Genomic DNA, 72089 nt, shown 5'->3' with positions numbered 1-72089 from the left:
ATGAATTACGCATTCATGCAAGTTATTTTGTATCTTCCTCTGAAAATTGTAAGAGACATCAAAAAATGGTTTTGTAAATACATTAACCACAAAAAGAGAGCCAAGGAGAATCTCTGTCTTTTATTGGATGTTGGGGGAACATTGCCACCAAGGATGAAGAAAAGGCTGAGGTACTCAATGCATTGTTTGCCTCAGTCTTTGATAGTCAGAGCAGTTACCCCCAGGGTATTGAGCCCCTTGAGCTGGAAGACAGGCACAAATAGCAGAATAAACCCCCCACAATCCAGGAGGAAGTAGTTAATGACCTGTTAAGCCACCCAGACACTCACAAGTCTATGGGACTGCATGGGATCCATCAAAGAGTACTGAGTAAGCTGGTGGAGGAGCTTGCCAAGACAGTCCCCAGCATTAATCGGAGTCCTGGTTAACATGGAAGGTCCCATGTGACACATCCCACGTTTGCCAATGTAACACTCATTTATAAGAAGGGCTGGAAGGGGGATATGGGGCCTGTCAGCCTGACCTCAATAACGGGTAAGATTATGGAGTGGTTCATCTTGAATGAACTCACCAGGCATGTTTAGGACAATGAGTCAGTCAGGCCTAGACAGCAAGGGTTCATGAAAGGCAGATCCTGTTTGACCAGCCTGATCTCTTTTTATGACCAGGTGACTCACCTAGTGGATGAAGGAAAGGCTGTGGATACTATACCTGGACTTTAATAAATCCTTTGATACTGTCTCGCACAGTATTTGGTGGGAGATGACTCACTGGATGGCAGAGCCCGGGCAGTTAGAATTGTAGAATCCCTTGGTTGGAAAAGAGATCATCAAACCCAACCATACCTGCCCAGTACTAAATCATATCTCTAAGCACTTCATCTACCCACCTTCTAGATACCTCCAGGGATAGTAATTCAATCAGCTCCCTGGGCAGCCTGTTCCAGTGTTTGATAACTCTTTCTGTGAAGAAGTCTTTTTCTAATGTCCAACATGAATCCTCCCTGGCATAGCTTAAGGCCATTCCCTCTCATCCTATCACCTATCATTTTGATGAAGAGACCAACATCCACCTCTCTAAAACATCCTTTCAGGTAGTTGTAGACAGTGGTAAGGTCTCCCCTCTGCCTTCTCTTCTCTAGGCTAAACAACCTCAGTTCCATCAGCCACTGCTCATACGAGTTGTTCTCCAGCCCTTCACCAGCTTCACTAGCCTTTTCCGGACATGCTCCAGGACCTCAACAACTTTTGTGTAGTAAGGAGCCCAAAACTGAACACAGTATTTAAGGTGCAGCCCTGCCAGTGCTGAGTACCAGGGAAGAATCACTTCCCTGGTCCTGCTGGCCATGCTGTTTCTGATGTAGGCCAAGATGCTATTGGCCTTCTTGGCCACCTGGGCACGCTGCTGGCTCATGTCCGGTCGGCTGTTAACCAACAAGCCCAGGTCCTTCTCTGCCAAGCAGCTTTCCAGCTACTCTTCCCAAAGCCTGTAGTGCTGCATGGGGCTGTTGTGTCACAAGTGCGGAGCTCTGCACTTGGCCTTGTTAAACCTCATCCTGTTGGCCTCAGGCCATCGATTCAGCTTGTTCACATGCCTTTGCAGAGCCTCCCTAACCTCAAGCAGATCGACACTTCCAGCTTAGTGTCATCTGCAAACTTACTAAGGGTACATTCAATTCCATCATCCAGGTCATTGATAAAGATATTGAACAAAATTGGACCCAGCATTGAGCCCTGGGGGACACCACTTATGACTGGCCTCCAACTGGATATATCTCCATTTACCATGACTCTTTGGGCCTAGCCATCCCGTCAGTTTTTAACACAGCAGAGCATGCGCCTGTCCAGGACAGTGGAGGTCAGTTTCTCAAGTAGAATACTGGGAGAAACACTGTCAAAATCTTCACTGAAGTGCAAGTACACAGACCTTCCTTCATCCATCAAGCGGGTCAACTTGTCATAGAAAGCAATCAGGTTAGTTGTGGTGAATAGAGTCAAATCCAGATGGCAGTCAGTCACAAGCAGTGTTACCTAGAGCTCAGTTTTGGGGCCAGTTTTGTTTAATATCTTTATCAATTATCTGGATGAGGGGACTGAGTGTTCCCTCATCTGTCAGTTCGCAGATGACAACAAATTGGGCAAAAATGTTGATCTGTTTGAGGGTAGGAAGGGTCTGCAGAGGGACCTGGACAGGCTGGAGCAATGGGTCCAGGTCGATTGTATGAGGTTTAATAAGCCCAAGTGTGGGGTCCTACATTTTGGTAATAACGACCCCATGGCTTGGGGAAGAGGAGCTGGAAAGCTGCCTAGTGGAAAAGGACCTGGGGGTATTTTTTGACAGGCAGCTGAACATGAGACAGCAGTGTGCCTAGGTGGCCAAGAAAGCCAATAGCATCCTGGCTTGTATCAGACATAGTTTGGCCAGCAGAACTAGGGAAGTAATCATCTCCCTGTACTTGGCCCTGGTAAGGCCACACCTTGAATTTCGTGTTCAGTTTTGGGCTGCTCAGTACAAGAAAGACATTGAGGTGCTGAAGCATGTCCAAAGAAGGGCAACAAAACTGGGGAGGAGTCTGGGGCATAGTCTTAAGAAGAGCAGCTGAGGGACCTGGGATTTTTTATCCTGGAGAAGAGGAGGCTGAGAGGAGACCTTATTGCCCCCTACAACTACCTGAAAGGAGATTGTGATGACGTTGTGTTTGTCTCATCTCTCAGGTAACTAGAATACGATGAGAGGAAATGGCCTCGAGGCATCAGGAGAAGTTTAGATCAGATATTAGTGAAAATTTCTTTAATCTAAGAGTGGTCAAGCATTGGAACAGGCTGCCCTGGGAAGTGGTGAAGTCCCCCATCCCTGGAGGTGTTAAAAAAAGCGTGTATAAATGACACTTTGGGGCATGGTTTAGTAGACACAGTTGTATTGAGCTGAAGGTTGGGCTTGATGATCTTAAAGGTCTTTTCCAATCTTAACGATTCTATGATTCCATTCTGGTTCATATCCTCTTCTGATCATAGTCTTTAGCAAGTCAAGATCTACCTATACCTAAGCTGTAGTCATTTTGATCCCTAGCACTATTTACAATTTTGCTTCTTAAAATGCTGAAGCAAAAAAAAGCAGAATGAAGATGGTGTTTCTGTTGGCTAAGCATAGCTGTATATTACCTACAACATAAAAAGTTTTAGGAACAAGATGCTTGTAAACTAAGGTGGTGATATATATGCCATGTTAGTTTCCCTTTCCTTATTTTTTCAATCTGGAATTCAAGTTTTAGGTTTTCTTATGACACTAAGTCAGGATTTGCTTGTAAACTAGCTGTAGGATTCCTTTATAGCAGTTATGTCTTGATTGGTGTTATGGACATGTGTTTTTCACTTTTTCCTCAGAACTGATTCACACAACAATGACATTTTGGCAGCACATATAAAATCAGAGAATCAAGGATTATCTCTAGTTGCAAGGTACCCATAAAAATCACTGAGTAAAACTCCATGCTTCCTGCAGGACTAGCTAACACTAAACCATATATATAATCCTATCTGAAGGATGAGGAGAAAACAGCAGCTGACTTCCACAACTGCGAGAGCCCTAGATCCAAATCAAAGAATTGGTAACTGCTGAGTAACAAACAAAATGACTCCCTTATTTCTGAGGAAGTTACTTGATAGCTTGGATTTGTTTGTTCTGTGTAAACATCTAAGATATGACCTCTCTCTCCAAGGTGTTTTAAGTTTGCAATGTGAAAATGGGCATTCAACAAATAATAAAAAAAGAAAGCCACAAAGAGAAGTTCATGGCTGGACATTAGCCAGGGAAGTAATCTAGTGTGAAGACAGACTTTGGGAAGGGAACTGAGGAACATTGACCTCCATTAGAGATTCAAGGGAAGGCTTCAGATTAGATGGTCTTTCATACAGCAAATGGTTTGAGATGAACTCTCTCTTACTTGATTTCAGAACTGGAGTAAGCTGTCCATTACTGGTTACTGCTGTCACTGTTCTTGGAGAAAAGGATTAGCCCTGGTGAGGTAATCTTAATTGATCCCTGGAGCTCAGGACCGGGCCTAATAGTAGGTTAATTACATAATTCCACCCTAAAGAGGGGAGATGGCATAAAGCCAGCACCTGAAGGAAAAGAATACTCCAGACAGATTTTGAGGGCTGAGAAATGCAGTTTGCTCTAACTGGTGCACAGTGCAAAAGCCCTAACTTTGGCAACAAGCTTAAGTGACAAGGCCAATGATGTTTATTCACTGGATGAGCTATCCTGAAGTTTCCAGCTTCAGGATAGTTTCTTGAGGTACTTGATGAAGCTATTGATTTACCTCCCTACAAGTCAATCACATAAAAACCTATTGCTAACAGTATCTTTGACTCAAAATAGTCCTTTAAACAAAAATTATTTGCCATTCATTTCAACTAGATGCCTTCCCTTAAATTGTACCTTAGGCTTAACCATATGAGGCTTCTATGAAGCTTCAGAGTTTTAAATACTCCTGCATCATTTAGCTTTATGTCTGCTCATACCTTTAAATTTTTATTCCTCAGGCACTATTATTTGCAGAGCTAACAGTACCATCAAGGCTTGCTGCACATCCACGCACTATCTACCAGATAACATTTACAACATAAATTAGAACTATTTCGGGGTTTCAGATTCCTGAGAGAAAAAAACCAAACAAACAGCTCAGAATTTACTAAAATTTATAATTAGAGTATCTGTATTTTCTTTTACCATAGTTAATTACAGGAAGGATATTACCCATGTGTCTTAAGTCAACAACTATTCAGAGCTGTTAGCGTTGTCCAATTAGTGTTTAATTGGGGCCATTATGAACACTAGTATTGTTTACTATGTAATGCTGTCTTAGAAACAATAGCTGCTAACGTAATCTAGGCCTCATTTTCTGGATGAAGAGAGGAAGTATATATATGGTCAACGACTGATAATAATTCAGACAGACATGGAATTATTACAATGTGCACAGGTACTATATTTTCAGTTATTCTGAATGGCCAATATGGGGGGGGGGGAGGGATAATTGCAAGCTGCACTACTTTTGGGGTTTCTCTCACAAACTCTGCTTTTAGCTTCCTTGAGATGGTATTAATCCCTTGAGTATGTAAAAAGTGTAGTCCAACTGCATTGCTGAATCTCAGAAATTGAGTAGGGGAGCTTCTTCTGCTGGGTAAGGCAGCCCCATCAGCTCCCTGGATAAAAAACAGTGCAATGAAGAAAAGGCGGCGAGTGATAGTACTGGGAGACTCTCTTCTGAGAGTCATGAATGCACCCTTTTGCTGACCGAACCCACTTTGCAGAGAGATGTTCTGCCTAGGAGGGGCTTGTATCAGGGATGTCACCAAGAGGCTATCAAACCTAGTACAGCCACTGACGACTATCCACTGCTGGAGAATATGACACTTGAGGGAAGCCTTAGCTGCAGTGACCATGAAATAGTGGAGTTCAAGATCCTTGGGGCAGTGAGGAGGGGGCACAGCAAACTCACTACTCTGGATTTCGAGAGAATAGACTTTGGCCTCTTAGGGGTCTGCTTGGTAGGGTACCAGGGGATAAAGCCCTGGAGGGCAGGAAGGACCAAGAAAGCTGGTTAATATTTAAGGATCACCTCCTCCAAGCTCAGGAGTGATGCATCCCAACAAAGAGAAAGTCAGGCAAAAACACCAGGAAGCCTGCATAGATGAACAAGGAAATCCTGGACAAAGCTAAACACAAAAAAGGCTACAAAGAGTGGAACCACAGGCAAGTAGCCTGGGAGGCATACAGAGAAATTGTCCAAGCAGCCAGGGATCAGGTTAGGAAAGCTAAAGCCCTGGTAGAATTAAATCTGGCTAAGAATGGCAAGCACAACAAGAAAAGCTTCTGTAAGTATGACAGTCATAAGACAAAGGCTGGGGAGAATGTGGGCCCTCTCTGAAAATAAAAAGGAGACCTGGTTACCTAGGACATGGAGAAAGCTGAGCTACTCAATGATATTTTTGTCCCAGTCTTCACTCAGAAGGGCTCAAGCCACACCACCCAGGTTGAAGAAGGCAAAGGCAGGGACTGAGAGATCAAAGAACCACCCACTGCAGGATTAGATCAGGTGCAAGACCATCTAAGGAACCTGAAGGTGCACAAGTCCATGGGACGTGATGAAGCACACCCACGAGTCCAGAAAAATGGCAGATGAAGCTGCTAAGCTGCCATAACTATCCATTATGTCTGAGAAGTCATGGCAGTATGGTGAAGTTCCCTCTGACTGAAAAAGGGGAAACATAACCCCCATTTTAAAAAAGGAAAAAAGAAGGACCTGGTGAACTAAAGGCCAGTCAGTCTCACTTCTGTGTCCAGAAAGATCATGGAATAGATCCTCCTGGAAACCCTGCTGAGGCACCTGGAAAATAAGGAGGTGATTGGTGACAGCCAGCATAGCTTCACTAAGGGTAAATCACACCTATTTTGGTCGTGTTCTACAATGGGACTACAGCTTCAGTGGATAAGGGAAGAGTAACTGACATAATCTACCTGGACTTTTGTAAAGCATTCAACACTGACGTTCTTGTCTTTGAATTGGAGAGACATGGATTTGATGGATGTGCCACTTGGTGAATAAGGAATTGTCTGGATGGTTGCACTCAAATAGTTGTGGTCAATCATTCTATGTCCAAGTGGAGACTATTGACAAGAAGCACTCCACAGGGACCAGTACCGGGACCAGTGTTGTTTAACATCATTGTCACAGACACGGATAGTGGATTCAGGGCAGCCTCAGCAATTTTGCCTATGACACCAAGCTGTGCAGTAGGGTTCATATACTGGAATTAAGAGATGCCATCCGGCGGGACACTGACAGGCTTAAGGGGTGGGCTTGTCTTCATGAAGATCAACAAGGCCAAGTGTGAGGTCCTGCATCTGGGTCAGGGCAATCCTAAGCACAAATGCAGGCTGAGAAGACAATGGAGTGAAAGTAGGTCTTGAGGCTGTTGATGGATAAGAAACTCAACATGAGCTGGCAATGTGCACTTGCAGCCCAGAAAGTCAACCGTATCCTGGGCTGCATCTAAAGTGTGACCAGCAGGTTGAGAGAGGGGATCTTTTCCCTCTACTCTGCTCTTGTAAGACCTCACCTGGAGTCCTGCATTCAATTCTGGAATCCTCAGGAAGGACATGGATCTGTTAGAGTGAGTCCAGAGGAGTGCCACAGAGATGATCAGAGGGCTGGAGCACCTCCTATATGAGGATAGGCTGAGAGAGTTGGGCTTGTTTAGTCTAGAGAAGAAAAGGCTCTGAGGAGACCTTATGGCAGCCTCCCAGTACTTAAAGGGGGCCTACAGGAAAGATGGGGAAGGGCTCTTTAGCAGGGAATGCAATGATAACATGAGGGGTAATGGCTGTAAACTGAAAGAAGGTAGATTTAGATTAGATAGGAAATTTTTTTTACTGTGAGGGAGGTGAGGTACTGGAACAGGTTGCCCAAAGAAGTCATGGAAGCCACATTCCTGGTGGTGTTCAAGGCCAGGTTGGATGAGGCTTTAAGCAACCTAGCGAGTGGTGTCCCTGCCCATGGCAGGGAGGTTGGAACTAGATGATCTTTAAGGTCCCTTCCAACTCAAGGAGCCAATATTTATATATTTTTTCCCTAGATGGTGCCAAAATCTTTAAGTGTGTATCTTTAAGTAAACATATCTGAAGTTTCTACTTCAGTCCCACCTCAGCAACTGCTGTGGTAAAGCTAAATGTGCTACCCTGGGAATTTTTCTTTAATATTACTATTACTATTATAATTTTTGACATATTATAGTAGATAAAAAGAAGGTAATTACAAACATACTGGGTTAGTCTTGCTGGTACAAGTTTACAGGAATTTAGGCAGTTGAGCTTAAATTCATTGAATATATGGGCACAATTTATGCATTTGCTTCTTAGTGCTAATAAGTAAGTTATTTTATATCTAAGCATCTCTTGCAGCAGTAACACTCAGAACAAGGTTCATTCATGAGTAAAACTGAGTTGACTCTGTGTCCAGAACACACATTAATTTAGGATTTTTTGAACATGGGTCAGTCTACATGGCACTAGGCCTCCTGGAGACAGATGTGATACACCTCTCTTAAAGCAATAAAAGAATCTTTGTGCAGGAGTTAGCAGGGCTCATTATAAGAAGGAGAATGCTCAAAAGTACCTTTAGGCTAAATAACTGATCTCCATCATTTTGATATTGCAGAAAAGGTAATTTATATTTTTATTTTCATAGGGATCAGAGATTCCAGTGATGTTACAATACTAAATTTTATTTCAGGCAAAAAAAGTTCATAGAGTAAGTGAAGGAACTGGATCTGACGACTTGGGAGTTTGGTATTTTTCCCGGTTTTGTTTGCTGCCCCCCCCCTTTTCTTAATAACTTCAGAATATTAAAGCCTTCAAGTTACTAAAAATAAACTTTTTCTTAGCCATATAATCTCCTCTAACTCTCCACAAATATTTGATACAAGATAGTTTTCATTTGTTCCATATATTGCTATGTTCTTCTGTTTCCCATTAGCTTTTGGCAGTTGCTACAATTTATGTAAGATTAATAACAACTCATATAGACCTTAATGTATACAGCCCAACGCACTCTTGTTTCTTTATATGATTTACCATATAAAAGGGACTTAGGGGACATTAGGAAAAAGAAGACAGATTCTGAGCACTGGTTAAACTTGAAAGCAACATGTCTTTCTTGGCTTCTAATAAAGAAGGATATTACCATACTGTGTTCCAGCAGAAATGTTAATTGCTCCACATCAAAATATCCACTAGATGCTCTTTACTACAATGTTTTTCCTTTCATTCAATCTCATTGTCTAGGACAAAAGAAAAATGCAAGAGAGTAGGGAAAGTAATTACCTTTTACCAAGGGAAAGTAACTCTCAAAGATTTGCTAGTGTAACAGATGGACAGCAGAGCCATAAGTAAGGTAATTTAAAAAAGTCAGACAGAGTTCCTCAAAAACTGAAAGCACACTTTGGTGTCTAAATTGCACTGCCTTTTTGGTTTGAACTTACAGTCACATATTTGCAAAATTCTGGTAAGATTTTAAGCTTTTTTCAAGAAATAAAGTAAATAATTTGGATGCAAAAATACAAATTTCCTACACACAATAGGACTTCAGGGTTGTTTAAAATACTTTTTAAAATATTGCCTAATTCAAATCATAGCACAAACAAAAACAAAAGGATAAATACATACTATTTGCTTTATTATCAAAAATATCTTCAATTTTCAATCCTGGACTATGGTGGATTGTGAATCCATAATCAGTGTCCACGTAATAAGTAACCACTAGTGCCAGCTTCAGCTGCTCTACCCTAATGATTGTGGCAGCCATTCCAGCCCTTCCATGTATTAGTGAAGTTAAGAGCATTTCTAACTGTCTCTGTTGTTCATACAGTTCCGTTGTCCATAAAATTCCGTTGTCCATAATATTGCTCCAAGGTACAACAGCAAAAGCAGTCTCCTCTATCACTCACGTTCACACTACAGAAGTCTCAGTATAAACACAGTGCAGCTGGGGATAATTTAAAAGGAAGCTACCTCAGTGAAGCATACAGAAACTGTAACTTTGCATAACAGAAGTGTGCTTGAAAGCACCTCAGAGATCTAATAAAACTGTGCATACAGAAAATAGGAAGTAGCAACTAAGCAATGAAGAATTTAAGACTGTCTAGTAAGTTGCATCATAATAACAGTTATGTTATGTATTACAGTCTGAAAACATCACTTAGGGGTAAATGTATATTTATACTGGCTCTGGCTGGGATAAAGTTAAATTTCTTCATAGCTACCTATATGGTGCTCTAGTCTGCATTGGTGACTAAAACAGCTTTGATAACACACCACTGTTTTGGCTATTGCTGAACAATGCATGCACAGAATCAAGGCTCTCCGTTTCTTTCTCTGTCTGGCCAGCGAGTAGGCCAGGGGTAAGCAAGAGCCTGGAAGGAGACACATTTTGTACAGTTGACCCAAACTGACCATATGGAAATTCTATGCCATATAATGCCATGCTCAGCAGTAAAAACTGTCTGTGCAGTTTTCCCAAAGCAGTAGCGCTCAGAGATGAGCTGGGCATTGATGTGCTGCTCGGAGATGTTCATCCTTCTGTGAGGGGAACAAGATCTTCCTGTTTTTGAGGTAATGTAATAGTTACAATTTAGGGAAAAGAAAAAGAAATTAAAAGAAAAGAAAATGCAAATAACTCAAAAAAAAAAACCCAAAAGGCAAGTCATCAGCAGTAGTTTAGAATTAGTGGACCTATATCCTAGCTTAATATAAGTACCTTCTATAGAACAGGAACTGTGGGTTATTACAAGTCAGTTATGACTACTTCAGGACTGTAGAGATTAAAGGACTTTATGTAAAACGAACCCACACTGTAAAACAATATTGAAGATTCAATTAAATAATTGTATTGGGTCTGGCTGGGGTTCTCACTGGTGCTCTATGTACTGCACACTGACAAATCGGACAAAATCCATTTTCAGCAATACAAACATAAGAACAGGTTAAAAAATTATTTTCTACAATTACTATATTTAGTTTGAATAGAAGTTCAAGTATCAGTAGTATCTTAGCAATGCTGAAAACACCAGACGTAAAAATTATTACAGCAAATATTCCCATTATGTGGAAATAATATTTTTAAGAAAACAGGCTACTTTCTGATTTCTCTGTTCAGAGAGATGTTATTTGGTCACTGAGCATTAACTGTTGCAACAAATATAGTTTTATTTTAATATATCTGATGATTTGGTGTCTCAGATGTTGTTAAAACCCTCACACATGTTTAACAGGCCAAACCCATAATCTTAGCACAACATTTTTAAGTTGTTCCACCACAGTGCACAGTTCAGAGAATGCAGATGAAAAGTGAGGCTCAAAGCAAAAAAAGAGCATTATATACACTGAAGACCACCGCCACATTACTATAAAATATTAGCTATTACCAAATAAAATAGTGCAGATACTTTGCTAGTGTAAACAGTTCCAAGTTTACAGAAATATACCAATTTCATCATTAATAAAAGCTACACTGTCATTGGAGAACGTCCATGGTAATAGTTCTGATAAATGCTGATTCTTCCACCTGTGGTTTTATAGAGTTTGTTTCATAACTGTTGTAAATTATTTGGGACTCTCCTAGAATTTTAATAGTTTTTATAGCATATACTGTTTCAGACAAAATTAAACCCTTGTATCATACGTGTATTGAAGGAAGTAACATCTATCTATATTATCATGCAGGCTTCTCCAACAATCACCTATTCACAAGCTGTACATGGGCACCTAAGTTTTTTTTTTAAAGTGCTGATAATCAAAACAATTTTAAAAATACAAACAAACAAACAAACAGACAGACGAAGCCTCCAAAACCATAGCACTGCAACAGCAAATATTTCTTACCTAATTGAAGAATGACTTTAGGACATATTTAATATTTATATATACATAATCATTTATGACAATTTGGTTCCATTCTTTGCTTTGCTTGTTATAAAACAGTATCTTCATTTTCCAACAAGCCAACTCATGTTTTGGAAACATCAGCCATATAAAGATTTGATTTATCTCACAAGACTGTTAAATACTAAGTAAAAAAAATAGTTTTGAAGTAGACATTATTTTAAAATCAGTATGGGAAATCCTCAATTACATTGTTTTAAAAGTAAACCTCTACTGTTCACCATAGGGTATCTCATCAAACATAATCTATCTCTATTCCTGTATCCAAGATAATTTTCCTTAATGGCCAGATCTCCCTTACACAGCTGTGTGTTCTCAAGCAATTCACAATCGCTATTTATCTTCCCACTTTCATAAATCCAATTCCTGAATTTTTTCATAGCAACAGAGTGTACACAGCAAGGTACATGCACGTACATCTCTTTATATCTTGAGGCACTCTGTCTTCCTCACTAGTTTTATCTCAATTTTGGAAGTCAGTAATAAAATTTAATAACATGCAGAATAAGTAAATACTTTTCTCCCTTTGAATATGCATGTGCTTCCTTAACATCAGCATAGATTTTAAATGTTTTATCAAATTGCTTGGTATACCATATGAAATTAAAATAAACTAGAGGTTTATTTCCCTATTTATGTTCCTACTCTACACAACCACGATTTTTAATAACTTCCTGTCTGGTACTTATATATATGTATAAAAAAAAGGCAAAGTAGAAAGCACTACTGGACTTTTAAAACAGAAATTGACATTCTATCCTGAACTAAGACTTTCTTTTTCTTTTCTTCAGTTAAAACTTACTACTTTGTCTATTCCAAATACATGTTTTAAACAAAATTTTGACATCTAGAAGATGGAGAGAGGGGAGAAGAGACTCTGTATTTGAAGTCTGTGTGTATAGGAAGATGTGTAGAATTCCTTATGTATCTTGAATCCTAAAAAAATCTAAAGCAGCATTTTGTGTGAAGACCTGAATTGAATTGTGTCATTTAATGTGAACATTTTTTATATCTATAGTAACAGTGAGAATCATCAGCAGCAAAGGATCAGAAGAATTTACCAAATGAGCATTAACTGTTTATTTCAGTTGAAGACAACTGGTATGGTTCACTGATTTGATCATGTTATTGTATTCCTCATATTTTCAATGAAAAAAAAAAGAAAAAAGCAAAACAGTTACTTCAATAACAAAGATTTGGCATTTATTTTTTTGGTTTTTTAAATATATTCCAAAAACTGTAGATTTTTTTCAGCAGCATTTCTAATTAATGTATTTGTATATCTATCTCCTAACTAAAAGACTGGATTAAGGCTGTCAATATTTACTCAATCTGACATTTTCTAAGTTTTAAGTTATCAGATTTTTTAAATTATTTAAGGGCCTCTGAAAAACATTCACACACCGAAATGACAGAACACCATTGCTGTATCCAGTATGCAGAGGAATGTTCGATACCTGTATCACTGAATGTTCCTCATCTAAAAACACTAAATAACTAAATGCATTCCTGCCACAAACATAAAGGTAATAATTTCATCTGAAGCTTTTCTTTGACAAACAATATTACGTTATCTTCTTGTTTCATAATAATTTACTAAGCTTGATAAAATCTCTCTGAGATATGGCAATGCTTTTATTTCCACTCTGCACCTGCACACAGAATTTGGGAGGACAGATCAGGAAGGAGGCCACCACAAGTTCAAGATACACTAGCATACAAATAGAAAAAGCAAGAAAGAGGCCAGATGAACAAGACCTACATGATATTACTATTGCAAACCTTGAAAAGGGAAATCTATCCTAGAAACAGAATAACAGCTCTCTAAAACAGATTTATGATGGTTTAAGCCTACATGTAGGAGCTGACATTTTTTGATTGTTCACAGGATGTTTTAAGCAACTTTAGAGTTTAGGAGTGTTTAACGAGTAGACAGAGTTTTCGAAAGGCTGACTAGTATTCTTGCCCACATGTTAGTGGAACTATTCTTCTCGTAGAGCTTCCTAATGAAAAAAACATATGGTTGCACTATCTCTATTAACTTTGTCATTATCTACTTTCTTCTGCTATAAATTTTAAATCAGCTAGCAAGTTCCAACCAAATCTATCAGAAGTGCTAGGGCTCTGAAAATATAGCCTGTAGTTATAAAGAGAGGTCTAAATTAATGACCCTGATATCTGGTATCAGCCGATATTCAACAAAGCCAAATTAGCCTCCTCCTGCTCTCTTCCACCCTCGCCTCACAACACAGCACAGCTAAGAGGACACAAAAAGTAACTTGAGGTGTTTAAGAGTGGAAAAAGTCATAGAACATAACAGAGATTGAAATGGTGGCATACAGGATACAAGTTTGCAGAAATGAAGACCTTAGTCAGCTGTTCCTGTAACACCTACTTGTTTTTCTTCTTTCAAGTACTTAGAAAGTGCCAGGTACAGCATGAACCTGTAACAAGGGTAACCTTTTTTAGTCTCACTCTGTAAACAAGAAATAGGTTATCTAGTAAGTGTAGGTATCTACTAGTGTGCTTACCACTGGGTCTGTTCATGCCATTAGTTTTTCTGTTCTAAAAATTCCCAGGTCTGTTTTTACATTCAAAGCTTGAAATAATTTTAAAATCTGGGTGTTCTTTTGAAAGAAGATACTGACTTTGAAAGCAATAAGCAAGAATAAAAATAAGCTGTATCCTGTCCTGGACACTGCAACTGAACCCACGTACTTTTCCAGGTAATTGAAGCACTCAATAAGCATTGCAAGAAAGCACAACCTGTCCTAAAGGAAAAATAGTGGCAAGTGGAAACATAGTGTAAAGATGCTACTGTTGCTAGCAATGGCTTGCCACCTGCATTGGAACTGCTCTGGTGTACAGGGCTTGAAAAGACAACCACAGGGTTAACCACTTGCACAGCTATGGATGAGGTATTACTAGGCTGCTTACAGTGACGATTATCCCATGCAAACTGAGTAGCCTCAGTAAGGCTTGAAGATTACAATACTCTGTAACTCGGTTTATTTAGCCGAATCCACCCTTCTTCAGCTTCTCTTGATTCCCTTGATCTTGGCCAAAGCTTAAGATATGCCAATGACTTATTTGTGAATTTTTAATTTATGGGGTGATTTTTTTACTGAAATTAGAACTAGAAATAAAATATAAAGCACTTAAAATCAGTTAATTATTAATATAAATACTTCAAAAAAATGAGACTTTTAATAAATACAGTAATGGCTGTAATTGTGCCTTCATTAGCAGAACAGTCTGAGACTGTTGAAAACTGAGCGGGAAGAACTGAAAGCATAGGCCAAAGATAAATAAATTCATAACAAAACAAGGTCATCCACATTCCATTCATATCAGAGAATATCCTTCTACTTCCAGACAAACTAAGACTATAGGAAAACTAAGACTGGCAATATCATCACAGAATGAAGCTATCAAAGAGAGAACAGTCTACTTCTTTCATTATCAGATTCCAAAGCACAATGAAACAAATTAAACATCTAGAATTAACTGCTTTACAAGCTCCTCTTCTTCTCAATCAAAAAGTTCCTTATTTATTTAAAAGAAAACTGAAATAATTACTATGTATATGATCAGTCTGACTAGAAAGAAAACAGCCTATAGAAATGGTATGCTGACTAGAAAATAGCCATGCTTAAAACCATCATCCGACGTTCTTTATACAAAGACTGCTTGTGGCTTGAAGAATCATTACTGTAAGTTTCTTCTTAAACCCTGGATGCCAGATTTATTACTGTTAACTCCAAACCATAAGTGTTTACTGTGAATAAGTAGGTCTCAACAAATTAATTTCTTTCTCCTATTCCAGAACATAGTCTAAAGCAGTCTACTGTTGTCTTTGCAAGCACTAGTCACAGGTTTGTCTTTCTTTTGAAAATACCAAGGGTTATTGCCTGAGAGAGAGGGAAGAAAATGTTTACTTCCATCTCAGTTTATACTTTCCTTAACTAAACATTGAAAAAATTACTCCCATGCTTCTAAGGCAGGCAAAGTCTACACCCTGCAGCTGTTTTTGGAGAGAATTAATGGTTCCAACCAATCAACGGTAATTTAGATAGACCAAACAAAAAGAGTAGTCTAAACAAAAGTGTGAACTTTTCTCAGCTATACTGCTGCACGTTAACTTTAAAGTCTTATTATAACCATTTAAATCCCACCGCTTAAATTACTTCTTTGGTCTTTTCAGCAAAACATGCAGCCACTGCACTGATCTAATGTTTCTGTTTAGATGTCCCAATTACATACAGATACTTTGGCCGGACAACGCAGAAATTCAAAATTTTTTACTTAATTGCACTATATATGATGCGTAAGTAAAGCCTTGAATCATGCTTGCCCAGTTATCATTTTGTTGCCCAATTTAATTAAACTCAAACAGTTAAGAAAATTTATGTATTGAGTATACCAGCTGAAGCTGGTATATTTTATTTTAACTTGAAAATAATTTACCTGAAGTTGATGTACTTACGCATTATTAAATAATTTAAGAAATGTATCGATAAATTATTAAAAACTGTATGCTTAGTTGGTCAAATTTAGAAAATTTCTTTAATTAGCCACTAGAATATTTTTTCTTCCATATTTCCAGTTTCCATGCTCTGCAGTTAACAAATCTGCCTGCATTTTAACAGCAGCTCTAACTCCAATTTATTTAAACCACCGTGAAAACATGCCTTCAAAGGAGATTTCCAAGGCAGCTGAGAAACTCTACCAAAAGAATCTAGGTGGAGGAAACTGAAGAAGCTAAGAAGACTATTAAGTAAAATATGACTAAAAATGTAGACTTCTTCCAAGTTTCATAATTAAGAGTTCAAGTCACATCCTGCTGAAACAGGAATTTGTTCTGCTTAAGTCTGCCTCATATTTCAGTGACGCCAAATGAGGTTACCAAATGCAAATGAAAGGGCATGTGCATGTACATCCCGAGGAGCAGCACTTTGGAACATATTTATAAGATTTAGGGAATGGAATCTTATGTCCTGGGTTGCAAAGTGTAGACTAGTATCTTTAACTGCTGTGTTCAGGAAACAATTCACATCAGCGAGTACACAAGCTAGCTTGTCTGCTACAGAGAAGAAGCAGAAAGACATCTCATACCCTAACTAAATCATGCAACCGTTAAAAAACAAATGAAGATTGCTCCTTATTGGAAAGGAAGTAGGTTTAGCCTTATTAATTTGGATGTGAAATCTAATGGTGTCAAAGTCCTGGGTGGCGGTGTGAGGGATGTGTACATGTGGTGTTGGTAAAAAGAAAACCCACCAACCATATATAGCAGATTACCCAATAGTAAGAGATCACGGTAAATATCACACATAAATACCTTTCTGGCAAAAGAGCGTTCATAGCAAGAGCAAGTATGCCTATATCACTTAATTAATCTAAAACAGCATTGCCCACTCCAGAACCTTCTAGCAACCACGAGGCAGTTTTCCAAGGACATGATGGGCTGCATATTAACTGAAGAAGATAGAGGTGTTGTGCATCTGCAAATGGCACCAAACAAAACCACAATTTTACAATTTTGGTAGTAGTGCTGATAAAATTCTCTAGCATGGCCTCTGTTTCTACTTATACTAATATTCATTCTATCATATGTTCACAGTTAGTTATTTTTGATTGCTAAAATAAGCTATTACAAATAAACTTAGTATAAGTAGAGTCAAACCTTCCTACTGTGCAGATAATCTTGCAGAAAGTGACCATCTTCTTAATGAAGCAGAGGCCATAAACACTCAGAGGAACACCAGGAAATAGTGCTCATATTTTAAATGTTTAAAGATTTGGGGGCTTAATCTGCAAAGGGAACTGTGTATTTTCAGTGGAATCAGTATTTAAATGTAGAACATGCCACAACATTAATTCTAACCATGGAAAAGACATAGTAGCTGCCACGTGGAATGGAAAATCTGGACTCTGTCTCTCAATTCTTTTCCTGAAAGAATTGGTAGTATTTGTTAATTCTCATACCAATGTTTAAGCCAACTTACTGAACTCACGGGTAAACTACTTTAATTTCATTTCTAAACAGAAGTTGATTACTACTTTTGATGCTGCTATGGATTAAAAATTAACATGTATTAAAATGAAATTATACACAACTCAAAACAGCAGCCTGGAAAGATACTTTCTAGCAGAAGAAAACCATTTTCTATACATAATTTCTTTAAGAGGGGTAGGAACGAGGATTAAAAAAAAAAAGAAGTATGAAAGTCATTGTATCTCTTAGGAACTTGAGGAAAGGAATTTGGATAGAAAAATAGAGGAATATGACTAACATCTACCCTCTTTACTGATGTTTAACTTTTTTGATGGTTATTAGGAATTGAGTGCATTCTACAGCTACGCAACTGGAATTGCTGGAATTTATATCGTTTCCTCTGTGTGTGTGTGTGTGTGTGTGTGTGCGCGCGCGCGTGCTCTCCTATCTCCTTTCTTCCCAAAGAATTTTTTTCATATCTCCCCAACTAGATAAAGAGTAACAGTTTGTAAGAGAGACTCTGTAAGCAGAAAGGGATGCTAAATTAATTTATTTCTAATTATTTGTATTTAGCTGTGGTGGCATTATTAAAGGTTTAACTGATGCTTTTACTGGGGCTGAAGCAACTCTCCTATGAAGACCAGCTGAGAGAGCTGGGGTAATTTGGCCTGGAGAAGACAGGGTTCTGGAGAGACCTTATAGCAGCCTTCCAGTACCTAAAGGGGGACTACAGGAAGGCAGGAGAGGTACTTGATACAAGGGCAGATAGTGACAGGGAGTAATGGCTTTAAACTGAAAGAGGGTAGATTTCAGTCAGCTATATAGAAGAAATTCTTCTCTATGAGTGTGGTGAGGCACTGAAACAGGTTGTCCAGATTTGTGGATGCCCAATCCCTGAAAGTGTCAAGGCCAGGCAGGATAAGGCTGTGAGCAACCTCACCTAGTGGAAGGTGTCCCTGTCAACTGCAGGTTTCCTCACAGGTGGACTGGAACTAGACTATCTTTAAATACTCCTCTAAACCAAACTTTTCAATGATTTCATGAGTCATATTGATATTAAAGGTGTAAATTATGTATTTATGTATCTATATTGATCTATGGAAATTTTGCAACCAGCTTTAAAACTCACAGAAATCTCACTCTGTTATTTATCTATGTATTCAATTAGTTCATCTATGTAAGTCACATGATTTGTACTCCTAACACCTATGATTTCTGCATAGCGCCTATCCCTTCTGCCTGAACAAGCAGTGGCTTTCTACTGCTTATTGCCTTAAAACTAAAAATTTCTAAAAGCAATAAAAATCCTTTCATTAGGGTCTGAACTATCCTTGGTAAAGTGTTTTGTTATTAATTACCATAATTTAAAACAGCTTTCATTTTGACAGTCTTTAAGCTTCAGTCCATTGATCTTGCAGCACTCATCTATCACAATACAATAGTCTCCCTTTAGCTGACTTAGGCAACTGTAAGTGCTTCAGTAAGGAACATAGTGTAATATAGCATTTTTGTAAACTTTGAAGCCGTTTTCTTGCCTGAGCAATTCCTGGCACATTTTTTTAACTTTAGAGGAAAAAATTATTCTGAGATTTTGGGGTACTTTCCTACGGGCTAGCTTGGCTTGGCTAGCACATATGCCTCATCTAGTCTCTACTGCTCCCCAGACAGCAGTTGCTGTGCATGGCAGCCAATCCCACAACCCATTTTGTGGGCTGAGGACACAGCTCCAGGAAACTCCAGCAACCCAGCTGCCCACCCTCCACCCTCCACACTGGCTGCCCACCCTCCACTAAGCACTGAGTCAACCAGCTTTGCTCACTGTTGAAGAGCAACCGTGAGGTAAGCTGTAGGCCCAAGAGGTCTGCAGATGACTGACTGTGGCCTAGACCAACACGCACCTGGCCAACATAATTCTCCAAGTTTGAACTGATTTGACAGCTACCGTAACCACTTTCCTGTACTATAGGCATACAGTGGCTGGCTTCCTTCAAGTGTCCCTTCGCTGATGAGCAAACTGTTTTCATGCTGATCTTGACCTCTTTCACTCTTGCAAAGTGTTAAACAAGCAAATGTCCGAAAGTCTGGTGCCATATGTCAGTCACTAATTCCTTTAAAGCAACAGAGCATAACTTCCTATGAGTACCTCTGAAAGGGAAATTGCAGGTAAGCTACTTCCTCTTTCCAATTGTTTGGCTGTGAGTATTTTACAGCGCGCTCCCATTTAACTACCGCTGTTTTGCTTTACCACTCTGGGAACATTTGGATACACAACTTTGTATTTTTTTTTTTGTTGGGTTTCTCGCAAAGAACGTGAGGCGTGTTAAACAAATAGCTCACGTTTATCACTTAGAGAAGCGCCGGCGTTAGGTTCTGGAATGGAAGGAGGAAGCGCAGTCCGGAGAGAGGTCACAGAGTGCAGAGTCCTCAAGGAGACAATCGCCCTGCCGGCAGCAGCACACCAAGCCTCTCTAAATACACCCCGCTACCACTTGCAACTGCGTAGTTAGACTAAGAAATGCGGTCGCGTATGTCGCCAGGCTTTGATTTTACACCGAAACCCCCAGAACAAACACAAACCCCTCGCTGCGCAGAACGGTAACAGGCGCCCCACACCAGGGTTGCGACCACGCTCAGTTCATGGCGCCCCCCTGGCCCGGGCCACGCCCTGCGCCTTCACACAAGGCTAGACCTGCACCCACGCCAGCCTCCGCGACCTTTCTATGCGGCGGGCAGGGAGAGAGGGCGGGCAGGACCGCTGGCCTCCGCCCTCTGAGCGACCCGCCAAGACTGCCCGTTGAGGCTGCCCGTCGCCCCCGGCCTTGGCTCCTCCTCCTTCTCCTGCCGCTCGGTCCCAGGGCGCCGTACTGACATCACGCCCGGGGTTTCCGTCCGATCGAGAGAGGGAGAGGCTGAACGGAGCGGCAGCGTGATGGCGGCTGTCGGCAGGACTTAAGTGGTTGCGGAGCAGAGCAGCGTAGCGCCCACCCCGCTTCTCCCAGCGCCCCTCCCTGCCCAGCTCGGGGCCCCATTGTTCGAGCCGGCGAGGGTGGTGGGCGACCCCACCGCGCGGGGCTGCGAGCAGCCGGCGGCCAGCTGGAGGAGCGACGGCCCAGGCCCAGCCGTGGCCACGGGAGCAGCACCCGACCCTGGGCTGCGGCACCGACCTCTCCGCGGGACGCAAGGCAGGCCGGGGCGGCCCTAGAAGGGCCAGGCCGGGCGCACGCAGGTAGGTGTAGAGGCCCGCCATGGCCGCTCTCCCGTTCGCCGGCCGGGAGTTGTGCCGCTTTTGAAGGAGGAAAGGGGGGGGGGGGGGGGGTTGGGCGGTACTGAGTAGATGGGGCCGAGGCCGGCTGTCGGCCGGGGGCCGTATGCCCTGTGTGGGTCTGCGTGGTTGAGTCCTTCGCTGTTGTCTGCGGAGAGAGGGAACTGCGAGAGCCGAGGTGTGCAGTGGGGTCGAGCCACCCCCAGTGGTTCCTGCGGCGGGAGCGAATGTCCAGCCGCCCAGGAAGCAGGAGAACGGCCGTAGCTCACTTCTGGCCACGGGGGGCGTCGGGGGTAGCGAGCACGGAAGACGGCGGCGGCCTTGGAGACGGTGCTGGGGAGCCTCGGCTGGGAGCGGCGCCTGGGCAGGCCGCGAGTGTAGCGCCTTCTCTGGGGCGGGAGGCAGCCCTGGCCCGGGTTCCCGCGGGAATGCCTGGGGGCGGGCAGAGGGAGAGCGGCCGTGAGAGGCCGCGGTGCGTGGTGCTGGTGGCTGAGGCTCGGGGGAGGGATCGTCGCTGAGCCGGAAGCGAGCGTCAGGGAGCAAGGGTTCGCAGCTGCTCGAGGTGCTTCCCGGGCTGCAGAGATGAGGGTGAGGGGGCGTTTGCCCGCGCGGGAGGGCAGGTGGTGGGAAGCCCGCTGTCGGGTGGTGCAGAGAGCGGCAGCAGCCACTGCTCCGTGGAAAGCCGGCCTGGCTCACCTCCGCCGCATAGAGTCCCCGACTTCTCTTCGCAGCCTCTCCTGGGCTGCAGGATTCCTTCCTATCGCTTTCCCCTCCCTCACCGCCTTTGTTTGCTGGCCGGAGTGGTCCGAGTGCCTGAGGTAGTGCCTGAGTGCGAGGCATTTCCCGACCTGGAGTGAGGCTTCCTCGCGCACCCCAACCCCACCCGATGAGTTCTGGGTTAGGTCGTTGAGTGTCAGAGGAGAGCGCTTAGGGGTAGGTCATCAGCAGGTGAGCCCCTAGTCGATTTGATGCCACTAAATCTGTGAGAGGCGGTGTTTATATCTAATTATTAATATCTAATTATAAGTGCGTTTATACTTGCAGTCGTTTTACCTGAGTCTAAACTTTCCCTGGCTGCACCAGATAGTGTGGTAATCTGATTAAAGATGGTCTTGTATGTGAAATAATGATCATTCTGTGGGATGGTTTGATTTAGTTGAGGCAATTGTTTTCAGCGGGACAGTCTTGTTTTATTGCCTCTACCCACAACTGGATGTAAGCATTATGTATGTATCAGGAAATGCATGAAATACATTTTACTAAGCAGATCTTGCCAGAATATAAAATACCTGGCTTTTACCTATGGGTTCAGGTAGGCAGTTTTTCTTTAAAATTTAGTTCTGCTTTGTTCTTAAATCAGTACTGTGGCAAAAGTTAAGCCACGAGGTATGTTGCAGACATGCAGTAAGCTATGCTTCTCACTTTGCAGTGCTAAAAAGAATGTGATATCTGTAGCATTTCCTATTCTGCAGCTGGTAGTTGAGCAGAAATTGCCACCTTTGTAGTACCATCAATGAAAAGTTGCATAAAGAAGCACAATCGCCTGTATGCTGCAGTTGAGCAGAAAGCTGGACAGGCCTTCCCTGTCATGTGTTTGTGTATTTCATTTAGTTCTTCTAAATTTTAAGTGTAACTACTAAAAAAACCTGTTCTTTTGAGAAGTTTTTTTTTCAGTTTTTCATAGACATTGGGAAAGACTTTTTTTTTTTTTTCCAGACAGGAAAACAATGATAAAATGATCAACCATGAACAGGTAATAGACAAAAAGCTATTTTTCAGTTAAAAACATGATATCAAACATAATGCTTCCTTTCAGTGTTATTAGTGAGACATGAAGTTATTTTTGGTATCTTTTTAATTGCAAGCATACTTCCAAATTGTGTCAATGTTTTCCTTTACTATTCTAGGCACTTTGGGAGAAGTCTTGAATACTCACAGAGAACACTAGAGCAAACATATCATCTGGAAAACGTACAGAGTACCAAGAAGTGGATTCTTTTATATCCACATTGTAACCTCAGTGGGCTTTTATTTATCTTTTAAACTTATTAATATTTACAATGAATGGGCATAGTGATGAAGAAAGCATAAGAAATAGTAGTGGAGAGTCCAGGTAAGCATTTGGTCATTTTGGTTATTCTTGGCTATATATTCTCCTGTATTTTGTTTACTAAAAGTGATTTGTGTTTGAACTTGGTGCCAAAGCTTCCTGGTTAGCAAGCATACCTTAGTTAGGAGGGCTGGACATGCTCTCTTACAGGTGCTTAATCTACTTGTCACATTCACATCGTTTAAGCTCAGAGTTGTAATAATCTTGTATACGTCTTACATAATTAAAGCTTAAATAGAACATTAAATAAAATGCGAACAGCAGTGTCAAAAGCTGAAACATTGGATTAGAATGTTAAAGTAAAGCTACTGTTCATAAATTGGAAGGTACACACATGTATTGTGTTATATAAAACCCTAACTAGACTGTCTTTAAAAGTGGAGCAGTGGGCTGTTTATTTTAGTTTTTCATACAGAGTATTTTGGTTTTTCCCTCTTCAGAGCTGTCAGAGCAGCGTTAACTGAAAGTATTAAATTTGTATTAGTTCTCTGAAGTGAAACTACAGTTCTCGAGCTGTGGTTTGTTGGTTGTTTTTAATTAAAAATCAGTCCTCTAATGTTGGATGTATATGTAGAGTGTTCACATGTTTGGAAGATCCTGATTGGAACTTCCCCACATCGATGCAGGATGATAGCCAATTCGTACTGATGGAATTACATTCGGCCTCTAGGACAATGCTAAGTTCAGAAAGTTCTTCGTGCACTAGAAGGTTTAGATTTCTAAAACTGGAAATATGATGAAAGCTGAAGGTTTCACAAGTCAAAAGTAAACTTCACAATAAAAAATGGGTTTAGGCTTTTAAGAGGTGGCTGTGACCATACTGTTAGTCTACCCATCTTTCTGATCACAGCCTGTCAAACCAGTTACGTGATTCTGTCGGAAGGTCATAAAGAAAACTGTTCTGTGGCCTTTCTGTGCAGACAGTTTTCTCCAGTGTTCTATGGTAACTCAAGAGAGATCTAAATTATTGCCTCAAGTGAAGAAAGCCAAGAGGAATGTAATGGTGAGCGAATCAGTCAGCATGTGCTGGCCATTAAGCTTGTTCATTGTACAGTGCATGATGGAGTGGGAAGAAGGGGAAGAGAGAAGTGTTTGGGCAACTTTACATGCAAATCACAAGGAAAACTATGAACAATAAAACTAAAGAAACTTCAGTACCTTTTGTGTATTTTTATATCAGAATTACTGTTCTATAAAGGAGTGTCCTAAAAAGACAGTAAACTTCCAATCCCGTGAATAAGTTTTAAATGCTTACATAATAATTATTGAAGATCTCTGCTTCCAGTGAAGCTGATACTGTTCCTGTTAGCAAACAAATTTGGACTTTATTTTGTTAAGGTGCAAAATATTCCTAGTTACTTCAAAAAAAACCAAAAAAAAGATGTGTGAGCAAAGCTAGTCTTCTGAACTATAAGACCTCCAACAGACATGAACTTACCAGGATGAGCCTGATGATTTTGTATGTAAGTTTTCATTTTACTTGAAACAAGTCATTTTGCTAAAGATTACATGGGAAAACTACTCTGTGTTGAACTCTGACTGCCCATAAATAGTAGTGTATGGAAGTTACTTAAGAGCTGAAGCCATCTGTAAGACTACACCAACTGAACATGATAAAATTCCCAGCAACTTCATTAAAACTAAGTATCAGCAGAATGTACTCAGAATTTGATAACTGCATGTAAAGGAACTCTTTGTTCTATATTTTAGATGTCTTAGTGAGCCCATATTAAAGGTTTGAAGAGCCGAAACTTTTTTCCTTGGCTTGTATCTGTCATTAACCTCATAACCTAATTCGCAGGCAGTTCTTGGAAAGCTTATTTTCATGTTTGCAGTCATTATCAGGAAACTGTTTTAGTAAATAAAACTAAAATCCATTTCTGTCTCACCTAGTTCCATTATTAAAATATTATTGCAAAAGGAATGTGGTACAGAATATCTCTATATGACTTGTCCCTGTTGTTTAGGGGTTTTTTTTCCTTCATCATTTTAAGTTTCCAGAACTCTAGATGATTTTTTACTGCCGATGGGGGGTGGAGGTGAGTTGCCTTAGAAAGCTGCACCTGCAGGCAGATAGCTAAATGCAACTTGGGAAGTGTTGCTGTTTTCAGCCTTCAAATCTGGAAATGTGAATTTTGCAGAATGGAAGTAAAGATTGGTAACAAAATATGTTTACTAAGTTTCTGGTGGTCTTGTTCCATTCCGAATGCTAATGGAGGAAGTGGAACAAGTAAAGAAAGCAACTGAGAATTGCTGCTGGGAATAAATTGCAAAGATGATCAAACTATCATGAACTGGTGCAATAGGTGACAAAGGCAGGTACAGTGATAATCTGAGGAGTGGCAATGGTGATAACTCTAACAAATACTTTAATGTTTCTGTCGCTTTATAAATCTGACACTTTATAAATCTGACATGTAAAGCTATTCACCTCCTTTTGATGTCTGGTGTAAACTTCCGTGGCTGTCATTTATGAGCGACAGTCTTGGTAGAAAGTTAAGGGAAGTGGTGGATCAGGACTGGGATTACAAAAGTACACAGGCCTCATGGTTATGGCATTGTATTGGTCAATAGAAACACCATGACTTCCTAAATTTGTGGAAAGCCTGTAGTGGTAGGAGGGCTAGAGAGGGGACTGATCACAAACCTTTGGTTTTATGCACTCCCAACTGGCTGTGAAGGTGGATTATTTCTGAAGTATCTGAAAGAAATGGCTATTTTGCCATGCTCCTGCACTCCTTTCAGATATTGTATCTATTTATTTATCTGGTAGATGAGCAGAAAAGTTCCCCTTCCTGCAGGTGTTGAGCCTGAAGTTCTGGTTTGCCACAGGTGGAAAGGTGCATCTCTTGTATTTTCACAGCTGGATAAGTGGCTCCAGTGTTTTCACTTTCCTTGCCTATTTCAGCAGCTTTGACACAAAAACTTTATGACAGTACTCTGAGTGTATGACTCTTAAGTGTCTATTGTGTAGTGTTCTTGAAAGCATTCTGTTACAAACTTGAATAGAAGTAAATACTTGGATAGTTATAAGAAAGCTTAATCAGCAAGGAAGGGCAGTTATACCTGAACTGCAAGACAAGCTCCAGGTAGAACAAGGACTGCAAAAGTGAAACATTGATTATAATTGGGTAACTATCTGATTTCGCATCTCTTTGTTCTTCCTATGTTTCCTGCAGGAAAGATATAAAGGACTTGAGCAATGTTCCTTGTCTGTAGGTGAAAAGGGATGTGCACAGTGCAGCTTAACTGGAAAGTAGCTGGCTAGAATTACTGTACTCCCATTTTTTCAGTAAGGAGAAAGCAGCTACTTAAACCAAAGACTTGCAATATTCTTTAAACTCTTAAAGGTCAGTGTTATAGGAAATATTTATATCAGTGCGTTTTATTCAGTTTGTGGATTGAATAGTCTGTGAACCATAAAAAATAGTCAAGTAAAGACTAAAGACATTGTCAACAGGCTTCAATTCACTATATAAATTAATATCTTCTGTTGGAGGTTAAAAGATTAATTGAAAGCCACTTTTAAGTTCTCGCTTTTCAAGAAATCTAAGTGGGACTTGAAATGGAGATTCCCCAAGCATATTTGTAGACTTACTGGCTGCTTCTTGGTAAACGTTTCATTGATAATATTAATAAAAATCTGTGTATGTAGCAAGAAAGAGCATATGTATAAAACTGTGCATATGTAGACAAATACTTAGATGTTAATGCACAGGAATTCTCAGATCAACAGAATTACTTGAATGGCAAAGGAAGCTGCTGGTAGAACTTGCGGTGAATTGCTAGTGGATAAAACAAGCTTTTTATTTCTGTAATTAATCTTTGATTATTAAGTTGGTGTTTTATCAGGAATGATTTCTTCCAGAATTAAGCAATTCAAAGCATGAAATGGTGTCCCAAAACAAGTTAAAAGCATCTTTTAGATTAATTTTGGAAGAGTTCAGATAGAATATGTATCAAACTCAAACTGCTTTTTCCAACTGGAAGAAGAAATCGCCAATTGATGATACAGGTTTTATTCTGCATCTGGTCTCTAATTGCGTGTTGGGTCTCCTGCTGAGTTTATCCACATCCCAGTGTCTGCCTAACCTAACTGGCGGGCAGATACTTTATCGTATATTTTTGGCTCAGTTTCACCATTCTGAGAGTTTCACAACTTTTGCTGATCCAAGCTTTTAAAATTCCTCAAGGCAGCAGAGCGAAGTTTTGTGATACGGGCAGTTTATATGCCAAGACTTAGCCAGATGTGGCTCCTCAAGTGAGGTTTATTTATGGATTCCATTTAATACTTTTTTGCTGGTAATCTGCAGGGTGCTTCTGGTAAAGGTGACATTGTCCCTGGAACCAGCTGCATGTTGAAGGGTTGTCACATTGTGCAATAGAGTAGTAAAGTTCTGGGAAACCAGTCATACTTCCTTGCCTGTGAAGATTCTTGGAACTTTTTTATGCTCTTAAGATTTATGTTTTATGGCTCTCAATATTAAGACTTTCAGTGTGCTTCATAGGGTTGTGAAAGTTGATAGATGATCAGTGCAGTTCTGGTACCTTTGCTTTGGGGAAAGTCTGTAATAGTGGCCAAATATAGTCTATAGGACTAGAAATATAATGCATGTCTGAGTTGTTAGCACTTATCAAGAAAATCTAATTGAGTTCATGCTTTGTAATAGCTGAGGACAGGAAATAATTCTTGATAATGTGAAATTTTTACTCTTTGTTCCCTCTTCTATTTACTGGTGTTGATAAATAAGATAAATCTCCCTTGAGCATGTAAAACAAATTAAATAGTTATTTTTTTTAATTAAAAATATCTAAAAAAAAACTCCATGGCATTTGCCTAAAGAAACTTAACTTGTGGTCTTGCAGTTTTAAGAGTTTGGCGTTTGTTACTTCTGCACATTTTGAATAGGCTTTTTCTATTCAAATGCTTGCCTATCTTAAACTTCTAATTTATTTTAAAGACAAAAAAAGGCCACACCAAAACCCTGAACAACCCTCTGTTACCTGAGATGCTTTTCGGAGACCCTGCAGAAAGAAACCTACTTTATGTGTGTTAAGCTTTATTTTGATCAAATTGGTAATGGAATTCTTTCCTGCTGTTCTTAAAATGGAAGAATCTTAAGGCAGCTTAACCTGCAGTGCATGATTTGTTCTAATATTGTTTCTTCGGATCTTAATCGCATCTTTCAACACCATTTGCTGACAAAGAAATGCATTTTTAGTTTGTTGCTGTTGTTTTCCATGCATTATTTTAGCCATTTTTACAGCAGCAAGAAGTAAATTCTCCATTTGCATGTAGTGTTTTGTCCCTGGCTTTTAGGTAAAAGGACCTCAAAAGAGACTTCTAAACGTTTATCATTAAATTTAGTGAAGTTTTGTAAAGTACAGGATTGAGCATCACGTGACTTAAAACATTGCTGGAACATCTTTGTGTTCTGAATGGTGAGTTTTCAATTGTCTTGCTGATTTGGACGGCTTCATAGTATCGTTAGCTAATAAGTCAATACACTTCAGAGGGCTAGTTGTTAACATTAATGGATGTAAATAAATATTTCAAGTAGTCATGATAATTCAAATTTTTTTGGTCCATCTTCTTGTCAGATGTGATTGTTTCTTGTCAGATGTCTTTGGTTGCTGTCTCGCAATGCGGCTGAGACATTGTACTAGGAGTAGAAGTGTCAGCTCTGCCATTTTTGTTTGTTTGTTTGTTTGTTTGCACTCACTATATTAGTATTCTCTTCAGTCCACTGTTCTTTGCAGGAATCTTTTTAAACCACTTCTCCTTTTGTGAGGGTTAGTTTTGTTAAAACTGAGTGACATAATTCATAAATCCATCTAATTAGGCAGAGGCAAATTGCAGTATGTTGCAGTGCACAGAAAGGGAATGAAGAAGAAGTGATTGTGCTGCTCTGTAACAGTTCTATCTTGTGGAGCACATATTTCCCCCAGCACATCTCACGTACCATATGTGTCGCAGGACTTTCAGACATAGGGACCAAGTAAGATTGCCAGTGTCAATCTGTGTGTTAAATGTTTTCAAAGGCTGAGTTTGTGGGTGATTGGTTTGGTTTGTAGTTTGGGGGTTTGTGGTTGATTTGGCTTTTTTGTTGATTTTGGAGGGCTTTATTTTTTTACATTGAAAATAAATCTAAATAGAAGTTCCAATATTCTCTTCACATACCCTCATGAGTTACCTTGCATACCTTCTGTCTGGTGCACCTCTCTTTGAAGATAAATACCTTCATGTGCTTGTATTTTTGTCTGGACAATGAAGTATAGTGGGGCTGGGAAAGGAGGGAGCCGTTTATTTTTCATAAACACCCTACAGCCAATGCTACAGCTAAAAGATTGAATCCTTAGAGGATCGTAAAGCCTTTGGGGAAATCCTGGCGTTCCTCATGTCACTTAGCAGAAGTATGGATTGTCTTTCTCACTGGGAAGGCTGGCTTTCAGAGACAGATTTCTCAGTTAAATCCTGGGGCAGAGTGACTCTGGGTCCTGCTCTGGGTCTTGCTTAGCACAAGGATCATCTAATCTTAGTTTCCAGGATGATCTACTCTGTGATCTCACTGGGCACACAGGTAAAACTGACCTGCCTTTAGGTCCCCAGGTCTTCTTTTTTGTCTTTTTTCAAAAACGGGAGTTACATTTCCTCTTTTCCAGTCAGTGGAAATTTCACCAGACTGCCACGACTTCTCAGATATGAGGGATAGTGGCTTAGCAACTTCATTCACCATTTCCCTCGGGACTCACAGATGTGTCCATTCAGGTCTTATGGACTTGTGCACATAAAGAAAAATATTTTTAATTAGTTGGATTTTTTGCATCCAGACATCTAAATCAACTGGATTTTTTTTTCTCTTTGGTCTCCCCACCATTCTGTTCTGTAGCTGCATTACATGTTTCTTACATGTTCGCAAGTTGTTTGACCAAGATTCCAGTGTCAGTTTCCCCATGCCTTTAGAGAAGAGGTATTTTGCTTTGATTGCCTCTTTTAGTTTTTTTGTTCTTTTGAAGGCTTTTTGTTCTATTGAACCTTTGGTTAGCACATTAGTGTGTATGAAATATTTTACTGCTGTATGGAAAGCTTACCTTAATTACAATCCTATGCCTTAATGTTTTGCATCTTCTTTAGATTTGGTAATCCACATTATTATTGCCCTCTTTAGGCAAGCCTGGTGCTGCGTGGTGTTATTTGATTCCCTTCCCTTCCTCCAAGATTATGTAGGATTTAGACATTTGTGGTGGCTTTTTGTCACTGGTACTTGTCTGGATGGTGTTTACTTGTGTCTCAGGGTTTCTCGCGCTGAATTTCCACAGTTCCCCTGGCGTTTGCTTATCACAATTTGCTATGCTGAGAAATGCTCAGTTGTGTGCGTGTTATAATTTCTGGTAAACAGTCTAAACTTTGGTCATACTCTGTAGCAGTTGCCCTGCTTTATTTGGCAGGTGAGGTTAGTCTTACTGCACCATGCCTGAGGTAAGCTTATGATGACAGAAGTAGGAAGTTGGGAGCAGTCTTGTTGCTTCCCAGTTTTCGTCTCAGCGTGTGCAGGGAAACTTTTCAGTAATGTGTTTCTCCACATGTCCGCCTTCAGAACAAGGAAGCTTCATCGTGGTCTGTTTGGTTGGTTTCTTTTAAAGTTGACAGATGTAGATGGCTGATTGAGGTGCAGTCTGTCAGAGGCTGTTTACAAAGAGCTTCGTTTCTTCTTTACTGGTACAGTGTTCTGATGTTAGCAAAACAGAAAGAAGAGCAATTTTCCTTTGGTTTATGGTTTTTAAAATGTTGTTAATTAAGTATGTTCTAGGGCAGAGGATGGTAGATTGATCATCTTTCCCTCTCCCCCACCTCCAGCTGACTGTCGGACAGATGAATTGTACTGGCAGAAATTGGATAGCTTTTGATACTACATTTTGGTTTTATCACTTTTGATCCCACCTTCATGTTTACTCTGTTTTTTTAAGTGTTTGCAGTCAATGTGTAAAGAATTTGAAATTATTTTGCTCTGTGGTGGTGCAATTCCAATATTTTTTTTCTCATGATATCCTTGAAATATCATAATATTAATCTAGTGAGGGATCTTATTAAAATTTTAACTCTGCTGCTTCATTAAATTAGAAAACTAAATATTTCTAAGTTTTTGAATGGTCCTAAAATAAATATTTATCTTTAAATATTGTGTTTTTTAAGTGTGTTTAATCTGGTGTAAAATGAATACACATGTGGAATAAGAATCTGACAACTCAAGAATATGCCAAGGAATAAGGAGAGTGCCTTGGCACAACCCACACCATCAGTGACAAACTCAGAGTGGTCTGTGTGGAGAATTTTGCTGGTGTTATTTTAACGGGAAACCAGTCTGCATAGCTTTCTTTTTTTCCATTTTATATGCTTCTAATTTTTTTAAAGGACTACTGCTTATCTATAAACATTGATCCTTTTAGTTGGATAGGTCTTTGTGGGGTAGGTTTAACTGTTAGAAGGTGTGTGTGTATGTATGTATGGTGTTTGGAGCTGCACAAGGATTTTGGAGGGGCTTGAAAGTTTGAGTGGTTAAGTAGTATTTCTACCACTTCTATTTCCTTTGTTTAACTCCTCCATGTTAATTTAAATGGTCTTGCTCCATCTTGCTTTTCTAAGGCTTCACAAAGAGTATCTAGTTACACTCTGAACTCTCATTTCTTATTTATTTTTAAGTTTATTCATCTTAACTTATTTAATTGTCTGTGTCCTTTTGCGTGCTGCCTGGTATAACTTAACAGCTGATTTATAGCTGAAGCTAAGGTTTTTTCCCTTTAATTGTGTTACCTTGGCAGTTCTGTAATATCTCATTGCAGTCGATCAGATGACGATTCCAGGTCAGCATCAGGTTCTGGATCTGGTTCAAGCTCTGGAAGCAGTAGCGATGGAAGCAGCAGCCAGTCAGGCAGCAGTGACTCTGACTCAGGTTCAGAGTCAGGCACTCAATCAGAATCAGAGTCTGACACACCTAAAGAGAAGAAACAAATTCAAGCCAAACCACCAAAAGCTGATGGATCTGAGGTAAATGAAACATGTAAATGATCCCTTTGTAGGAGAGAAGAGTTCTTAAAAAATTATTCAGTGCACTGAGTTTCAAGAGCAGTTTTCACTGAAATAAAAACATGTAATGAAGTGGTTTTAACTAGATTTTAACTTAGTTGCATGCACTTAGTGATCTTAAATGTTGGACTAAGTTTCTCAGGGATTACATGTTTGAATTGAGACTTCTAAAATTCTCATTTCCTAAATTTGATTGTGCAGAAGTACTGATTTACTGGAACTTAGGGAAGATGAAGGCCAGTGCAGTGTGTTTATTTCTGAAATTCTATTTTTAACATTTTCTCTAGTGCTTAGTTTCCTGGTATCAATAAATGGTTGTATAAAAATTTCAAGCTTAGATACAGTTGGCTTTCTTTATCAATAAGTCAGCTAAATTTGGGAAGAAGTGGTGTTTTGAATAATCTCTTAAAACCAGTGGGCCAAAATTACCTGCACTGTCTTGTAGACTTATGTTGGTGGTAGATTGTACATATGGAAGGTAGTCATGTGTTAGTTACCACAAGAATTGAAGACTGTTAAGGATTCTCTGTTAGGTTTTTGTTCATCTAATTCAGTATTAATGCATGAAACAAAAACATACCAGCTAAGTGGTCTGAAAGGATCTATCTGGATCACTTTAAAAATGTACTTTATGAAAGTTTTACCGTAGTAGAATCTACACAATTATTGTTAAACTTGCTGAAGAAATTGTCCTGGCAGTTATTATATAACATTGTGTTCTGCAGAAATCTTACTACTTTAAAAAGCAATTTGATGTTATGATTGTATACTCTGTTTTGTAGTGATTTTTTTAAATTTATGTAAGATCAGTCAATCAAAGTCATTCTACTCAGGAAAAGTAACTGCATGGTAAACTGGAGACTTTCAGTATGTTTAATTGACTTCTTCATTTTTGTTCAGTTTTGGAAGTCTAGTACCAGTGTGCTTGCTGTGCAAAGGTCAGCCATGCTAAGAAAGGAACAGCAACAACGAAAGACAGCCTCATCAGGCAGTGGTTCAGAAGAGGTGAGTAACATAGCTTAGATTCTAAAAATGTAAACACGCCCCTCTCATTGTCTGTTATGTTAGAATAAAATTACTTACAGGCAAGAGTGTAAGTGTGTGTAAAAGTCTGGTTTTAATCTGTAAAAGTAGTATTCAAAGAACTGGAATTTTTAAAAAGAAAAGTGAAAATATCTCTAGATACTTGTTTGCAAGGGAGTTGTGCCAGAATTGTAGTAGCCTTGATTACATGGTATTTTCAGGTAAATATTCTGTGATATATGGACAATTTTCAAGCCACGCAGTACTGACTTGCATTCTATTTTCAGTTTCTTGAGTTTTGTAAAGACAGTTAACAATGCTAGAAGATTTTTTCAACTTGTTTCTGTATAAAGGTAGCTGCTTAGGTTTTCCAAAATTATGTATGGAGTAGAAAACTACATTTTTGCAAATTTCATAACAGTTGCTACAGAAGACTTGGCGTATTTTAAGGAGGACACTGGTATTCCAAGTGTTGTAAAACCTGTATCGTGCACTAAAGAAATGTTGACTTTGTGCAGCAGGAATATCTTGTAAGGACACTAGTGACTGTGAAATTGAATTTATTTGTAAAGCAGACTGTTTCCTTCCTTACAGAAACTACACAGTCTAGTCACACTCATTTTGTTGGATTTCTGTTTTTTGTCTGGTTTAGCAGCTCATCTTTGAAACTTAAACACAGAACTTAATCACCTACCCTTAAAACATTAATTTACAGCTGTTGTTAAGTACTCTGTTTCTGAAAGATGCCTTCCAGGATAAAACTTACTCTTGGTGAGATTGGTTTTAGGAAAATCTAATTTCAGGAGGGTTCTTCTTTTTTCTTTTGAGCATAGTGAAAGAGGAAACATGCTATTCTCAATTTTCTTAAACTGGTATTTAAATGTAAAAGAGTATGAAAGGTAAGAAAGCTCCTATGGGTAGAACATTTTATTAGGTTTTTGACAGAACCATCATCTTGATTAACTGGGGGGAGCTAAAACCATGTAGGCACAATGGTTATTTTTTAAGACTGGAATTTTTAGTGATATTTTCTAGAGCTGTGCGGGCATGTTGTATTCATAGATGGCTAAATAGAAAAAAACAGTAGCAGTCCTTATCTCACTCAGCATTAACAGCTACAGGGCAGGAGATGAAGGAAGTGAAACATATGCCTTCAGTTTCAAAGTGGGCCATGATTTATCTTTTTAATGTTGGAAGTACTTCATTCTTTTTGTGATAATGAATTGTTGGTTTTTTTCTTCGTCGACAGGACTCGTCAAGTAGTGAAGATTCTGGAGATGACTCATCCAGTGAAACCAAGAAGAAAAAACATAAGGAGTAAGATATTTTCATAAATAATATCACATAATTCTTTTAATCATACTGACGTGATTCATGCTTTGTTTCTGCACACTTGAAGTGCTCAGGTTCCCTTTTTAATCATCTTGATCTTGCATTTCCAATTTTGATAAGCATTTTGAATATTTAAAACAAAATCTGAAAAAACCCCATATTAATTTCTGAGCAAAAGAGTCTGCAGTAGGGAAACTACTTAAGTAGGTTTTCTCACAACAAATTTAAGTTTGAATCTCTTAGGTAGTGCTAATACTTTTTCTTCCAGGTGTTTTTTCCCTTCTGAAATGTTTAAAAGTTGATCTAGTTCTGACAGTAATTAAGTATGAGTAGCAAAGAATTTTAACTGAAAATAAGCTACTTCTAAGTGATAGATTAGAAGTTTGTGAAAAGGATTATATATTGTTACTGTGTCAGTGAGAGGCAATCGCCTCTGTTTTTTATGAGTGGTGTGTAGAAATTGAAGTGTTCTGTCATGCCTGTTCTCCTAGTTCATGAGTCACCTCAGTGTTCAGTTTCCAGTATAATATCTCACAGAAAGAGTGGGGGAAAAAAAGGTTCTTACTGTGCAGAATGGTACTTTGCTAGCAGTGAGCTGTTAATCTCAGTCGTAGTTAAGAATTTGATGGCATCATAGCCAAATCACTTCAAATATCCGGTGCTTAAATTTTTGTTCTCTTTTTCTGAAAGAGGCTTTTCTGAACAAGAACGTCTGCAGCTATCTTGACATGCAGATCAGAGATCTCTAGATACATAATGTGGCCTTAGAGGATGGTGCTTTATGTCTGTTCTTGACATTTCCAAATAAATACAGGTCATGGATTTCTCTTACTATTATTTAATTTCCTGTTTGCAGAAAGAGTGTTTTCATAAGATGTTCTAAACTGTTTCCTAGGCTTCCTGATTGGAAGTTAGGGAAGAGATTTCTTGTTCATCCAGGCTGTGTTACCATTACTGCTGCTCTAGCATCTTGGTCAGGTAAACCTGAACCTGATGAGTATAAAGATTTAGTAATGTTTCAATAATGTGTACCAGACTCTTTTTTTATCTTTCTTTTTCATGAAGCTATGGAGATTAAATTTGCCTTTATAAAGTCAGAGTTTGTAATGAGGTAGTGTTCATCAGTGGATACATCTTTCCTGTTGCAATGAAGTTCATCTCAGTTGAGCAGGAAAAAGTAGATCCTGCTGCTCAGTTGCAAGTGTATTGCTTATATTTTCTCTCCAGGTTGTGAAACACTCATCTGGGAGCTCAGTAGGAGCTTTTGGGAGCCAGTGCTACTCATGGGTTGCTCCAATTCAAGTTTTTTGGAGTTCTTCTCAAATCTGCCTCTTAGTTTTTGATTCCTGTGCCAAAGTTGCTCATTCTGCACATGGGCCACGGGGACTCTACAGAAGGGCTTTGTGATATATTAAATATGTATCTTTCCAGTTAGACTTTTTAAGTGCTTTGGTTTATAAATATAACTTTAACTCATTTCTTTATGCTGAACTTCATATAGAAATCTAGAATTTTGTTTTCCTTGGATTTTCAATCTACCTCTTGATAACAGAAAACTTAGTCCAACTCCTTTTGAGTCCATTGGGCATTTTAATTTATCTATTATTCAATGATGACAATTTTCTGTCTCATCAGCTGAGATAACTGTGGTGAGATTTTTATTTCTGTGAATGTTGAAATTGCAGCAGATACCTTTGATTTAAAAAAACAAACCAGAAAACAAAACCAAAAAAACAACAAACCACAATGTAAGTTACTCTTTTGTCTTTGAATATGTACAGTGAAGACTGGCAAATGTCAGGATCAGGGTCAGTCTCGGGAACTGGTTCTGATTCTGAATCAGAGGAAGATAGGGAGAAAAGCAGTTGTGAAGAAAGTGAATCTGACTATGAGCCAAAAAACAAGGTTAAAAGCCGGAAGCCTGCAAGCAGGTAAGAAGTCAAGAGTTTGGATACTTGGTACTATTTCTAATAAACTATTTACTAAACTAGTTACTACTACTATACATACAAATGAAAACCTTAATACTTATTAACAATACTAAATTTTTGTAAAGCTATGTAAGGTGTTATTATACTAATGCTTTTGTTGTTGTCCCCATTGAAACATCATCGTTGTTTCATATCTTGCTGTCTTCAAGAATTAAGCCAAAAAATGGAAAAAAGAGTGCAGGACAGAAAAAGAGACAACTTGATTCATCAGAGGATGAGGAGGAGGAAGAGGAGGAGGATGATGATGATTACGATAAGAGAGGATCTCGTCGCCAGGCAACGGTCAATGTTAGTTACAAAGAAGCTGAAGAAACTAAGACAGATTCTGATGATTTGCTGGAAGTTTGTGGAGAAGATGTCCCACAAACTGAAGAAGATGAATTTGAAACTATAGAGAAATTCATGGATAGCAGAATAGGACGAAAAGGAGGTATTTTTTTTTTGTCAGTGTTCTTAAGATCTTGTAGTGCTGTGAGGTGCAAGTTCAGCAAATGTTCTCAGCAGTAGGTCACCTGTGAGGTTTATGAACAGCAATAATTTTAAAATCACCAAAAAGTCATCTTGTTTTGTCTTCCATATGCATAAGGATGTTCCTTTTTAGAAGTCCCTTCTAAGTGTTGCAAAGTAAAATTGCACACTAAAAAAATATAGTAGAAGATAGCTCCATTTTGCATAAATTCATACTGGATTATTACACCACTGCATGTACAGCTTACACTTGATAATATAAGTTGAATACGGCAGAATGGAGAACGTGGACTACGTAGGAGGGCTGTTCCCTGCAGGATGATGTTGACAAGGCTGAACCACTGAGGTTGATTTAAGTTATCGCTGTATAAATTATCTCAGTGGAGTGCAATATGTGGAATAACTGCAAAATGCATCTAAAATTTCAGTGGTGTGCTTGCATGTGAACTCTTCAAGGTGTTTTGTGGATAGTGGTAAGTGTGTAATTTCCAGCAACAAGGGGATGCAGTATTTGCATTTCTGCTTATGTGTTTGAGTCTGTAAATTTCTATCCTAATTATAAAAGTAAACACAAAAATCTGCAAACAACAAACCTTGCACTTCAGAGCTACCTTTCTTTGCTAGTTATACCCAGTCTCAAAGTTTCTGACCCATCTTGGAACTTCTTCCTCTCAGCTTTCTTCTTCCCTGCTGTCCCAAATTCTAGCATATTCTGCTCCAGTGTGTAGTATTACTGCTGGAGCTAAGCTTCTGATGTTCTTCCAGCCGAGATGATGTTGCTGCTTGTGCTGTCTTTTAGTGTTTGCACTCTGTGTTGCTTTATCTGGTCCTTGCAGCTTGCTTTGGCTCAATTCCTTACCTGGCTGTTGGTTAGATAACAAATGCAGGAAAAGTAGTAAAATAAGTTTAGGAAGAAATATATTTGGAGTATCTGTAGTAGTAGGGTTGTGATGTCTCAAGGCTCATTAAGCCTAATGTCAGATGTCTCTTGCATGCTCAGAAATGGGAATAATGTAATAGAGAAGACAAAAAGCAGCATTAGCGGAGCATACGCTGGTGATGACTGTAAAAACTAGGAACGCAAAGAAAATTCTCATGAGAAGAGAGAAGATAATTGTACGTTAGGTGCAGATGTTTTGGTAGCTTTTTTGATTCTCTTTTGACTACTTGTGCATCTGTTAACATATTTCCATCATAATTGTTAAAATAGGAGTAATGACATGAGAGCTGTAGGTATTTGTCAAATATATGCTTATCTAAAAGTATTGCTAATTGCTTTCTACACTACATTTCTTACTGGTTAACTTATAAGAATGCACACTTAATTAAGTTTTATGATGTGGGTTTTTTCGCAGCCACGGGTGCTGCAACAACCATCTATGCAGTTGAGGCAGATGGTGACCCAAATGCTGGATTTGAAAAGACAAAGGAGCCAGGAGAAATACAGTATCTTATTAAATGGAAAGGTTGGTCACACATCCATAACACTTGGGAAACCGAGGAAACACTGAAACAACAAAATGTTAAAGGAATGAAGAAATTGGACAACTATAAGAAAAAGGATCAGGAAACAAAACGATGGTGAATATTTTTATGTAGACTTCCACAATACTTACTTTCTAACAATGTAGATAATTTTTGTGTTTCTGAGACCTGTTACCTCTTTTTGAGGGCATAATTTCAAATGTCTGTGCAATGGGAAGAGAAAAACTCAGTTAAAGACTCTTATACCTGTTCCTATAAGATAATCATCTGGACCAGCTTCTAGTGTGCTTGTGTGTGTGTGGTAAATGAAGTTTTAACAGGATGAGTAGTGTTTCAAAATATGTAATGAGCTGTATCTGCTACTAATTTTGTTGTTAAACTTTGGCCAGGGTTCTTCAGGAATCGCTGCAGAGATTATTTTCCTGGTGCCGTTTCCGGCAACTTTGAAGATTTCCGATTACTTTGAAGAATTCATTTTTTTGGCTCAGACTTGAGGTTCAAGTCTGAGAACAGAAACCTAAAGAAATTAATACATTAAAGTCACATTTTTGGAGTTCAGTTTTATTAGTGCGTTTAATATAATGGATGAGTACTGGTGGGATTTCTAGCAACTTAATCGTAAGATAAACCCTTACAGAGTGAGATGCTCTGCATAGTGTTTCATGAAAATACTCTGTAAAGTATACTACTTACTCCTGAGAACAAGTGTTTTGAATTAGTTGCACAACTAGTACCACCTGTAGCTGTACTAGTTGTGCCTTTTGATGAGCATTCTCACTTATTATTGTTGAGGCACCTAGGCTAGGTGCAACAATTTTTTAGCAGGAATTTTTAAGATGTTCCTTCGAAGAAGGTCTCTAAGCGACATTCCTCTGATGTGTATATTCAGAATTTAAAGTTGCCAAATTTTCTTGCTTATTATGCTACTTATTATACTGCATTGTTATAAAACTGCTGTAAAATAATTCCCATTACAGGCTGAAAAATGCTTCTCCAGAAGATGTGGAATATTACAACTGCCAGCAGGAGCTTACGGATGATCTACATAAACAATATCAGATAGTGGAAAGAATAATTGGTATGTTACAAACTTGCAGACAGAAAACTAAGAATTCTGTATGTTCATTGCTTTTATGTTTTGTTTGTATTGAAAAAAAAGTCTTATTACTGTAATATTAATATAACTAACTTTTTACTCCAAAGCAAAACTTAGGGTAAAGAGAAAATTTGTCACAGTGTCTGTCCTATGAAGCTACCTTATGTTGTCTCATTACCTAAGATGAGTGTTTTCATAAGGTACAGTAGTAAAATGATACAGATACAGGACATAGATATCTCTGGTGTATTTCTGCAGCTCATTCAAATCAGAAATCAGCAGCTGGTTATCCGGACTACTATTGCAAGTGGCAGGGTTTGCCTTATTCAGAGTGTAGCTGGGAAGATGGTGCTCTCATTGCCAAAAAGTTTCAGGCACGCATTGATGAGTACTTTAGCAGAAATCAATCCAAGACCACTCCATTTAAAGACTGTAAGGTGAGTATGTGATTTGCAGTGGATTTATAATTGTTTACTGGGTCTGGCTGGGATGGAAATAATTTTCTTTGTAGCAGCCTGTATTTTAGTTTGTGACCCAAACAGTGTTGGTAATACAGTAGTGCTTTTGCTATTGCTGAGCAGTGCCTGCAGTGTCAAAGCATTCTCTGTTTCATGCTCTGCACTCCCTGCCGTCAGTAGGATGGGAATGGGCAAGGGCCTAGAATGGAACACAACCAATACAGCTGACCCCAAATGACCAAAGAGATAGTACGTGCCGATTAATGTAATGCTCAGCAATAAAACTGAATGGGTGAGCAGGGTCTTCAAAGGTGGCCGCTGTTTGTAGACTTGCTGTAATCATTGTGCTGCTGAATTAATGTGTGACTCCTTTTCTGCCACTTACGTTTGGAGGGTTTTTTTATTGTAGGCTTTTGTTTTGATTGATTGAGATTTCTTCCTTCACGTAGTAAACACTTCATTTTGGCCTACAAGTTTTCAATACTTTCACCCTTTCATTTGTTTCCCCTACCCCACTAGGGCGGAGAGTAAGTAAGCAACTGGGTGGCAGCTTAGCGGCCAGCCAGATTCAAGCCACCACATCAGCTGTGACAGTAAAAATGTGAAAATCTTATATGAATCGAGAGAGAAGATTCATATTATGAAATAGTTCTTGTAGGATATTCAGAATAGTAATAATGATGTATGGTAATATATATGGAAAATAACACTGCTAAGAGCAGCTTTTTAAGATACCAGTCCCCTGTTTATTTACAGGCGTTCAAAGATGGGCTTGTTTAATATTGTAATTTATTTAGAAGTAAACTTTGAGTTAATGTCACTCCTGTTTTGGAATTTAGATTAACAATCAAACTTAATTTCAACTTTCAAATGTCTTGGTGTTTTTATATGGTTTAGTGTTTGTCAATAGATAAAGACTAAGCTTGGTGATCAAGTAGATCCCTTTTGCTGTTTTTTTTCTATAGGAAGACATTTTGGTAACTTTAGTCAGTAGTAGGAGTGATGATCAACTTGCTTTCGACAGGTTCTAAAACAGAGGCCAAGGTTTGTTTCACTAAAGAAGCAACCATCTTACATTGGAGGACATGAAAGCTTAGAGTTAAGAGATTATCAGTTAAATGGATTGAATTGGCTTGCTCACTCATGGTGCAAGTAAGTATAGTCTAAAATGAGTTTTTCTGCTTGTAAATTGTAAGCATTTGTAAAACTTTGAATTTTGTTCTCCTGTATTTCTTTGAAGGTGAAGGATTTCACAGAGTAAGCTCAAAGTAGAGGTCTGAAGGGAGTGGTTTTGCTTTAAGTAATATGAAAACCTGTCATTCTATATGTGTTCTCAAAAAATCAGTTAAACTCTCTTGTTGCTTTGCTTTTTATTTCTTATGGCAGTAAGTTATACTTTTTAAAAAACATACAAACCTAACCCACTAAATCCATAAACCCCCAAAGCACACTCTTCTGAAATGTCAACATTAATGTTATACTTTTGAAATTAGAGTCATGAGGAATACTTGCAAACTTCTTGTTACACTTGAATTGAATTAACAAAATCAAGTGGAGGAGGTTATAAATTGTTTTTTTCTGAGAAAACAATAGAAATAAACTTTTTCAAGATGTGTAGTTGCAAAATCTTGAAAACTGATATGAGTGGGTTTTATGCTCAAAAGATAATAGATTCTTGTCCAATTCCTACCCTTCTGTACATTTTTTTTTTTTTCTAGAGGGAATAGCTGTATTCTTGCAGATGAGATGGGTCTAGGTAAAACAATACAAACTATTTCTTTTCTGAACTACCTGTTTCATGAACATCAATTGTATGGGCCTTTCTTGCTGGTTGTGCCACTTTCTACCTTGACATCCTGGCAAAGAGAGATTCAAACTTGGGCTCCTCAGATGAATGCTGTAGTTTACTTGGGAGATATAACTAGCAGAAATATGGTGAGTATTTCTCTTAATCATTGGAAAGATAATCGTTTCACTTCATACTCCTGTCCAATGCTAATCTGTATTCTGCATTGACTGAACAAAAACTTATGAAACACCATGCATTTAAGATGTAGATTGAAAGCTTAGATTTTGCTCTGTTATAAATGTGTGTGAAAGATTTCTTCCGTGCTTAATAGTGAACAGGATTAAGAATTTCAACTTGCATTTGAAAACAAATTATCTTTTGCCATATGACTGTTTAGGTGGTTATAGTAAACGTGTAAGCAAGCCAATCATGATCTTAATTTATTTCCTGAAAGGTCATTGATTTGTTTCCTTAAATGTGTTTTCTGATGTTGGTAGTCTTACCCATTAAAGTAAAAGATATTTTATAGACATTTGCTGTTTATTCAGAAGTTTAACAAAACATTGCAGTGCTTAGAGCTTGGAGCTTCAGTCTTGTGTGTGGTAATATGTTGTGCTTCTGTTTTGTCATCATATTATTGTATGTCATTATATTATTGTATGTCATTAAACATTTACATTGCTGCATTAAATTCGTCCCAGTAAACCAGACCCTTATTCCTCTAGCTTACAGTTCACTTGATTCTTTTTGTAGATTAGAACTCACGAATGGATGCATCCGCAGACCAAACGATTAAAATTTAACATTCTTCTAACAACATATGAAATTTTGCTGAAGGATAAGGTAATCCCACTTCTTCAGGGAGATAAAAATAATTTATCTGGCGTAGACCTCTTGTTAGACTTGCATGTATTTGGGTTGTGGGTCCTTAAATTTATGGAGAGTGCAATAGCTTTTGGTTTTTGAAATGTGACTGTGTGGCTTGGGGGATGTTTTTCGTGTGTACTTTTTCAAGCACTTTTAGATTTTCTGGGTAACACTTCTTTCTCCAGTTCGCTTGGGAATTTTCAGTGCTGTATTACTCCTTTCCCATCTTCAAGAGCTCTACTACTTTAAAAACCACCATCAAGGAACTGAAAAAGAATTTTTTTCTTTGTTACTGTGTATACAGTAGCGTATGTACGTGTATTACTACTGTCCCCATAGTAGTAGCACCAGAGGTATTAGTAAGTCTTCTAACAATATATGGAAATTTTTATAGATAGTTAAGGGGAACCTGCTTTTTTTTCATTTGTTTGTACATGCTGGGAAGCAGAGGTCAATAGTGGTTTTTTTTTTTCTGTCATGTATAAATTGTGGCTCAGACTTTTAGCCATTTTTTTTCTCGGTATGCTTGTACAGCTTTCACTGATTCTGGCAAATATAAAACCATAATCAGTACTAAAGACGTAGAGCTGTCCATATTTTATTAAAATAAACCAAAAAATGATGGTGTTTACAGCTTGATTATAAAATGTGGGAAACTATGCAATGTACTTACTTGTATAATGATCCCCACCCCCATTTCTTTAAGTCATTCCTTGGTGGTCTGAATTGGGCGTTCATAGGAGTTGACGAAGCTCATCGTTTAAAAAATGACGACTCTCTTCTGTACAAGACTTTAATAGACTTTAAATCTAACCATCGTCTTCTTATTACTGGAACCCCTCTACAAAACTCCCTCAAAGAACTTTGGTCTTTGTTGCACTTCATCATGCCAGAAAAGTAAGGAAGAGTTTTACATGATTATTTCTAATATTTTTTGGTCAACTTTCTTTATATAAAGTACTGTAATGATTTGAAAATTGCACTATAGATGGAGAATCATACTGAAAGATAATATAAATATTCTATATAAAGTAGATGAGTTTGTTTTTCCATGCTGCTTCTGATAAGTAACGCTGACAGCAGTTGTCACCTTTTTCCATTTTAGCAGTCCACAAAAACGACGGATTAATTTATGGGTCAGAACATGGCAAAAAGGTTTCGTGTTAGCCTAAGAGGAAAACCATATGGATTTACTCTGGGGAAATAAAATGGATTCTTTTCTGTATTAGTACAGTTAATGAAAACAAATTTCTACCAAGATGCCCAGTATCCTGTATTGCAGCCAGATAGTTCATTTTTCCAATACGGTTGATTTTGCATACAGTAAGCTTACTGTATTGACCTCTGTTTTTACTGAAGATAAATTAGAGCACACGTGTGAGTGAAAGCACAAGTTCATACTGGACATCTTGTAAATGCCAGGCTCCATTTGTTAGAGCTATGGATTGTAGTGATTTCTTCAGAAACTTTTAAGAAAAAACACGATGGTCTAGTACCATACTTCATTTGATCATGAGGTCTGTTTTCCTAGTCTGTTAGCACAGAGGATAGTTACACTTTAGCTAAACCATACAAGCTGAAAAAAAGTGTATTATGTAGTTTCTTGTTCTCTTGCTTACCCTCCAGCCGTGCAGCTACTTTTTCGTGCTGCTCTCAATAAATGTAATACAGAATTTCTGCAGGTGAGTATCCTTGCAGGGAAAAAAAATACTAGTTTTCCACTGGACAAGTTAAAATTAAGCATTCTGTAAATGCTTTTGGAAGATTGCACTTTTCTGTTTACAGGCAAAGTATTTGGAATATGTTGCGAGATGAAAATTCAAAAATTTGATAAAGGGAACAGATGGCAGTGGGGAAGAAATCCATATGTGTGTGTACTCTTATGGTATATTTATACACATTCTGTGTTTATGTTATCTATCTTCTTGAATTTTGCTTCCTCAGTTCATTCATAGTATGTTACTGTTTTGCACTCATTCTTTATTATGTTGAAGGTTTTCCTCCTGGGAGTATTTTGAAGAGGAGCATGGCAAAGGGAGAGAGTTTGGTTATGCCAGTCTTCACAAAGAACTTGAGCCATTTCTACTGAGAAGGGTTAAAAAAGATGTAGAAAAGTCTTTACCTGCTAAAGTTGAGCAAATTCTGAGGATGGAAATGAGTGCATTGCAGAAGCAATATTATAAGTAAGTAGCAACACTTTAAATTGTGCTGTTGTAGTAAGAAGTTTACATGCAATTTACTGAAGTACAGTGGTTTTTATAATGCAATTTGAACTTGAGGGTTTAGCAATAGTGAATTCTTTGAAGCTAAGGGCTCAAGAATTACATTGGTTTAGTGTCGATTCATGTAGGCTTGTTTGGCATACTAGTGCTTTCTTTTCGGAGCTGCTTTTTTATCTTATTTATGTCTTGAGAGCTTACGTCTGTCTTCCACATATGGTTAGAAATTACCTATATTGTGCATCTTATATCATAGGTGGATTTTAACCAGGAATTACAAAGCCCTCAGTAAAGGTTTAAAAGGCAGTACCTCAGGCTTTTTAAACATCATGATGGAACTCAAGAAGTGTTGTAACCATTGCTACCTCATTAAATCACCAGATGATAATGAATTCTACAATAAACAGGAGGCCTTACAGGTAATTTCACTTTTTAGTTAAAAAAAGAGTTATGTTTTACATTAGCATTCACACAATTTTACAGTGGTCTGGCTGTTTACTAATTCTTATTGGAGTATATTAAGAAAAAAGAGGTTCTCTGGAAAACAGGCATCCTGTATTTTACAGGGATTGAATTGATTTTTTTTGTTATTGGAACTGAATAATTGACAGATAATTGACTAAATAAAATATCCTTGGTTTTAATTATAGTCAGTAACAAGGAAATAATTTGAAACTGGCAGTGTATTTCCATGCAAAATAAACTTGAGACTTATTTTATACCTAAGTAAAATAAGACATCGAATCAGGTAAATGTAATGAGTGGAAATGCATGAGACTGACAGTAATACACTAGTGATCCATGTGCAGAAAGTGTTCTGCAGAATGCTTTTAAGCCTTTGAGGCTTAAAAACCATTGAGGAGTACAGAAACAGATAAGACTGTTGTTGATGCAGTTTAGAAACATTTTTGTTGGTAGAAAGATGTTTTGGTTTTTTTTTCCTGTAAGCTTTCAAGTTGATCATTTAAATACCATTCCAGACATACTAGTTTGTGGCATAAAGAATGAGGCACCTACCTCAGAATTCAGCATTCCCTAAAGTTCTGTCCCAGGCGTCTTCACAGAAAGAGGCCTAATGTTTTCAGTGTTAAATTTCACATTTGCTTGAGTTTCTGTTCCAGTTAATAGAACTGAGAAGGCTTAGTGGGGTGTAGGTAGGTTACAATGTTAGGCACCTCAAACAGGATTCCTCTAATTTTATCTTGCCTGAGAAACTTAATTGGTATGGTTTATTTAAAAATACTTAAACAGCAGTACTTTTTTTTTTTCTTCCCAAGATATGGGAAGTGAAGAAAAAACAAAATACTAAAATAATTTTTTCTCAATCTTATATTTTATTGGTTACCAATATTTTTTTTTACTTGACAGAAAAGAACTTGGGCCTGTATCATAAATGCTTAGACTTTTAAGCCCATATATTTGATGAGTTGTTTAGATGTGAGTTTAAGAGATGGAGCTGAATAATGCGTTTTCGTTAAAACATGTGATTTAGTAATAGTGTTGATTTTAATTTAGTTGATTCTAACTGAAATCAGTAAACTTTCATCTTCAGTTAATGCTGTATTCTAGTAAATATGTGACGGTGTTATAGTCGCATGAATTTGGTGGGTCTTTTTGTGTTCTAAATGACTATGTATCATATCCACATTTTAAACTATGGAATTCTTAGGAAGTGTCAGAATTTGTCTTTTTTTTTGATATCTTACCACACCAATAGATAGAAAAGCAAACCTTGAATAAAGCATCTAACCAACTGCAGTGTGTGATAGTGTTGAGATGAACTTATTTCATAATACGTGTTTCTTGGGGTTTGTAGCATTTAATACGTAGCAGTGGGAAACTAATCCTTCTTGACAAGCTACTGATCCGTCTGCGAGAACGTGGCAACAGAGTTCTGATTTTCTCACAGATGGTAAGGATGCTGGACATCCTAGCAGAATATCTGAAATATCGTCAGTTTCCCTTTCAGGTAAGAATCTTGGCGCAGTAGCCAAGAAGTTTTGATTCTGAATACTAAGTACAAGAAAAAATTATTCTTTGATCTGAGGGTCAACCTCATTGGGTTCCAGAGCACTGGAACAGGTTATCGAGAGGTGGTGGAATCTCTGTCCTTTGTGGCATTCAAAAGCTTTGAACTTGAACTTGGGCAACCTGTTTCAGGTATCCCCACCTGGTTATCATAGAGTCATAGATAGATTCGCATTGGAAGGGACCTTTGAAGGTCATATAGTCCAAATCCTGTGCAGTCATTAGGGTCGTCTTCAAGCAGATCAGGTTACTCAGAGCCTATCTAGCCTGACCTTGAATGTTTCCAGGGGTGGGGCATCTACCACCACTCTGGACAACTTGTTCCAGTGTTTCACTGCCCTCATTGTAAAAAAAACCCTGTTCTTTACATCTGGTCTAAATTTACCCTCTTTCAGTTTAAAACCATTACTCCTTGCCCTATCACTGCACTCCCTGCTAAAACATTTGTCTTTATCATCCTTATAGGCCCCCTTTAAGTACTGAAGGGCTGCAAGAAGGTCTCCCCAGAGCCTTCTCTTTTCCAGGCTAAACAACCCCAGCTCTCTCAGCCTTTTTCCATAGGAGAGATTTCAGCCTTTTAATCATTTTTGTGGCCCTTCTCTGGACCCAGCCTGAGAGGTCAGTGTCTGTCTTGTGCTGAGGCCTCCAGAATTGAATGCAGGACTACTGGAGCAGAGTAGAGGAGCAGATTTGGCTCCATCCAGCTGCACTTCTCACTTGTTTTGATGCAGTCCAGGACATGGTTAGCCTTCTGGGCTGTGAGCACACGTTACCAACTCATGTCCAGCTTCTCATCCAGCAGCACTTCCAAGTTCTTCTCTTCAGGGCTACTCTCCATGCATTCTTCACCCAGCCTGTATTCGTGCTGGGTATTGCTCTGACCTTTGTGTATAACCTTTGCACTTACCCTTTGTGAACTTGAGGTTTGCACGGACCCCCTTCTCAGGTCTGTCATGGTCCCTCTGCTTGGCATCCCTTCCCTCCAGAACCACGCATGTTGGTGTCTTCTGCAGATTTGTTGAGGGTGCACTCTATCCCACTGTCTATGTCACTGATGTTTGTTGCATGACAGGCCCCTGAGGGACACCGCTCGTCATCAGTCTCAATCTGGACCTTGTGCTGTTGACCACTACCTTTTGTATGGGACCATCCAACCAGTTCTTCATCCACCCATCAAATCCATACCTCTCTAATTTAAAGAGAAAGATGTTGTGAGGGACAGTTATCAAAGACCTTGTAGAAGTCCAGATAGATTACATCCACTGCTTTTTCTTTGTCCACTGATGTAGTCACTCCATCATAGAAGGCCACTAAGTCAAGGGACTTGCCCTTGGTGAAGCTGTGCTGGCTGTCTCAAATCAGCTCCCCATCCTCCATGTGCCTTAACATAGCTTCTAGGAGGATCTGTTCCACAATCTTTCCCACCAGAGAGGTGGTGCTGGTATGTTGGTAGTTCCCAGGCTCCTCCTTTCTATGCTCTTTAAAAATGTGTGCAGCGTTTCCCATTTTGTAGTTACAACAGAACTTCGCAAATATCACGGAGAGTGCCTTTGCAACTACATCAGCCAGTTCCCTCAGGACTCTGGAATGTGTATTGTCCCTTGTCCCCTCAGTCTTTGCCTTGCAGTCCATCAACTTTAGAGGCTGCTAGAGAAGACTTAGGTAAAAAAAAACGTTGAGGACCTCAGCCTTCTCCTTGTCAGTTGTTACCAGTTTGGTAGTTGTGCTCATTGGGAAGGCATGCTTTCTTTGACCTTCCTTTTCTGGCTAACGTACCTATAGAAGCCCATATTATTGTTTGCAACCCTTGTCAAGTTCTACTCCAGCTGCACCTTGGTCTTCCTGACCTCATCCCTACACAAATGGGCAGCATGTCTTTACTTTTTCCAGGATACCTGTCCGTGCTTCAAATGTCGGTGCATTTCCTTCTTTTTAGTTTGACCAACAAGTCTCAATTTAGCCCTGCCGGTCTCTCACCTTCCTTTTCTGATTTATTGTAGCTGGAGATAGAGAACTCTTGCTGTCTGTGGAAAGTGTCCTTAAAGATCTGCCAGCTCTGTTCTGCTTTGTTATCGCTGAGGGCAGTTTCCCAGGGGGTTCTGTCTACTAACTCTATGAAGAGCTGCAAGTTTGCTTTCCTAAAACTCAGGATCCTAACTTTACTCTTTGGCTAACCTGTGTCCATCAGGACTGCGAACTCCACCAGGGCATGATCTCTGTAGCCCAGGCTGCCTCCAATCTTGACATCACCAATTAAGTTTACTTGCCTTGGTGAGCATCAGGTCTGGTACTGCATCCCCTTTGGTAGGACTGTTACCTGGTTTAGGAAGTTATCCTCCACACACTCCAGAAGTCTCCCGGATTGCCCACAGATCACTGTGCTACCCTTCCAGTAGATGATGGAAGTGGTCTAAGTCCCTCAGCGAGATGAGAACCTGCCAGTGCAATGCTTCTTGTAGCTGGAGTAAGGAAGGCTTTGTCAGTAGGCTCCTTTTGATCGGACAACCTATAGTAGACACCAACCACAAGATTCCTTTTTCACTCAGTCTCTAATTCTTAACCATAAGCTTTCAGCCTGCTTATGGCTATTCTTTAGAGATAGCTCCTCACACTGTATCCATTTCTTCATGGCAGAGGGCAGTCCCTCTTCCCCTCCTTCCTCATCTGTCCCTTCTGAACAGTTGATAGCCATTGATAGGCACACAGTCACAGAATTCATCCCATTGAGTTTCAGTAACGGCAACTAGGTTGTAGGTTTCTGATGGCAACGTGGCTTTGAACTCCTCCTGTTTGCCCTTGCTATGTGTATTGGTGTAGAGGCACTTCAGCTGGGCTGTGAACTGTGTCAGCTTCTTAGAGGAATGCTCCTTAATTCCTTTGGAGTGTAATATTTCACTTTTGTTGGCTTGTTGGATCCTATTAGCTCAAGAGCCCCTGGCTCATCTCCATAAGACTTCAAGTGTATCACAGTGTTCCCAGAACCTCTCAAAGAAGCAGGCTGAGAGCCCTCGCTAACACCTCGTTCCTCTAAACTTGCATGTCATTCCTCTACTTGTCTCAGTCAAGGCTGATATCCCCCTCCCCTTTCAAGTGTGGTTTAAAGCTCTGCCAATGAGCCCTGCAAGCTCCTGAGCAAGATTCTTCTTTCTTTGAGAAAGATGAATCCCATCTGATGCCATGGTGCCCTGTAGGCCATCCCATTATCAAAAAATACAAAACTCTGCTGGTAACACCGGTCATGGAGCCATGTGTACAAGATTGGATGTGTCCATTTCTTCCAATGCCACTTCCTGCAACTGAAAGGAGAGAGGAGAACGTAATCTCTTCTCAAGATCCCCTCACTAACCATCCCAAGACCCTGAAGCGTCTTCTGATTTCCCTTAAACTTGCAGCTTCATCACCACCCACATGGAAGAGTACTAATGGTAATAGTTTGAGGGCTATACCAGGCTAGAAAGTTTCCTGTTAATGTCCTTAACTGGGGCCCTAGGGAGGAGTCTCTGTTCAGCATATTGGACCCTCTGTTCCACCCAGAAGGATTATAACCGATACAGTTATTTACAATTATAACTGATGTTTTCTTCCTCATGAAGGTGGTTGTGGTGTAGAGGATAGGCGTTTCTGATATTAGCAACCCCTGTGGTGTAGATTGCCCATCCTTATTATGCGTTACCTGGCCTTCCACATCCAAAACCTCATACCTGTTGTACAGACAGAGCTGGGAAGGCAACATGGGCAAGTAGGGAGTTCTCTTGCCGCAACAACTGTGAACTTGCTTCCATCCACTCCTTTACTTTAGGCTACTGCTTACATTCTGGTGTTAGAGTTTGACAAGATGACCTCCAGAGGTCCCTTCCATCCTCAACTATTTTGTGATCGTGTTACTGCTTCACTTAAGAAAAGATCTAAGGAAAAGTTTTCTCTAAAAATTGGCAGTTTCTCTATGCTTAAATAATATTTTGAAACTAAATTGATGAATTAAAAAATTATTTATAGTGTTGTTTTATTTATTTTCATTCACATAACAATTTTGACAGTTGAGAATTCAAGTTGCTCCAGTTTCTGAATGTAGTGTAAGAATTGCTTTTTAACTCTAGTATTCAATCTCTTCAGAGGCTTGATGGATCAATAAAAGGGGAATTGAGGAAACAAGCACTGGATCATTTTAATGCAGAAGGATCAGAGGTATAGTATTTTTTTCCCAAGGGTTTTTCCCAAGAAATACAGAAAGCTTTGCACAAAAAATGAAGTTTGAGAAAAATGAGAAATGTATCAGTAAGGCTGAAGATTGTTATTGCCTGCACTGTAAGGTTTGCATCTGCTAATGTTTTTTTTTCTCTTAAGAACAGGTTAAATAGAAAGCAAATAGCTTGTGAAAACAGTAGTTAATCAATTGTGTACCTGCATATTTTTTTCTTTGTTTAAATAATTCAATTATTATAAAAATGCTGCAGAAATTTAACCTCAGCTTTGTTCCTTTGTAGATCTTAACCCAACAGTGTTTACAAGAGCATTGAACTAATGTGACCAGTTAGCATCCAAAACATCTTTTGGCAGCGGGCAGAACTAACTTTGTATATCCTTATGTGAAGAAGTATCTTGAATTGTTTCACATCAGTCTTCTGTTATCTTCATGTGTTACCACCTTCATACTAGCCCTGAAAGAAATAGTGATTTCTACCCATTCTTTGTGAGCAACCTGTGAATATGTAGTTGTTAAAGATTCTTTCGTTTCTAAGTTGCAAGATTTGTAGCTTGCTTAGCATCTCTACTATGCAAGCCATTCCATACTTAGTATCAGCTTTAATGTTTTGTCCTAAGCTGGCTGATTTGGTGGAGAAGGGGTTGCTTTGTTTCATTGTTTGGTTGGTTTTTAAATGGGTGATTGAAGCATAGCATCTGTCAGTTGCTGCTGGTCTTGTTTCTACTGTGATGGAGGCAGAAGGATGCAACACCATGTAAACATTTTTTTTTTTTTTAATACAGACGTTAGTTCTGTTTCAAATTTCTAGCATAATGTTATTGCCTCTTCTGAAATCTTTGCAGTTACACTGTGCATTTTTTGAGATGAAGAGGAACTTCATGCGATTCAGAAATGGAGGCAAACTATGTATTTGTGTAGCAGTAAAATTATGTTCTCAGTCTTATTTTTTACTTTTCTAAAAATTCAGAACATAGTTTTGGGCCATTACTGAGCTAAAGTCTACATGGAAATTTCTAATACAATTATTAGGGCTTATTCCTAAGGATAATGGTTTGCTATTTTCTGTAACTGTACTGAAAACTGGGACTTTATTTTAAAGTATTTTACCTTATTTCATGTCTTCAGATCATTCTACAGTCCATCATAGTTGTCTCTGAATGAGTGATTCCATATCATCTACAGGCTTTTTCACCTTGTTGCTTATTCCGTTCTTACATTGTTCTTCAGTATGTTGAACAGCATTGAACTTGGCAGAAGACTTTTGCCTCCTGTCTCTTAACTGGTAACCAGTTAAGACTCAAGCATCTTCCCTGCTCTGACATGGCTGCTTCGTCTTCTGAGACTTGGGGCAGGGGATATGGGAGAGGAACTTAATAACACGTATGGCTTTAACAATAGGAATTTTGTACTTTTTAGCTAGTCTTTTGTTCTGGTGGGATTTTTTGGTTGCTGATCATCTTCTAGGATGCTGCTTCATTTAAACTGTTGAGAAGTCATTAACTATTTATGAAAGAAATTTATATCAATATTTGTTCTATATTTAAAAGACGCATAAGTTGTAGAACAATTACAGAACTGATTTTGTAGTCTACACCACAGACTGCATAAATAAATGTCATATTGGTTGCTCTTTTATGTAATACTATTTATTATTTTATGATTTCAGGACTTCTGTTTTTTGCTGTCTACCAGAGCTGGAGGACTAGGTATCAATTTGGCGTCTGCTGACACTGTAGTTATATTTGATTCTGACTGGAATCCACAGAATGATCTGCAAGCACAGGCTAGAGCACATAGGATTGGACAGAAGAAACAGGTATACATGTTCAGCTTTAAGCTCCAAATCAGGAGGGTTCCGTACAGCAGTTGTCTTGAGTACTTGCTGCATGTGTCCAAAAATGTTAGTAATGTTCATTTAACTTTCTATTTAAAAAAAAAATCTCCCTATGGAGAGACAATGTGGCAGCGATGATATGTGTATGGAAGAGGGAAGAATACTTGTGGTCTTGTCTGTCCCACATTCACTGGCATCATGTAATTCTAGAACGTAACTGCTACGTCAGTCGCATACTCCTTGCTTAGTTCTCTTCAGGTTTCTTTCTTCCAGGAGACTTACAGTAATAAGCAGAAATGTGACAGTTTTACCTGTAGCAATTCTAGTGCCAAATTACTGAAGTTTAAAAAAGTTTCAGAGTTTACTGCTCTGGTGTTTTTAAGTGCTTACGTAAAGACTGTGGTAACATGATTAACATTTCATGTTTGAAACCAGTCAAATTCAGAAGATGTCTTCACCAAGACTGTCCTTGTTGCTTACTTTTTTTAAAATATACATAGGTTAATATTTATCGGCTGGTCACAAAAGGATCAGTAGAAGAAGATATTCTTGAAAGAGCCAAGAAAAAGATGGTGTTAGATCATTTAGTAATTCAGAGAATGGACACTACAGGGAAAACCATACTACATACAGGCTCTACTCCTTCCAGGTAGGGTTTTATTTATTTTCACAGCAATCTACCCATAAATGCATTTGACTAGTAAGTAAAAATGTATTTTACTTGGTTAATGAAAGACAGAATAAGGTTAAATAAGTAAAGATGTGAAGAATATTGTCTTTGTAGATTTTTATTTGCATATTAATATATAAAGAATTTTTGCTTAGCAGTAAGAAGAAAGCTTAGTTGACTCGTTCTTATGGAGAACTTTTTCAAGTTATTAAGATAGTGTTCTTCCTGAACATATGTTTCAGCTCAACACCTTTTAATAAGGAGGAGTTATCAGCAATTTTGAAGTTTGGTGCTGAGGAACTTTTTAAAGAACCTGAAGGGGAAGAACAAGAGCCCCAGGTAAGTAGTATTTCTGCACTACAGAGATAAAACAACTGAAAATATGTATTAATTATTTCATTGTAAAGAGAAATTTCTTTTTTAGGAAATGGATATAGATGAAATCTTGAAGAGGGCTGAAACTCGGGAAAATGAACCAGGTCCATTGACTGTAGGAGATGAGTTGCTTTCACAGTTCAAGGTACTGCTCTGTGCCGTCCCTCTTGCCATAATTACGCTTTTCTTTATGAATTGAACTACTTGTTTTGTGTACCTATCCATCTCTTCATTCTTATAAAATAGATGCCTCAGTCTCTGTCTGTAATAAAATGTCTGTTCACCTATACTGGATATCTACCATCACTATAAATATCTAAACATACACGATGTATTTTGCTAATAAAATAAGAGATATTTATGAATGGGTTAATGAGAATTATAGGTAGTTTTATTTACTGCCTTTGTTGTTAAGCAGCTGTATTATTGTTAAATGCAAACCACAAAGTTTTAATTTCTTAGTCAACGAGTTCTACTGAAGTAATCTTGAATGCCAGATATTTTAAGCACTATCAGTTAAGCATATTATAATTTGCAAAAAGATGTAAACCATTATGTATTTGTTTAGATTATTAAATAGCTCCCCTGCTCATCATTCATTAGTAACATATTTTTATTTCTACTGTATATTAATATTTAGTTAGTTTTATGTTATCACGATCTCACATCAACTGAGACATCTGAATGTGGGTAGCCCAGTTTTAAAGGTAGCTAAACAACATACAGCTATCAATAAGGTGTTTCATAATGCACCTATATTAGTCAACTTTTAAAAGAAGAAAAAGATCTTTTAAATCTTAGCCCATGTTATGTGAATTCTGTGTCAGTTTCATAAATGAATAAAAATACTTATTGTTTCATGAAGCATTTTATATGTCTATATTTCATATACATTATAAAACAACATACTTATCAATACATAAAGTGTATAAACTTATAAAATATGCTTTCTAGAAATTTGTTTCACTAGAATATTAGTTGCTTAGTCTTTTTCAAATAAAGCTATGTATTAATTTGATGAAAATACATATATTCTGATATGCAAGGTGGCCAACTTTTCCAATATGGATGAAGATGATATTGAGTTGGAACCAGAAAGAAACTCAAGAAATTGGGAAGAAATCATTCCAGAAATCCAGCGGCGAAGAATAGAAGAGGAGGAAAGACAAAAAGAACTTGAAGAAATATACATGCTCCCAAGGATGAGAAACTGTGCAAAACAGGTGTCTCTTGGTTCTGACTGAGTTGTATTTTTATGTTGCTGGTGATTTCATTAGTTTGGGGATTGTTCTTGGGGTTGGGTTTTTTCCCCCCTTCTTATGAACACATTTTGTATGGGCTAGACAAAACTACTTATTTGTTAATCGTGTAGTTTTGAACTACTTACTCTGAAATTCCAGATAAGCTTTAATGGAAGTGAAGGGAGGCGCAGCAGGAGCAGAAGATACTCTGGATCTGATAGTGACTCCATCTCAGAAAGAAAACGGCCAAAAAAACGTGGCAGACCACGAACGATTCCTCGAGAAAATATTAAAGGATTTAGTGATGCAGAGATCAGACGGTAAGATACGGGCAGGGAGCGGGGGGGAATGCATGTTTAAATTGACAAGACAGTTAATAATTATTCTTACTATTTTTGTTGTTATTAATAATGATATTAATAATATTACTAATGATGATATTTTTAGCTTGAAAGTATAGAAGTCATTTTATTTTCACTGAAATCTGAATATTTTAAATCTTTATTCTAGGCGTTTAATGATTTACTTTGTGTATTTTGTGTGCTAACATAGTGAACTGTCATGGCAAGAATTTGAACTCGTTTTAATGAGGGATAAAATTAGGTTTTAAAAATATCCTTGATTATTTTTACCTTGTTAATTCCTGCAACTCATGAAGGCATTGATCTCAAAATATGTTGTTAATATGGGTGAGCTTTTCTTTAACCAAAATAATCCACTTCCCATAATTCTTTCTAAAACTACAGTGCTGAAAGAATATGTAAATCTTCTTGGTGACAACTACAAAAATTAGAGTGGATTTTGTTTTCTTTTTAAAATCCTTGACACTTTAATTAAATATGCTTTTTTTTAAACTAAAAATCTATGAAAGCCTTTTTTTCTGTAGAGAAATAACTTTAACTTTTGACTTTCCATTTCATTTAACAACGCAGCCAATTTGTACTTGTTTCAAGGCTGTTCTTGTGCTTGCACTAGTAATTTGAAGCCTTGATTTTTTTCAGAAATTGTCTTTCTTTTTTTAAAATTATTTTTATTTGTTTTATTTAATTTCCTTTCATGAATATTTCCAGTTTCTTTCCATCACTTACACATTCCTACAGAGAGTATCTTTCACGTGATATTTTCCAAAATTTTCAGATCATCTTTTGCAGGTTGCTTCTTTTATAATATAAGGCATAATAACATCTCTGAAATCTTTATGTACTCTAAATCCATATTATATTTTATGATTAGACACATCCAGCTGCTGAATCTTCTGTCTTGTGAAATTAATACGATAATTTCTGAAATAAATTGTACCTTCTATTGTTTTATTTACATCAGTTCTTAAACTAATAAAACTGACTCTGCTTGGGTTATCTGGGTATGCTAAGCGGCCCTACTGTCTCAACAATTTTTTTTTTATTGTTTATATGACATTGTACTAAGATGAATAATTGTTGTAATACAATTTAAACCAATGTAGTTAGTTAAACGTGCATTTAAATGGTAAAATTATTTTCTGTAACTAGGTTTATCAAGAGTTACAAGAAATTTGGTGGCCCTCTTGAAAGGTAAAATTGTTTATTATTTTTGTTGCAACTTGGAACCTTCTTTTCATAAAAATTAAAACAATATTCCAAAACTAGGGCTGGAGAGGAAATAGAGTGTCTGGTCTTTTGCCTTGATTATAACATGACACAACAAACCTTTCCGTTTGTAGGACGACGTACTCTATTTCTTTATATTTTACCTGCTGTCTTGTTTAATCTTTACTGGTGATCATAATTCATTTGTTTGGTTCGATAGCCTATAGAAAGCCTATCAGATATTGCACTGGGGCTGTCAAAGTTAGATTGCATTTTCCTTATTGTTGCTTCTTACTTTTAGGCTTTTTTTACTCTTCCATATTTAAAAAAAAACAACTTCCCATCTTTATTTTCATAAAAAATAATTATAGACTATATGAATATACTGCATATAGTAATTCCTTTTATTAAAGACACGTACAGTAATTCAACTCAAAACTGCAGGGCTAAGGCCCTTTGCAGTTATTGTGTTGCCCTCTGATACCTGTATAATTCTTTTTCTCTTAGATTACAATTGTACACAGCATAGCCAGTCTGGTTGACTAATAACTTACCTGATCATTTTTCTAGTTTCAGAGTCTGAAGGAGTAATTCACAATAACTAAAGTTTCAGAACTATAAAAATGTGTATTTGTTTTATTACAGGTTAGATGCTATAGCTAGAGATGCTGAGCTAGTTGATAAATCAGAGACAGATCTTAGACGTTTGGGAGAGCTTGTACATAATGGATGCATTAAAGCTTTAAAGGACAATTCATCTGGACAGGAGAGAGCAGGTACAATGTGTTCAGGAGGGAGCGGGGGGCAGCAATAAAAATGTCAAGTCATCTCAGTTATTACCGCATTCTGATCACAACAGAATCCAGTTTTGTTGTGGGACAATATAAACAAAGATTTTGGCTGGGTGATTTTAAAAGAGAATTATAGTAAGGGAACTTGGTTTTTTTCCCTTTCTGTGTAAGTAGTCATTGGAGAATGCAGTCTGGTTTTGCTATACTATGAAATTTAAAAGTAATCTCTTGTTATCTGGAAGGTCTTTTGTGCCTGGAGCTTGATTCAAGGATTTGGTTAAAAAAACTCATTTGGCAGAACTGAGATGTTGCTGCTATAGCATCAATCTTGCTTGTTGTTTTTGCGGTTTTTTTGATATGATGTTTGTAAAGGTAAATATTTTAATAGCTTTGTCGTTTATTCTAAGGGGGTAGACTTGGGAAAGTTAAAGGCCCAACATTCCGAATCTCAGGAGTGCAGGTGAATGCTAAGCTAGTCATCTCTCACGAAGAGGAGTTGGCACCATTGCACAAATCCATTCCTTCAGATCCAGAAGAAAGGAAAAGGTATTGATTTTACTTTTTATAAAGGAAGTAGTAATGTAAAAAGCTTTTTTTCACATTTTCTTAGCTATTTTCAGGCAACTGTGACGCAAAGCTCAATCACAGCATTGTCCCTCTGTTCCCGGTAAGGACTGGCAGGGGTAACCTGCCCAACATCTATTATTCTTTCTTCACTTGGTGTAGAAGCCAGTGCCAGCTTTGGCTTCTCAATTATATTCACTGAGGAGTGTATTCACTTGGTAATAATCAGAACTGTAATTCAGGCTTGCTAAGAAGCTGCTGTATGTGTCATCTCTGCTTGAGGGGAAAGCAGCATCTGTAAAAGCACAGCAGCAGTTGTTTGTACCCTCCCTTGTCACCCTGTCACAATCTTTAAACTATCTGTTTAGTTAGCAGTCACACGTGGATGATGATTGATGCTTGTATTCATGGTAAGCCAACTGCATGACACAGCTCATGGCCATAGATGTCTCTGTTTCTTCATATTTTAGTCTTGATCAGCTTTAAAACACAATTCAGTGCTGATTTCTATAAATATTTTATGGAAATGTAAAGAAAATATAACAATAAATATTTGGATTAATGTTCTAAATATACCAGCTAATTAGCAGAGGAAATATATCTAGCTACATCACTTTTAGTATGTTCTCTTTCTCCTTGCTAAGCTTCATGAGTAAAAACCCTTTATTTGTCTTTCTAATTTATTTGTGCTAGATATGTCATCCCATGCCACACCAAGGCTGCTCATTTTGATATAGATTGGGGTAAGGAAGATGATTCCAATCTGTTAATAGGCATCTATGAATATGGTTATGGCAGCTGGGAAATGATAAAAATGGATCCTGATCTTAGTTTGACACAGAAGGTATGTCATCTACAACATTCATCAAGGACTCTTTTTGTTTAGGTAATGAAGTTACTAAGAAGTTATTGAAAGAGGTTATTTTACGGTAACTAGAATTATAGAGGCATACATCAGTCTTATTTCTTAGTATCCTGCTTGTGGTATATTATTAGATCGTAAGGTCTTGTGTATTCAATTGAAGTGTGCCTTCTTGCAGTCAATTCTGTTGCCATATTTCCATGTAGTTGGACTTCTGTAAATTAAATTTTTCTTTTCAGTCTTTCTCTTCTGTATTTTAGATGTTCCGGTTTTTTTCTGGTTTGTATTCTTGAACTTCTAGAAGGGAGGTTTTTCTAGAGATTTGGTTTGGTTTTCCCATGCCTGCTTAAGTTCTGGGTCTTCAGTTGAAGCTTGCTCACGATGTGAAAATTGCTGCACTACAATTTATGCAATAGCTCTTTAGCCATAGTGAGCAACAAGTACCGAGGAAAAGACTGGCATGAAGTAAACTTTGACAGTGCTGCTAGCAGCCTATAGTTTGAGGAGCCAGGGTTGTGTCCAAATTCATTTAGTAATGATTCCTACTCATGCCTTCCATTAATTTACCTGTTTTTTGAAACCACTAATTTATATTTTTGCCTTCTGCAGTATCCTATAGTGAGTGCTGCACTTAGAAAATGAATGAGGCAGAACCAGTAGTTAGTAGACTATTAGAGTGGAAACAGAAATGAGGCTAGTTTCTTGAGTTTGTTTTAAACTGTGAGGCATTTGCCAAGACTCTGCATTGGCTGTGTGATAGGAGAGAAATTGAAACATTTCAGAGATTTTCCATTGCTTCAAGCATGCATTTGCTAGGTATAGTTGGAGCAAATTGTTTTCCACCTTCTTTTAGGCAGCTTTTTCTGTTCTGTGTGCTCCAAGCTAGCATCTTCCAGACTCATAGGTGCAATACTACCATTGTTCTCCTCAGATTTTGCCTGATGATCCAGATAAGAAACCCCAGGCGAAGCAGTTACAGACCCGTGCAGACTACCTCATTAAATTACTGAATAAAGACCTTGCAAGAAAGGAAGCACAAAGGCTTGCTGGGGCAGTAAGTAAAATGTGGTGCTTGTTAGTGAGATAAAACAGTATACTTATGGGCATGTCTGCTCTTTTTCCTTTTGTAGTTTTACTTTCTACTTGCTAATCACACTACATGACACTAACTCAATAAATTAATTACAAGTTTCATATTGTATCATTCTCTTATTATTTGTATGTATTCTCTGCTTGTTGCACTGTGGTCTGCCTTCACTTCTGAGAAATTTGGTGGCCACTAGTGGCAATGAATAAGATAAAATGAACCCTCTATTTGATGTAAACAAAAAAAAATCAACAACAACAAAAAAAAAACTCAATCATAAACTTTTTTGGCAACTGTAGCGCAAAGATGCTTGTCAGTTGACATATTAAAGAGACCAATTTGCATTCAGGGCAGTTCAAAGAGGAGGAAAACAAGAACTAAGAAGAACAAGGTGATAAAGGCTGCAAAAATAAAAGAAGAAATAAAGAGTGATTCTTCACCACAACCCTCGGAAAAGTCTGATGAGGATGATGATGATGAGGATAGCAAGGTAAATATCTTTCATATAGTAAAGGTGTCTATTCAGTTCTTCCTGTTAGTATTGATTTCTAATTTATCTTCTGCTTGACTTAATAAAATCAAAGCACCTGAATGTCATCCTTTTTCTGTGGCCAGTACAGTTTGTTGGAAAAGTACAAGCATGTGAAAGACTGAATCTATTTTAATTTAATGATAAACCAGCAGCTGAGGAATCATGAGTAGTTTGCCAAATTATCCTATAAAAAACGTTGTGGTCCAAGTGGCATTGCTCAGTTTCAGCATTCTTTAAAGACTTCAGCATTATATTTGCTAGAAATGCAAATCTAATGTAACAATCATAGAACTAATGTTTCTGGGTAATGTCAACTACTGATAGTGATTATTGAGGTGAAGTTTTTTAGGCTCAGGAAAAAAAACCATCATGGTCAATTAGAATAAGCACTATGGGTAAATGGTGTTTCAAGGTTTGCATGTGAAAGCTTCTGGATATGGCATGGCTTTCATTATTCAAAAAGACTTATTTAACTGACTGTTTAACCTCGTTGTGTTCTGATACTTCTAGTGCATTCATTCCTTTAGGCTTCTGCTTTTGTTAGGCCTTTATTTCCAACATCACATAGCAGAAATGACTGGAGATAAAAATTTAGATAAAGTTTAGAGCTGTGTCACACCTATTTTTTTTTACTTTGAAAGTAGCTGAAATAAATCATTCCAAATCTATATGTATAATAATACTACATGTATATGTATAAAATACTGTTTGGTTTAAAATTAACTTGAAGTGTCTTACATAACCATTTTAAGCTAATACAATACAATGTGATTGTCAATTCAAAAATACTAACATGAAGCAGTTAAAACCGAGTCAGCCTTAGAAGAGCCATGGTACATTTATGAAAAGAAGTCTTCTTACTAAAGCATTTCTATATTAGTTCATATTGTACTATGAAAAATAAAATATAAAGCCTGAAAAAAATAAAAAAACTAAAAGTAGACTAGCTTATCCTTATAGATACAACAATTTGTTAGTAATGTAGAACTTAAGGGTTCTTAAGTGTTGTCACAGTTTCTAGTAAATTAACACGGGCAACAGAATTCTGAAACTAACCAAGTTAGATGTTCAGACACTATTTAAAAAAAAGAATGTTTGACTTCATCTGCTCTCAAAGCAGAAGACCCTGCAAGTCAGTTGATTGCCTCATTATGTTCTGGGGAAGTGTCTAGAATGCTGCCACCGTTTATATACTTAATAACAGATATACATCACTTCAGTACTTTTGGACACAGACTAGCAACTGCATTTCTGAAAACTGGACTAAAAATTAGTTTTAACCACCTAAACTGTTGGCTTTAGCTAATTAGCTGCCATATTGTATACAATATTTAAAACTTAGCTGTTTAACTGCTAGAACATTCAGGAAACTCTTGAAGTGGTTGGGTTTTTGCTATGAAGTTTCCATCATACCTAGACATTGAAGTCCTGGTTGGGCTAATTACTTGATACCTCATCTAAGTAACTAATTAAATGGGTCCCTATCAACAATGTGTAACTAAGACCTTTTTTTAAATCTAGTAAAAAGAAAACCTCTGGAAAAAGAGAAATTTGGGACTCTGGTTGAGCATCTGTGAATGTTTACTATAGGACTGGTAAAAAGCTAAGGACTAGGACTAAAGCTAGGACTAAACAAAGCTAACTAAAACAGAGGTCTTCTAACATCCCTATCCTGTGTCCTGACCAATCAGTTTAGTTTTCTTCTTTAGCAGTTCTTAGCAGTTCCAAACTTCCCTACCTTTTAGAGGCACAGAATTCTAAATTAATTCTGAGGTAAGTGGACATAATTTCTCACCCCTAGTCCTACTGCCAAATCAGTACTTGCTTTGTCACATCAAGTGAGTGAGTAGTTCTCATCTTTCTTTACAACTGAATTTAGTGCATAGGTGTTAAATCTATGTCCAAAAAGGAAAAAGACAGATAAAATTGTTCTAATCTGACGGTTGCAAAACTTTTATAGATAGGAACTCAGTTTGATGTGACATATATGCTTGCGTATTGCAGGATGAGATTGTTTCAGTGAAACATCCACATAAAAAAATTAAAGCAGAAAAAGAAAATGAAGAAAAGCCTGAGCCAGATATTGGTATAAAGAAGGAAGCTGAAGAAAAAAGAGAGACAAAAGAAAAGGAAAATAAGAGGGATTTGAAAAGGGAGAAAAAAGAAAAAGAGGATAAGAAAGAATTAAAAGAAAAAGATATTAAAGAAAAGAGAGAAAACAAAATAAAAGATTCCACACAGAAAGAAAAAGAAGTAAAGGAAGAGAAGGTAACTAGGTTTACTTATTTTATACAGCACTAGAAAAGGCCAGTAGGTTTTCATGAATGATTTTGAGATGAGAGGGTATTTTGGATCTGATCAACTGTCATTTCATTGGAAGCATTGTACGTGATTATCAAGTTCTGGTTTTACTACCTGAAACCATGATGAAAGGCATATGCAATGAGAAATTACATCTTCGGCAATATGTATCTTAGATGGATGGAGAGTGCAAGAAATTTTTATTCCTTTCCCATTCTCCTTTTCCATTCCACAGAGAAAGTAAAATGTACTGACTTTGAATGTCAGCATAGATTTTATTCTTGTTATTGAAGAGAATGCAGTAGTTATGGGTATTGTCATATATTATAGGATCATTCCAGGGCCAAAATAAAGTTTTCTTAGATATTTTTATATCTTGTTCTTAGGTAAATGAAATCAAATCTGAAAATAAAGAAAAAAATAAAAAACCGCCATTGTTGGATACTCCAGTTCATATTACTGCAACTAGCGAACCGGTTCCTATATCAGAAGAATCTGAAGAACTGGATCAGAAAACTTTTAGTGTGGTAAGTCCCTTTTTGATAATTTAAGTGTTTCTAGTTTAAATGAGGACAATTTCTCATGTTCTTGATCATGTTATTGGGCACAGTAACACAGGTGATATTTTTCCAAGTAAAGACTCAGATCAGTGAATGTTATTGATGCTGTACTACACTAATCTTTATCTTCATTCCAGCAGTTTTATTTTGTTGTTTACTGTATTTATGCAGGATAGTAGGAAAATATATCCAGTGGTCTGTATGCCAATAGATTTAGATTATAGACTATAAAGATACCTCATCGAGACGCATATCTCACTTCTTGAGTGTGGACATTAATGAACTTCAGTGCAGCTGCAGGAGTCTCTCCAGCTTCACTTTATATGTGCCTTTCTGCTTTGTAAAATAACAAGTGAAATTAAGTTTCGGCACTTGCCTCCTGAAGTATCACAGACTTAATTCAGTAAACACAGGAAGAAGCAAATGCTGAGGCCCTTATAAATACCTTACTGGAGTAATTTCTCCAAAAGAATTCCATTTAATCATTCCTTCTGACTAATAACAGAATCAATATTATAGAAAAAACAGTACATACACATAATTTATGTGGTCATCTGGGGCCACTGGAAAGGTGTTAGCTACTTTTGAGCACCTACTTTCCTGTAAATGTTTTGTCACTCAGATTTCAAAAGTTGTTTATTTCTGACAGCCAGGTGTAATGGGTACTGGCTATGACCTACAAGTAGGATTGATTCTCTTCAGTATGGCAGTGACTGGTCTGTGTATGGTTTTACTCTAAACATTCCAAGTAACTCTACTGTAGTTTCCAAAATGAGCAATAAGTAATTCAGATGGATGTGTTTGTGTGGTTCAATGACAGAAAATCACTTAGTATTTCCATGTGCAGTTGTATTTCCTGATCACTTCTGTGCTTAAACAGTGCACTCTGTAAGCTGTCTTTAAAAGGTTACTTTAAGCTCTGGCTAGTCCAATATGTAATGCAGCTATGCATGGTTATGTGGAGACATGAGCTGGTAATGGAATAGCTTCCCTAATTTTTCTGAGTTGTCCCTAGATTTTTACATGGCAATGGTGATATTTCATTCCATTAAAAAAAAATACTTTTCATCTACAGACCTCCTTTTCCTCTTACTGAAAGTAATTCTAGGTTGGGTCATTATTTTTTGTCCAGATTTTTTGTTCTAGAATGTGTGTTTAATTATTATGCCATGTTCAGATGCACTCTAATTAGCATATTTAACTACACTTTCAAATGGAAATCACTACTGTCAATTGTTCAAGCTTAACTAATTTGGCTCTTTGTGACAAGGACAGTATATGTGGAGAGAGTGGCATTGTAGTTGGATGGTATTCCTAAGCAAGTGTCTGTAATTTAAATTATGCTAACTGGCTTATCTGGATTTATGATTAAAAAATCTGATTCAAAGAAAAATGAAAAAACATACATATGACATATATCTGTGTTGCCACTGCTGTTGTTACTAATGTAGGTATGCCCAATCTAGCTTTACTCTAGCTAGCACAAGTTCTGCTATGATCTGTATAAGTCTGAAATTTTAAAACTCCTTAAGACAAGCAGTGTTCATCCTGCGCTTAATGGAGAGCTGCAGAAAGTATGTTTCAACTGCACTGAACACTTATATTTAATTTTGACATTGCATTTGTATAGCTTTCAAGATGCTAAAAAGTAACTCTTGTCCTACATGCTTGTGCTGAAAGTTCTCTGATTGTAAAATTTACTTGTAATGAGTCCTTTTCTTCAGGAAATCACTTACATTAAACTAGTGCTTTCGTAGATCCTTGATGTCTGTATTTTATACAATGTAATGCTTTCTTAGAAGACTACATTTCCAACTAGGTTTACAATATAACTTTTTCCAGAAGAAATTTATAGAACATACTTAAGAGCTGTGAGCAAATCTTGTGTTCTGTTTGCCTGTTAAAAATACTGTCTTTGCATATGTGTGTGCGTTATATATATAAATATAAAAATACCACAGTAAAGTGAAGGTCATGTCTTGCAATTCTTTTTTTTCTTTTAATACATTCCTTTTTCACATTTAACAGTGCAAAGAAAGAATGAGGCCTGTCAAAGCAGCACTGAAACAGCTGGATCGACCAGAGAAGGGCCTTTCTGAAAGAGAGCAACTGGAACATACTAGACAATGTCTAATCAAAATTGGGGATCACATAACTGAATGTCTAAAGGAGTACACAAATCCTGAACAAATTAAACAGTGGAGAAAGTAAGACTGAGAACCTTGTTTTTTCTTGAAAAAGGAAAATCTGTAATTGTTTCTGCTAAGTAGAATAGTTTTCAGTTTTCTCTTGTTTCTTATTCTCTCTTTCTTGTATTTTTCAGCTGTTTTGAATGGTAATGTATAAAAAGATGGTTAGAGATGGTTCTGACTTCTAATGGATTGACTTTTCATACTGCGTAGCAATGCATTTTGTCCAGTAGGTTGAGTCATATCACGTCTTCGGAAAAAAGCAAACCTGAGCTACCTTCTTACTTCAACAGTGTTATTGGAAAAGCTTTCTTAAAGTTTTCTTGTCCTTTAAGGATCTGTTTTTCAATTTTGATGCTTTTCTTATTTTTTTCATTCCTGCTAAAGACAGCAGTTCGATATTTTGTTGAACTTTGTATAACTTTGAGTTGCAGAATTCTTTATTCCTTTTAAAGTAAATTATCTATTAACTATTATGTGGTAGAAGTATGGTACTCAGATGTATGTAAAAAAAAAGAGAGAGAAGAGCTCGGATCTTTATGAGGTGACAGTTTAAAAAAAAAGAAAACTGTTGATTTGTAAACTTCTGGTATTTCACTGTTAAGTTCTTAATGCAGTTTGAGTTCCCTTTATCAGAACATGCACTTTATTCGTTTATGGTTGCAAATACATCCTGCACTTCCATATAAAAAAATCATTTTCTGAAGACTTCTGTTAGTGTTGAATGCTTCTGCTGGTTTTACTTCGTGTACTTCAAAATAGTAAGGTGATCTGAGATACAAAAGCAAGATTCACATCGTACATTTTGGTAAATGTTGTATTTCGTTAAGTGAAAACTTGTTATAGATTATTAACAATAATGCTACAAAATGCTATGTAGTTATTAAAATATGTATTTCAGCTATCTTTGATAAGGAGAAGTACAGTTAAGCTATTTAACTTATATAAAATTATAGAAGTTTCATTAGCCACACCATTGATTCGTTGTCTCTTTTTGCACACCTGTAGACCAAAGTTGTAATTTTTAAATAATGACAGTGAAGGAGCAGGATTCCTAAGCTTGTATGCTTCAGATACTTCTAAACATTAGTATTCTGTAGTCTCTTTTCCTCCTGTAAATTTGACTACAAGAATTCTAGATTTTAGATCTGCTACCTGTGATCATAGAAGCAAATGTTTTCTTCAGGGTATTAGCTTCTAGACAGTGAAAGACGTGATTTGTTGTTCTTTCATTCCTTCTAGCACAGAATTATTGTGATGCTCTTTGATAGTTCTCATTCGGTTTCAAAAGCTTTGACCAGGCTTTGGAATTCTGTGGAAAATTCCTCTGAGTGATATTTTCATGCAGTAGGCTTGTAGGTCAAATGTCTTGCACTGTAAGAGATCTCAAGGTTTTTTTACAAACTTAGTTAGCTTATTTACCAAGTGGTAAATACTCAAAATTTGAACTTTCAGAAGATATATACAAACTGATAGCTACATTTTTAAGCAGTTACACAAATCAGTCTCTTAACATAGTTGCTATTAGTACTACTTCCCATACACTGCACTCTGAAGTACTTACAGTAAACATTACAGAGTCACAAATTGTTAAATGACTTAATCTTTCAAATGTTTGAAATGGTAATGTTTGCTCTGCAACTAGGCAATTCTGTTTAAATTTTATTGTGTTTACTAAAGTATTATTCAAATAATTCATTAAATCATGTTCTTTTGCATAATACAAGAAAAACAAATATACAGAAGACTAACTTCTCTTTTCTTCTTCCTCAGAAATTTGTGGATTTTTGTCTCTAAGTTTACAGAATTTGATGCAAGAAAGCTGCACAAATTGTATAAACATGCAATCAAAAAACGCCACGAGTCCCAGGTAATGTTTCAGACCCTTTCCAAATCCACAAACATATATTTTAAATATTATAATTATTTTATTAAAGGATTATAAGGAATTAAATATATTTCCAAGTAGCATTTGTGTTTTTAGTAAAGTAGTGTCTTTTGTTAGGATATTTTTCTAATGTAATCAGATGAACGTTGGGATTTAAAAAATGAATTTTTATACTTCTCTGTTTTAGCAACACAATGACCAGAATATTAGCAGCAATATGAATACACATGTAATTAGAAATCCAGGTAAGAAACATCAAATGTAGTCTTGTGTTAGATATGTCAGTTTTCATGTTTATTTCATTTCACATATCTCCTAGATCTGTCTCCCACACTGCTGAGTATCGTAGAGGTAGGCCAATGAAATCCAGTTGAATGCAGAATGAAACTGGTATTCAGACTTGTTAGCAGCAAGTTATTTGACCAACTGCTCAAAAAATTTTGGAAGCATTGTGCTTTAGTTTGGGGAGGGAGAGAAGTCCACTCAAAACCTCTAAATTTCTTGGAAATTCTGTGCCTGATTGTAGCTTTTGTAATGTCACTGCCATATAAGAAAGCAAGCTTTTCTATGACGTTGTAGTTTGTAGTTACATGAGCTTATACTGTTGACAATAACACTGATTTAATTTTTTTTTTTTTAATGCTCCCAGACCTGCCTTCTCGTAATATTTGCTTTTATCGTGTGTTATGTAACACTTTTGAGTATATTTTCATGGACTTAAAATCAACGTTGTATTTTAGGAATACCAGTGAAAGTCTTCCATTAACGAGGTGTACCTTTAAAACTCATTTACGAAAGCCATCCTCTTTTAGTGAGGAAATTGCTACCATTCTGTCTAAAATTGCTCTCCTAAAGGCACCTTTACTCACTGCTGATTTGAACTACACCTAGCTTCACAGACTGAACAGAGTGGTTGAAAAGTTTAGTTTCCAAGTCCTACATATACACATTCTAGCTTGCTTTCCTTTTACTTCTGAGTTTAGTGCATTTGTCTTTCAACTATTTAGCCTTCCTGTGAAAATATGATGTCATTTTCATACTGCTTTACATTGGACAGGTAAGAGTACTGTTTGAATTGGGTGAAGAAAACACTTCATGATACTTCATTTTAACCTTTGCTTTATTAAACAGATATGGAAAGACTGAGGGAGAATACAAATCACGATGACAGTAGCAGGGACAGTTACTCTTCTGATAGACATTTTTCACAATACCATGATTACCATAAAGACAGGCATCAGGGAGATGCATACAAGAAAAATGACTCCAGGAAAAGGCCCTATTCAGCCTTCAGCAATGGAAAAGATCACAGAGATTGGGATCACTACAAGCAAGACAGCAGGTGAGTTTCTTCAGCAATTTTACAATCTGTTCAGCATTATCTTCCTGGTTTTGTAGTATGCTTGTAGTGTTCACCAAAACATCTTATTTGTGTGATGCAAAATTGTGAAGATGATATCTCTCCAATGCAGTTCTGTTGATTTGATGTAATGGTGTTCAGTAACACGAATACAAATTATTTCTACTTTTTAGATACTACAGTGACAGTAAACATAGAAAGTTAGATGACTACAGGAGCAGAGAGCACAGGTCAAACCTGGAAGGAAGTTTAAAAGAAAGCCGGGCTCATTCAGACCACCGTTCCCATTCAGACCACAGAATACATCCAGACCAGCGTTCTGCTTTGGAGTACGGCCATCACAAATCTTCTAGAGACTATAGGTACCACTCAGACTGGCAACTGGACCACAGAGCTTCGGGTAGTGGCCCAAGGTCACCGTTAGATCAGAGGTCTCCTTATGGGTCAAGATCTCCCTTAGGACACAGATCTCCATTTGAACACTCATCAGATCACAGAAGTACACCTGAACATACATGGAGTAGCAGGAAAACATAACAAAGACTGACATTTTCTGGACCTTCTTTTAGCCATATTACAGTAAACTAACACAGTAATTGCCTTACATTACTTGAAAGATATGGACTCTGGATGTTCTGTCAGTAGCAGTATTGTTACTTCTTTCCAGGATACAAGGTCTATAATCCCAACAGAAGAAAAATATTTTTGTATTTAAAGTTTATGCTGCACTGTGCTGCAAATGTTGTGGCACTCTTTTTTTAAAAAATGGAAGATGTTTACTTTTACAGGGACCTCACACTGCCCCTTTCAGACTGGATATTACTATAAAACTCTTCATATCAGAGTGGTTTTAGGCTGAACACATTTTAAATTATGTTTGTAAGTGAGATTTGAAACACTGACCTGTACTCATATTTCAGGAAGGAATGAGTTTATTTTCTTTTGTTTCTTAGTAAGAACTCTCAAGGACTTTGTTCACTTTCCAAAGCTACTTGTTTACATTGTACACTGCGACCACCTTGCCGCTTTTCATCACAAGCTTGAATATTTAAATCCTGTACCTGTAACTGTAAAATAGCCAGGATTTCTCCTGTTTGTGATCAGTTATAATGCCTTTTTACAAAACAAACAAACAAATAATAATAAAAAAAAACCACACAGAGGAATGGCTGTAAATTATTGTAAAATAATTAAATGAGCTTTTTCCCCCCTCTCAGGCTTTTTCTGACTGTTCCTTTTTCCACCAACTCAGGCCTTCTTGTCACAAGTATGAAAATCAGTGTATTTAAATGTTTTAACAAAACCTTGATGGAATCACTGTTCAGAATGTAAAAATGGGGATAGAGAACATTTTATTCCATTTAGTGCTCCTTTTTTATTGGATGCTTTAGATACATGTTTTGGGATTTGGTTTGGTTTTTTTCATTTAATTTTCCTATTAAAATGTCAATGTTGTGATGTTTGTAATGAAATGGTAAGAAATACCGAGCTAAACTGTGCTCTGAAGTTTTTCAGATGCATTGCTTTTAAACAAGTATTAAATATCTGAACATTTCAGAATCCAAATCAGCCAAAATTTATTGTACATCCATTTGTGTTCCCTCTTCAACATGGGCAATAATGTCAAATGTGCTATGCAGCCAGTTAATATTTTAGAAGATTTTAATTACTTTATTGACAGAATTGTTACAATGCACACCAACTGTACATAGATAACTTCTATCTGACAAATTAAATATAAACTAAAAGGATATTTGGGCTCTTGTAGTTTTCTGCTATGAGTTTCTCTGCAGTGCTACTTTTTCTCAGATTTACCCATAAAAACATTAAACTCTTGTATACTAAATTTTAATGTGCAATGTGATAATTAGGGAATATTATCTAGCCTGGCATGTGGTTGGAGCTTTATCTGTATCTCTCAATATTTCTCTCCTCTTGTTCTTTTTCCAATGTTGAGCACTTTTTCAAATTAAACAGGTTTATGTGAAAGCATTAATATAGAACCAAAATCTGTCCACAGATTAACTGGTAGAATCTTTGTGAACATAGTTGCAGCACAAATTTTAAGTTTTTTTAAAGTAGGCTGAGACTCGATGAATGCTGCTTCATTTCTTAACTCGTTATCTTCCTAGGATTTGTATGTATTTGAGTTGTTCTGCTTTTAACCTTAATTACTTAAGGAGTTTTTAGGGAGTGGAGTGGTGTGTGTGATGAGGTTATGCATGTATGCTATGTGTCTTCCAGTGGTAAAAGTCTAGAATTTGGACCCTCTCCAACTACTGACTGATTCTTACTGCTTTGGTAGTGCATAGATCCAACAGTGGAGGATAGAGCAATCCTACACTAAGCCTGAGTTCACCATTCATGTAGCTATATTATGGCATTGTGGCTGACTGTAGCATGACATGGTTAGTCTGCATCTGGTTTTGTTAAAGGTACCTCAGGTGTCTGAAATGAGCAGGACAAAAAATACTTTCTTGGTGGCTACAGTGGCTGGAAAGCTGCCCAGTAGAAAAGGACCTGGCTGGTTCACAGTCAGCTAAACGTGAGCCAGCAGTGTGTCCAGTTGGATAAGTGCCAATTGCATTGTGGCTTGTATCAAAAATGGCGTGGACAGCAGGGCGAAGGAAGTGATCATCCCCTGTACTCAGTGCTGGTGAGGCCCTCATTTAATACTGTGTTCAGTTTTGGGCTCTGCATTACAAAGACATTGAGGTGCTGGACCACATCCAGAGAAGAGCAGTGAAGCTGGTGAAAGGTCTGGAGCACAAAAGTGCCTGAGGGAACTGTGACTGTTTAGTCCGGAGAAAAGGAAGCTGAGGAGAGACATTGTTACTCTCTACAACTACCTGAAAGACAGCTGTAGTGAGGCATGCATTGTTCTCTTCTTTTAGGCTATGTTAATTTTTATTCAATCATATTTGTAGATACACAAATTACACTTGCAGCAGTTCCAATTTCCCCCCTCTGGTTTTAATTAAACATAAAGCATAAAGTTTGATGGTGGAGATAGCCTCCATTGCTTATTCCATCTTACTATCTACAAGACTCCTGTATCCTTTGCAGATAAATCAATTATAATTCCTTTTCCACACACACTGCTTTGATCCCTCTTTTATTCAATTGTAATGAAAAGGATTCAAGGAGTATGTCCTGTTCCAAAGCATCCATCAGATACTACTGCTGCTTGTCGATTATAGGTTTTAGGAATTTAGAATTCAGGTGACTGCAAAAAAACTCTTCATATGAATGCTGTGACTGGCTGCCATTAACTTGTCGGTTGCTGTGTTTGTCTCATCATTTATCTGCTCACAGTCACTCTGTGTCTTCCCCACTTTGATCTTCAGTGT

The 72089-nt window shown here is 37.7% G+C and overlaps 1 protein-coding gene across 3 annotated transcripts; it reads left to right on the top strand.

The window, feature by feature from the left end:
* The first annotated feature begins 19972 nt into the window (after positions 1–19972).
* On the top strand, positions 19973–70492 carry CHD1 (chromodomain helicase DNA binding protein 1). Of its 3 annotated transcripts, XM_054053914.1 has the most exons (37): positions 19973–20726; positions 22670–22875; positions 31714–31918; positions 32858–32962; positions 34230–34297; positions 36094–36243; positions 36453–36733; positions 38127–38352; positions 39234–39334; positions 39611–39789; positions 40835–40962; positions 41529–41745; positions 42353–42442; positions 43173–43363; positions 44461–44649; positions 44942–45104; positions 46502–46654; positions 50827–50898; positions 52584–52733; positions 53252–53400; positions 53664–53760; positions 53846–53941; positions 54843–55019; positions 55197–55357; positions 56549–56590; positions 57251–57381; positions 57804–57942; positions 58654–58804; positions 59754–59876; positions 60259–60399; positions 62446–62709; positions 63129–63269; positions 65331–65509; positions 67265–67361; positions 67567–67624; positions 68511–68721; positions 68913–70492. In XM_054053914.1, exons 2-37 carry the CDS (start codon positions 22823–22825, stop codon positions 69274–69276), a joined length of 5442 nt encoding a protein of 1813 aa, XP_053909889.1. In that variant the 5' UTR covers positions 19973–20726; positions 22670–22822; the 3' UTR covers positions 69277–70492. The 3 variants fall into 3 exon arrangements, with proteins under 3 accessions (XP_053909889.1, XP_053909890.1, XP_053909891.1); XM_054053915.1 differs by lacking the exon at positions 36094–36243 and having other exon boundaries at positions 19977–20726; XM_054053916.1 differs by lacking the exon at positions 62446–62709 and having other exon boundaries at positions 19993–20726.
* Positions 70493–72089: the final 1597 nt, after the last annotated feature.

Source organism: Cuculus canorus, chromosome Z, assembly GCF_017976375.1.
Source record: "Cuculus canorus isolate bCucCan1 chromosome Z, bCucCan1.pri, whole genome shotgun sequence".
In the NCBI taxonomy this organism is placed as follows: Eukaryota; Metazoa; Chordata; class Aves; order Cuculiformes; family Cuculidae; genus Cuculus; species Cuculus canorus.
Note: the sequence above shows the minus strand (reverse complement) of the source record. Positions and strands in the feature narration are given on the sequence as shown.

Bases quoted from the DNA above. Each gene is read 5' to 3' on its own strand.
- CHD1 (XM_054053914.1), top strand. From the start codon at position 22,823: ATGAATGGGCATAGTGATGAAGAAAGCATAAGAAATAGTAGTGGAGAG. The intron at 42,443-43,172 runs GTAATCCCACTT...CATTTCTTTAAG, and splicing joins AAATTTTGCTGAAGGATAAG to TCATTCCTTGGTGGTCTGAA. The intron at 63,270-65,330 runs GTAAGTCCCTTT...CACATTTAACAG, and splicing joins ATCAGAAAACTTTTAGTGTG to TGCAAAGAAAGAATGAGGCC.